Source organism: Medicago truncatula, chromosome 2, assembly GCF_003473485.1.
Source record: "Medicago truncatula cultivar Jemalong A17 chromosome 2, MtrunA17r5.0-ANR, whole genome shotgun sequence".
Classification (NCBI taxonomy): Eukaryota; Viridiplantae; Streptophyta; class Magnoliopsida; order Fabales; family Fabaceae; genus Medicago; species Medicago truncatula.
This window is the reverse complement of record NC_053043.1, coordinates 23,889,794-23,961,882: the sequence shown is the minus strand read 5'-3', so window position 1 is coordinate 23,961,882 and position 72,089 is coordinate 23,889,794. Positions and strand designations below refer to the sequence as shown.

At 35.9% G+C, this 72,089-nt stretch overlaps 3 protein-coding genes and 1 pseudogene across 6 annotated transcripts in view; all 4 read left to right on the top strand.

Moving 5' to 3' along the window:
• The first annotated feature begins 14,367 nt into the window (after positions 1 to 14,367).
• Positions 14,368 to 20,326, top strand: LOC25481672 (probable flavin-containing monooxygenase 1). Of its 2 annotated transcripts, none has more exons than XM_039830133.1 (5): positions 14,368 to 14,917; positions 15,864 to 16,101; positions 16,475 to 16,650; positions 17,662 to 18,020; positions 19,703 to 19,895. In XM_039830133.1, the coding sequence occupies exons 1-5, from the start codon at positions 14,480 to 14,482 to the stop codon at positions 19,761 to 19,763; spliced, it is 1,272 nt and encodes a 423-aa protein (XP_039686067.1). In that variant the 5' UTR covers positions 14,368 to 14,479; the 3' UTR covers positions 19,764 to 19,895. The 2 variants fall into 2 exon arrangements, with proteins under 2 accessions (XP_039686067.1, XP_039686066.1); XM_039830132.1 differs by having other exon boundaries at positions 14,369 to 14,917; positions 19,726 to 20,326.
• Positions 20,327 to 32,949: 12,623 nt separating this feature from the next.
• LOC112416832 (uncharacterized) lies at positions 32,950 to 33,031 on the top strand (annotated as a pseudogene).
• Positions 33,032 to 48,404: 15,373 nt separating this feature from the next.
• Positions 48,405 to 54,311, top strand: LOC120578057 (probable flavin-containing monooxygenase 1). 2 transcript variants are annotated; one of them, XM_039830131.1, is made up of 5 exons: positions 48,405 to 48,954; positions 49,901 to 50,138; positions 50,512 to 50,687; positions 51,690 to 52,048; positions 53,702 to 53,894. In XM_039830131.1, exons 1-5 carry the CDS (start codon positions 48,517 to 48,519, stop codon positions 53,760 to 53,762), a joined length of 1,272 nt encoding a protein of 423 aa, XP_039686065.1. In that variant the 5' UTR covers positions 48,405 to 48,516; the 3' UTR covers positions 53,763 to 53,894. The 2 variants fall into 2 exon arrangements, with proteins under 2 accessions (XP_039686065.1, XP_039686064.1); XM_039830130.1 differs by having other exon boundaries at positions 48,406 to 48,954; positions 53,725 to 54,311.
• Positions 54,312 to 71,095: 16,784 nt separating this feature from the next.
• Positions 71,096 to 72,089, top strand: part of LOC25488378 (tRNA (carboxymethyluridine(34)-5-O)-methyltransferase) — a 2,908-nt gene continuing 1,914 nt past the window's right edge. The window contains exons 1-2 of one of the 2 annotated variants that reach the window (XM_024776618.2): positions 71,112 to 71,372; positions 71,828 to 72,089. The exon at positions 71,828 to 72,089 is cut by the window's right edge and continues 860 nt beyond it. In XM_024776618.2, coding sequence (XP_024632386.1) covers positions 72,033 to 72,089 — 57 coding nt within the window. In that variant the 5' untranslated portion in view covers positions 71,112 to 71,372; positions 71,828 to 72,032. The other variant, XR_003009443.2, reaches the window with a different exon arrangement.

The following is a 72,089-nucleotide window of genomic DNA, read 5'->3' as shown; positions in this document are numbered from 1 at the left end:
AGAGCTGACAAGATCCTCAACACTTAAAGTGTTTAAATCTTTAGCTTAATCAATAGCAGTCACCTTTGGTCTCCATCTAGCAGGTAAGCTTCTAAGTATCTTGCTCACATGATCAGAAGCTACATAGCTATTCTTCAGTATTTGATGTCCAGAAACTAGAGTCTGAAATCTTGAGTACATTTGCTCAATACTTTCATCATCTTTCATTTTGAACAGCTGATCATACTGATGAACAAGCATAAGAGCCTTTGCTTCTCTGACTTTCTTACTTCTTTGATAGTTAGCACAGAGAGAAGCAAACATTGATCTAGTAGTAGATTTGTCACTCATCTTCATATACTCTGCTTTAGGTATAGCTTTGACAAGTGCTCCTCTGATTATGTGATGCTTCTTGTAGAGTTTCTTCTGATCAGGAGTATGCTTTCTCCTATCAATGGAAGCTCCTTCTTCATCAACGACCAAGTCACCAATACCATCTTCTAGTATGTCCCATAGCTCTTCATCTAAACCCATGACATAACCGTAGAAGTTGGTTTTCCACCAGGAAAATTCATCAGGATCTCCATTGAACTTTGGAACTTTTCCATAGTCAGATTTCTTGTTGCTACCATAGTCATATGGAATAGCACTACTTCTCATACTGGATTCAGGTTCTGCACTAGCACCAGACATGTTTTTCTCAGATCTTTCTCTGTTACACTGTTAAGTGTTTGATAACAGACCAAGACTCTGATACCAATTGAAGGTGAGAAAAACACAAGAGGGGGGGTTGAATTGTGTTGGCTTTTTAAACTTCTTCTCCTAACTGAAAATGCAGATCATAAGCAAAAAGAGTTCTACTTCTGAAGAGATTTTCAGACTAAATGTGTAACGCCCACTTTCGTTTAATCGTTTATTTAATCGAGTTTCGGTGATTATATTAAAATTATATAATATATGCATGATTTTGATATGTTTTGATGATTTATGATGATTTGATCGATGACGTGATGAGTTATGAGTTTTGGAAGATTTGATAAGGATATGAGAATTATTTTATTGTTAAATAAAATAAAGATTTGAAAAATAATATAAAATATTTAGTTGAGGGCTGTTTTGATATTTTAGATAGTTTTAGGGGAGAAAGTGAGATAAGTTAAGTAAATAAGAAAAGGTATAAATAGGGAAGACCTAATTTTTAGAAAAACTAATTGTACGTGAAAACTTTTGGAAAAAGGAAGAAAAAGCTTAGAGAGGAGCAAGAGACCAAAAGGGCTGCGATTTTCTGCAAACTTAAGGTAAGGGTGAGACTAATAACTCAGTAATATTGGTTGTTGTAATTCTGATGATTAATTAGCAAGAATTAGGATTAATTGGAGAAAACGAAAACTAGGTCAAAACCTTAGAATTGATGATCAAACGGTGAGAATTGGTTTAATTGATGTAGAAAGTGTTCCTAGACCTTAGATAATGTTTAGGACGAACTTTGGAATCAAAAACAAGCTTAGAACCATGTTGATCGACGAATTTTTGTGATTTTAGGAAACCTGGCCGTCGCGACATTCATCGCTCGCCACGGCGAGCTATGAATCTCGCCTCGCAAGTGATGAACTTCATCGCTCGCCTCGCGAGCGTTTCTGGCATCGCTCGCCACGGTGAACAACCCTTCCTCGCCTCGCGAGCTTAGGCAGAGAGCATGTCATATTTCGTGTTTCGACCTTTTTAGTTGGACCTTGGATGCCTTAGAGTGCCTGAACATACCTAGTATTGATTAGGAATGAATGTAGGATGAGATTGAACCCAGAACAACACTAGTTTGGGAGATGAGTGGTACTCACCATGGCGAGTAAGAACTCTCGCCTCGCGAGCACAACCAGAATTTAGATGCTTGAGTGTTTGTGCGATCTGTGTCGCACGTGTTGATCAAGAGTGAACCCCTATTTGGTAATGAAACCTAATGATGACGTTTAATGCAATTTGTAAAGCCTTTAAGACATGTTGTCGTTAATTAAGCATGATTAATGTATTGTAAAATCATGTAAGATATGAAAGTTAATTATGATGCAAATGATTTGTTGTTGATACAATGATATCATCTTGTTATGTGACTTGTTTATGCTGCTTCCGTTATTTGACTAAGTGCATATGGTATATGATGAAGTTTAGCTCCAAATTATTGGATGCATGTTGATATGTTGATTACGGTGTTTTGTTGTTAAGAGTCCATGCATAGCATATCATTGAGCTTAGTCCTCACCACGTTTATTAGGAGCTTTGTCCTCCGCACGTTTTATAGGAGCTTTGTCCTCCGCACGATTAAAGTATATTAATACTTATGATGACGATTGGTACCACATGCATATAAGGAGTCTAAGAGCATTGTCACATTGTCATGATTAAGATGCCTTGTTGATAATGATTGAATATGTGATTACGTGATAAGTGTTTATCAATTATGTTATGTTGTTCATGATAATTGGATATATGATTACGCGATAACTGTTTAGCAATTATGCAATGTTGTTAAAGAAATGATTATGATGTTAATTTATGATTCGCAATTACATTGATTAATGTTATTTTGTTATGAAATCTCACCCCTTCTGCTTGAAAATGTTGCCCTTCGTATGGGTAACTTGCAGATGATCGTGTTTAGTGTGCAGTTGCCGTCGTGAGTGGCCTTGCCTTCTCTGTGTCGTCTAGGTCGCTCTGATACGTAACGGGATGGGGTTATATGCTATAACACGCTTCATTCTTTTACGTGAACTGCTATGATAATTTCTGTTTTGATTAACTCTTTTGAGATACTTTGTTGGGGCCTGCGTGCCAAACTGATTTATGATTTCTGAACTAATATTCCGCCGCTATGTTAAGATATTATGTGAAAGTTAAATTATTATTTAACTGTTTTTGGATTACGTTTCTACGTGATATCCCGTTTATGGTTTTTACTCTGATAAATGTTTAAGAAATTTGTATATTGGGAAAACGGGGTGTTACAATTGGTATCAGAGCAGGTCGGTCCGTCCGGTCAATTAGAGAGTCGTGTCGAGTCTTAGTAATATTTATATTACTATCTTATGTTGTTGTTGCTACTTTTGTAGAATATCAGGAATGGCTGGAAGAAACGATGTTGCGTTAGCTGCTGCTCTACAAGCTGTTGCCCAAGTTGTGGGACAACAACCTAACGCAAATGCTGGTGCGAATGCTGAAGCTAGGATGTTGGAGACTTTCATGAAGAAGAACCCTCCAACTTTCAAAGGACGTTATGACCCTGATGGAGCCTAGACGTGGCTTAAGGAGATTGAGAGGATTTTCCGGGTTATGTAGTGCACTGAGGATCAGAAAGTGCGGTTTGGTACTCATCAGCTAACTGAGGAAGCTGATGACTGGTGGGTTGCTCTTCTGCCTACCCTTGGGCAGGAGGGAGCTGTTGTGACTTGGGCTGTTTTCAGGAGGGAGTTCCTGAGAAGATATTTTTCGGAAGATGTTCGCAGGAAGAAGGAGATCGAGTTCCTTGAGTTGAAGCAAGGAAACATGTCTGTGACAGATTATGCTGCCAAGTTCGTGGAGCTGTCAAAGTTCTACCCGCACTATACTGCTGAGAATGCTGAGTTCTCGAGATGCATCAAGTTCGAGAACGGTTTGAGGCCCGACATCAAGAGGGCGATTGGGTACCAACAGCTGAGAGTTTTTTCGGATTTGGTTAATAGATGCAGGATCTATGAAGAGGATACGAAGGCTCACTACAAGGTAGTGAATGAGAGGAAGGGCAAGGATCAGCAGAGTCGTCCTAAGCCGTACAGTGCCCCCGCTGATAAAGGGAAACAAAGGATCGTCGATGATAGGCGGCCTAAGAAGAAGGATTCTACAGAGATTGTGTGTTTCAATTGTGGTGGGAAAGGCCACAAAAGCAATGTCTGCCCTGAAGAAATCAAGAAGTGTGTTCGGTGTGGCAAGAAAGGTCATATTATAGCTGAATGCAAGCGTACGGACATTGTGTGTTTTAACTGCAATGGAGAGGGTCACATTAGTTCACAGTGTACTCAGCCTAAGAGGGCGCCGACTACTGGTAGAGTCTTTGCTTTGACTGGTACTCAGACAGAGAACGAGGATCGTTTGATCAGAGGTACTTGCTATATTAATAATACTCCTTTAGTTGCTATTATTGATACTGGTGCTACGCATTGTTTTATTGCTTTCGATTGTGTTTCTGCTTTAGGTCTTGATTTGTCTGATATGAATGGAGAGATGGTTGTCGAAACTCCATCTAAGGGTTCGGTGACTACTTCTCTCGTATGTTTGAAATGTCCTTTGTCTATGTTTGGTCGTGATTTCGAAATGGATTTAGTTTGTCTACCTTTGAGCGGTATGAATGTGATTCTGGGTATGAACTGGTTAGAGTACAACCACGTTCTTATTAATTGTTTTAGCAAGTAAGTGCATTTCTCTTCCGTCGAAGAAGAAAGTGGTGCAGAGTTTTTATCTACTAAGCAGCTGAAGCAACTGGGACGCGACGGTATCTTGATGTTTTCGTTAATGGCTACCTTATCTATTGAGAATCAAGCAGTGATTGATAGGTTACCGGTGGTGTGTGAATTTCCTGAAGTTTTTCCAGATGAGATTCCTGATGTGCCTCCAGAGAGAGAAGTTGAGTTTTCTATTGATCTTGTTCCTGGAACGAAGCCGGTCTCGATGGCACCTTATCGTATGTCTGCTTCCGAGTTATCTGAGTTGAAGAAACAGTTGGAGGACTTGCTTGAGAAGAAGTTTGTTAGACCAAGTGTTTCACCTTGGGGAGCGCCGGTTTTGTTAGTAAAGAAGAAAGATGGTAGTATGCGGTTATGTATTGATTATCGGCAGTTGAACAAGGTAACTATCAAGAATAGGTATCCACTTCCGAGAATTGATGATTTGATGGATCAGTTAGTGGGTGCACGTGTTTTTAGCAAGATTGATTTGAGGTCAGGTTATCACCAGATTAAAGTAAAGGGTGAAGATATGCAGAAGACAGCTTTCAGAACGCGTTATGGTCACTATGAATATAAAGTTATGCCTTTTGTTGTTACCAATGCACCTGGAGTGTTTATGGAGTATATGAATCGCATCTTCCATGCATTTTTGGATCGGTTTGTGGTTGTGTTTATTAACGATATTTTGATTTACTCCAAGACTGAAGAAGAACATGCTGAGCATCTGAAGATTGTTTTGCAAGTGTTGAAAGAGAAGAAACTTTATGCTAAATTGTCGAAGTGTGAATTCTGGTTGAAAGAAGTGAGTTTTCTAGGCCATGTTATTTCTGGTGATGGTATTGCAGTGGATCCGTCTAAAGTTGAAGCGATATCACAGTGGGAGACTCCTAAGTCAGTTACTGAGATTAGAAGTTTCTTGGGTTTAGCTGGTTACTATAGAAGGTTTATTGAAGGGTTTTCTAAGTTAGCTCTTCCGCTAACGCAGTTGACTTGTAAAGGTAAAACTTTTGTGTGGGACGTCCATTGTGAGAACAGTTTTAGTGAATTGAATAAGCGTTTGACGACTGCTCCAGTGTTAATTTTGCCGAAGTCAGATGAACCTTTTGTGGTATATTGTGATGCGTCCAAACTGGGTTTAGGAGGTGTGCTTATGCAAGAAGGTAAAGTGGTAGCTTATGCTTCAAGACAGTTGAGAGTTCATGAGAAGAATTATCCTACGCATGATCTCGAGTTAGCGGTCGTAGTCTTTGTATTGAAGATATGGAGACATTACTTGTATGGTTCGAGATTTGAGGTGTTTAGTGATCACAAGAGTTTGAAGTATTTGTTCGATCAGAAGGAATTGAATATGAGACAGCGAAGATGGCTTAAATTGTTGAAAGATTATAACTTTGGTTTGAATTATCATCCAGGTAAAGCTAATGTTGTTGCAGATGCCTTGAGTAGGAAGACATTGCATATGTCCGCTATGATGGTCAAAGAGTTCGAATTGCTTGAACAGTTTAGAGATATGAGTTTGGTTTGCGAATGGTCACCTCAGAGTGTGAAATTGGGTATGCTGAAGATTGATAGTGAATTTCTGAAAAGTATCAAGGAAGCGCAGAAAGTTGATGTCAAGTTTGTAGACTTGTTGGTTGCTAGAGATCAGACTGAAGACAGTGATTTTAAAATCGATGATCAAGGTGTGTTGAGATTCCGAGGAAGAATTTGTATCCCAGACAATGAAGAGATTAAGAAGATGATTCTTGAAGAGAGTCATAGAAGTAGCTTGAGTATTCACCCGGGAGCTACGAAGATGTATCATGATTTAAAGAAGATTTTCTGGTGGTCTGGTTTGAAACGAGATGTGGCACAGTTTGTGTATTCCTGTTTAGTTTGTCAGAAGTCGAAAGTTGAGCATCAGAAACCTGCTGGAATGATGGTACCTTTGGATGTGCCAGAATGGAAATGGGATAGTATATTCATGGATTTTGTGACGAGTTTGCCAAATACTCCTAGAAGGAACGACGCAATTTGGGTTATTGTTGATAGATTGACGAAGTCGGCTCATTTCCTACCGATTAATATTAGTTTCCCTGTTGCCCAGTTGGCGGAGATTTATATCAAGGAGATTGTGAAGTTGCATGGTGTTCCTTCGAGCATTGTGTTAGATAGAGATCCAAGATTTACTTCTAGATTTTGGAAAAGTTTGCAAGAGGCTTTGGGTTCGAAGTTGAGGTTGAGTTCGGCGTATCATCCGCAGACAGATGGTCAGTCGGAGAGGATAATTCAGTCGCTAGAGGATTTGTTGAGAATTTGTGTTCTCGAGCAAGGAGGAACTTGGGATAGTCATCTTCCGTTGATCGAGTTCACATACAATAATAGTTATCATTCAAGTATTGGAATGGCACCTTTCGAGGCTTTATATGGTCGGAGATGCAGAACCCCGTTGTGCTGGTTTGAGTCAGGTGAAAGAGTGGTCTTAGGACCAGAGATTGTTCAGCAGACTACTGAGAAAGTTCGGATGATCCAAGAGAAAATGAAGGCGTCGCAGAATCGACAAAAGAGTTATCATGATAAGCGTAGGAAAGATCTTGAGTTTCAAGAAGGAGACCACGTGTTTTTGAGAGTCACTCCTATGACTGGTGTAGGACGTGCTTTGAAGTCAAAGAAGTTGACCCCGAAGTTCATTGGTCCATATCAGATATTGGAAAGAGTTGGAACGGTGGCTTACCGAGTGGGTTTACCGCCGCATCTTTCGAATTTGCACAACGTTTTCCATGTGTCGCAACTTCGAAAGTATGTTCCGGATCCATCTCATGTAATCCAAAGTGACGATGTGCAAGTTAGAGACAACCTTACGGTAGAGACTTTACCGGTGAGGATTGATGATCGTAAAGTGAAGACGTTGAGAGGCAAGGAGATACCTCTCGTGAGAGTCGTTTGGACGTGAGCGACTGGTGAAAGCTTGACGTGGGAGCTTGAGAGTAAGATGCTGGAGTCTTATCCAGAGTTGTTTACTTGAGGTAAATTTTCGAGGACGAAAATCTTTTAAGTGGGGGAGAGTTGTAATGCCCACTTTCGTTTAATCGTTTATTTAATCGAGTTTAGGTGATTATATTATAATTATATAATATATGCATGATTTTGATATGTTTTGATGATTTATGATGATTTGATCGATGACGTGATGAATTATGAGTTTTGGAAGATTTGATAAGGATATGAGAATTATTTTATTGTTAAATAAAATAAAGATTTGAAAAATAATATAAAATATTTAGTTGAGGGCTGTTTTGATATTTTAGATAGTTTTAGGGGAGAAAGTGAGATAAGTTAAGTAAATAAGAAAAGGTATAAATAGGGAAGACCTAATTTTTAGAATCCCCATCAGGTGATTCTTCTTCAAATTCCACAACCTTTAAAGCTTTTAATGACTTTCCTCTTGATGGTAGAGCAATGGATTTGCTTTTCTTGGAAGATTCATGTTCATTAAGACTTATCTCATGAACTTTGAGAGAGCTGACAAGATCCTCAACACTTAAAGTGTTTAAATCTTTAGCTTAATCAATAGCAGTCACCTTTGGTCTCCATCTAGCAGGTAAGCTTCTAAGTATCTTGCTCACATGATCAGAAGCTACATAGCTATTCTTAAGTATTTGATGTCCAGAAACTAGAGTCTGAAATCTTGAGTACATTTGCTCAATACTTTCATCATCTTTCATTTTGAACAGCTGATCATACTGATGAACAAGCATAAGAGCCTTTGCTTCTCTGACTTTCTTACTTCTTTGATAGTTAGCACAGAGAGAAGCAAACATTGATCTAGTAGTAGATTTGTCACTCATCTTCATATACTCTGCTTTAGGTATAGCTTTGACAAGTGCTCCTCTGATTATGTGATGCTTCTTGTAGAGTTTCTTCTGATCAGGAGTATGCTTTCTCCTATCAATGGAAGCTCCTTCTTCATCAACGACCAAGTCACCAATACCATCTTCTAGTATGTCCCATAGCTCTTCATCTAAACCCATGACATAACCGTAGAAGTTGGTTTTCCACCAGGAAAATTCATCAGGATCTCCATTGAACTTTGGAACTTTTCCATAGTCAGATTTCTTGTTGCTACCATAGTCATATGGAATAGCACTACTTCTCATACTGGATTCAGGTACTGCACTAGCACCAGACATGTTTTTCTCAGATCTTTCTCTGTTACACTGTTAAGTGTTTGATAACAGACCAAGACTCTGATACCAATTGAAGGTGAGAAAAACACAAGAGGGGGGGTTGAATTGTGTTGGCTTTTTAAACTTCTTCTCCTAACTGAAAATGCAGATCATAAGCAAAAAGAGTTCTACTTCTGAAGAGATTTTCAGACTAAATGTGTAACGCCCACTTTCGTTTAATCGTTTATTTAATCGAGTTTCGGTGATTATATTAAAATTATATAATATATGCATGATTTTGATATGTTTTGATGATTTATGATGATTTGATCGATGACGTGATGAGTTATGAGTTTTGGAAGATTTGATAAGGATATGAGAATTATTTTATTGTTAAATAAAATAAAGATTTGAAAAATAATATAAAATATTTAGTTGAGGGCTGTTTTGATATTTTAGATAGTTTTAGGGGAGAAAGTGAGATAAGTTAAGTAAATAAGAAAAGGTATAAATAGGGAAGACCTAATTTTTAGAAAAACTAATTGTACGTGAAAACTTTTGGAAAAAGGAAGAAAAAGCTTAGAGAGGAGCAAGAGACCAAAAGGGCTGCGATTTTCTGCAAACTTAAGGTAAGGGTGAGACTAATAACTCAGTAATATTGGTTGTTGTAATTCTGATGATTAATTAGCAAGAATTAGGATTAATTGGAGAAAACGAAAACTAGGTCAAAACCTTAGAATTGATGATCAAACGGTGAGAATTGGTTTAATTGATGTAGAAAGTGTTCCTAGACCTTAGATAATGTTTAGGACGAACTTTGGAATCAAAAACAAGCTTAGAACCATGTTGATCGACGAATTTTTGTGATTTTAGGAAACCTGGCCGTCGCGACATTCATCGCTCGCCACGGCGAGCTATGAATCTCGCCTCGCAAGTGATGAACTTCATCGCTCGCCTCGCGAGCGTTTCTGGCATCGCTCGCCACGGTGAACAACCCTTCCTCGCCTCGCGAGCTTAGGCAGAGAGCATGTCATATTTCGTGTTTCGACCTTTTTAGTTGGACCTTGGATGCCTTAGAGTGCCTGAACATACCTAGTATTGATTAGGAATGAATGTAGGATCAGATTGAACCCAGAACAACACTAGTTTGGGAGATGAGTGGTACTCGCCATGGTGAGAAAGAACTCTCGCCTCGCGAGCACAACCAGAATTTAGATGCTTGAGTGTTTGTGCGATCTGTGTCGCACGTGTTGATCAAGAGTGAACCCCTAATTGGTAATGAAACCTAATGATGACGTTTAATGCAATCTGTAAAGCCTTTAAGACATGTTGTCGTTAATTAAGCATGATTAATGTATTGTACAATCATGTATGATATGAAAGTTAATTATGATGCAAATGATTTGTTGTTGATACAATGATATCATCTTGTTATGTGACTTGTTTATGCTGCTTCCGTTATTTAACTAAGTGCATATGGTATATGATGAAGTTTAGCTCCAAATTATTGGATGCATGTTGATATGTTGATTACGGTGTTTTGTTGTTAAGAGTCCATGCATAGCATATCATTGAGCTTAGTCCTCACCACGTTTATTAGGAGCTTTGTCCTCCGCATGTTTTATAGGAGCTTTGTCCTCCGCACGATTAAAGTATATTAATACTTATGATGACGATTGGTACCACATGCATATAAGGAGTCTAAGAGCATTGTCACATTGTCATGATTAAGATGCCTTGTTGATAATGATTGAATATGTGATTACGTGATAAGTGTTTATCAATTATGTTATGTTGTTCATGACAATTGGATATATGATTACGCGATAACTGTTTAGCAATTATGCAATGTTGTTAAAGAAATGATTATGATGTTAATTTATGATTCGCAATTACATTGATTAATGTTATTTTGTTATGAAATCTCACCCCTTCTGCTTGAAAATGTTGCCCTTCGTATGGGTAACTTGCAGGTGATCGTGTTTAGTGTGCAGTTGCCGTCGTGAGTGGCCTTGCCTTCTCTGTGTCGTCTAGGTCGCTCTGATACGTAACGGGATGGGGTTATATACTATAACACGCTTCATTCTTTTACGTGAACTGCTATGATAATTTCTGTTTTGATTAACTCTTTTGAGATACTTTGTTGGGGCCTGCGTGCCAAACTGATTTATGATTTCTGAACTAATATTCCGCTGCTATGTTAAGATATTATGTGAAAGTTAAATTATTATTTAACTGTTTTTGGATTACGTTTCTACGTGATATCCCGTTTATGGTTTTTACTCTGATAAATGTTTAAGAAATTTGTATATTGGGAAAACGGGGTGTTACAAAATGCAGCGGATAAAACAGAGAGAGAGAGAGAGAGAGAGAGAGAGAGAGAGAGAGAGAGAGAGAGAGAGAGAGAGAGAGAGAGAGAGAGAGAGAGAGAGAGAGAAGAAACACACAAGCAATTTATATAGGTTCCTTCCACAAATCGGAAGTCAGTCTTGTCCCCCTTGCACTTCCAAGAAAAGTTCACTATGTAATATCTGATTACAATTGCTCACTACTAAACTTAGTAAGAGACTTCAAATGCTCAAGCACAACTGCAAGAGACTTCCTATGCTCCTGAACACAATCAAGAGACTTCTATTGCTCAAGCACAACTGCAAGAGACTTCTATTGCTCAAGCACAACTGCAAGAGACTTCTTAATTCAAACAGAATCACAAGAAAAATGTTTGAGGTTGAACACTTGATATACAATCAGTGGTGTTCACAATACAAATAAGATACAGACTCTAAAGACTCTAGAATTCCTAAGATATGAGCTTTGATAAGAAATTCTAAGTGAACTTTGAGTGCAGAACAATTTCAACAGAGTTTTGGCTTAGTTAATTTTTGGTATTGTTCTTGTGAAACTCTGAGTCTTGACTCCTTTATATAGAGGTGTGAAAAAAAATGTTGAATTGCCAACACATTCAAAATAGAGTCGTTTGAAGCTTTTGATCAATCACGAATGATTCTTTGCCTGATATGGTTATTGTCCTACGAAGGATCAATTTCAAATGTATACCCATTGAGAAGAAACAATGTTGCAGGCAGAGCTGTTTTTCTTGTCTTGTAGCAGAGACAAAAAACAAAGTAGTGGAGATAGTGGTTGTACACTTCGTACAGACGTACTATGTCAACGCTCTTTGAAGAATAAGCATCCAATGCTTTCCAATCCTTCCAAAATAGTCGTTGCTATACTTTTCCAGTCTTCTGCAATCTTCAGACGAGTTTGATGACCTTGCTTCTGATGACGTCATCACTTCAGGAGCACTTTGTCTTCAGGAGCACTTTTAACTTCAGGAGCAGTTTTCTTCAGACGCTTTTAAGCTTCCCTTTTTGTTGATGTATTTGCTCTTTATTTGTTCTTCCAAGATCTTTTTAAGATGTCAAATTTTTGTCTATAGTCCTGTACACTTGAACAAATATTAGCATATCCAATTGACAATTTTTAATACTTTGTTATCATCAAAACTCTTAAGGGTTATTATTGCTAAACACATTTTGTTCCAACATATAGAACTACTCCCCACTCTACCACTGGCGAATCACCTTTTCGACTCACGTATTGGACAAAAGTGGTCATTCCCATTGAGTTAACTGAACTCACTTGGCGAACTAACGCCGACACTGACTTCCCACGCAACGCGGCTAACTTACGTGAAGAGCTCGAATTCGTTGACAAAGTCAGGAACGAAGCTGCTTTGCGAGAAATAACACTAAAACAAAAAATAGCCGCTCGCCTTAGCAAAAAGGTCATAAAACGAGAATTCGAAGTTGGCGACCTCGTCCTCCGACGGAATCAGAAGGACTTTGAAGAATTAAAGCTCGCCGCGAACTGGGAGGGACCCTACAAAGTTCGAATGAAAACCGGGACAGGAGCCTACAGACTCGAAGACCTCAACAAAGGCACAATTCCAAGAACTTGGAATGCCGAAAAAGTCAAAAGGTATTACACTTAGATGACAAAACACAACCAAAAAACTCTAGTGTATATACTTAGTTCAATACATTATACAACGAACTTCATGCTCTCCAAATAACGAGCAACTACAACGAAGGAGGAAAGTCGTGCCACTCCAAATCCAAAAACATAAAGAGCATTTAAATCAAAATACGTGATGTAATTGACATTTAAATCAAAATGATCATTAAATTCAAAAGTCAATGTTAATCCAAAATATGAAATACCAATTTTAAATGATCTAGGTTTTTGAATTTCAAAGCTGGCAATCAAAAGGCTAAATCTAAAACTCTTTCAAACAAAAAAAACTAAATCAATTTAAAAAAATAAAATAAATACATAAAATAAACACATTTGTCAAAAAATAAAATAAAATAAACACAAAATTCTAAAACTTTTTTTTTTGGTGGCCGATGTTCGAAACCCGGACCTTCCATATTTTATATATTATCCATACCAACTGAGAGAACAAAATTCTTAGACTTTAATCATACATCTCAAAATTATTGAAATAAAATAATTATTTATTACAAAATAAACTATTACTATTATTATTAAATAATTTAAAAATATGAACTCTTTAAAATAAAAATACGGATCATTATCAATTGATACGTAAGGTAATTGTCATTTAATTTAAAACGATTATTAATTTCAAAAGTCAATTTTAATCCAAATATGCAAAGCCAAATTTTACACGACTTACATACCACTTAGCATACTAAGAAAGATTTTGTTCTGATCTTTTCACTAAAAATTGAATTTATCTAATAGTCCGTTTAAATTGACTTATTTTAGAGCTTATGCAAAACAACTTATGCAAATGAATAAGGATTAATATATTATTTATAAGTTTGTTAAGGTAGTTTATGAAAAAACAAGTTATAAATATACAATTTTCGTTAGTAAGATCATCTTAATTTTTTGTATAAGTTCTTTTTCTTAAACTCAAAATAAGCTCAATCCAAACAGGCCATCAAATCAAATAAAAGATCTTTATACCAAGGTTTTGTTTAGGAGTTTAGAGAGGCGAAGAGAAGTTTTGAGGGTAAAATATATAGGAATTTTTTTTAAAATCTTTCATAATTTTTTAGAGAATGATAAATTGATTTTTGTAATTAATATATTTTTAATTTTAAAAATGGCTTAACATTGTTCATTCTCAATTGAGAAGCTCTTTCTTTGTTGAAAATTTTCATAAATGGATTTACACAAATTTGGTTCTTAAATCAGACAATAACTTTGATATTCCTCGGAATGTTCTTTGGACAACAACTTGCCATTGGTTGTGGAAGTAGAGAAATAATGAGATTAATTTGGATGATTTTAATCGGTCGAATGTCAATTTAGGTAAACTAATATACCTTCTTCAAAAAAAAAGTTTGGTGTAGTTTTCTTTTCCGGCTTATACCCTCTTTGTATCCAAAAAAAAATTAGAATTTGTAGAAAGAGACACATGAAATTCGGCCGTGAGGTAAGGATAACTAACATGGCCATAAATTATTCCATCCTAAATAGAACTTGGATTCTTTTAAGGTTTAATAGCAGTTTTGACCCCCTAACTATCAAGAAGTTGCAATTTTAGCCCTCTAACAAAACTACAAAAGGACAGTACTTAAGGGGCTGAATTGTATTTTATTTTGTTAGGGGGCCAAAATCGCAACTTTCTAATGCTTAGAGGACAAAACTGCTATTAAACATTCTTTTAAACAATTTCTTTTTTGTTGGAGTTCATCAACCAAACTTAAATTCTTTTGCCAACAATCTATATATTTCTCATCTCAACACTCCAAGAGACCATAAGTACATCCGAGACAATAAATTGCAAAATATTTAAACCATAAGAGGAAATTAAGCGTTACCAATAATTAGTTTCATATGTAAGAAATGGAAAAAAATGTTGCAATTGTTGGGGCAGGAATAAGTGGCCTACTTGCCTGCAAATATGTTCTACAGATTGGTTTTCATCCAATTGTCTACGAAGCTGATGATGACATTGGTGGAATATGGAGACATACTATTCAGTCTACCAAACTCCAAACCAAAAAACAAGATTTCCAGTTTACAGATTTTCCATGGGATTCTTCTGTAAAAGAAGATTTTCCAAGTAATCAACAAGTGCAAGATTATCTTAACTCCTATGCTCAACATTTTTCCATCATTCCATACATCAGATTCAATTCAAAAGTCATTGATATTGATTATGTTGGGGAGTCTCATGAAGAAATGAAGACATGGGAATTGTGGAGTGGTAATGGAAGTCCATTTGGTTCTAAGGGAACTTGGCATCTAACCGTAGAAGATACTAAGAATTTCACCACCGAGGTATGTATATATGAATTGTAATTTTGTGCAACTGTTTTTCTTTCTTATTTCATATTTTCTTATGCTTGGGCAACATCTTTAAGCTAACATTTTTTTTTTGTCAAGTAGCCTAGTGGCTAGAGCTCACACAATTTAATTGTTGAAAAGTGGAGTGTCCGGGGTTCGAACCTCGGCCCCTGCATATAATATGCAATATCCCTACCAACTGAGCTAAGCGTCCGTCAATTGTGTATTTGTAGCACATTTGGTTCTATTTTCACTGTTTCAATAAAAAAGAAAAGTCTATCATATTGTAATGGCGGTTACAACTATTCAAACCCAGAGTGTCGGTCCAATATGTTTTGAGGTCTAAGACAAATTTTATAATAAAGCCGTTTAAAGTAAATTAAAAAAATCAATGTATATGAAGCCTTCTTTCTAACCAACTAAGTTATTGAAACCAATATGTTTTGCAACTTTCATTTATTCAAAATTTGAAGGTCTAAAACCCTAGCTTGGGTTGCTTGGCCCCAACGACCCACAACACGTCAACACGGCATCCCTTTGATGTTTATTTGTGTATTTATTTTACACCATGCTACCTTATCAAACACCATACTATACACGCGAATAAATTTTGAAGTTTGAAAATGATTTGAAAAAGGAGAATGTTAACCGGTGCCCCCTTACTTTTGGAAATATAAAGTGACAGTTTATATTTCCAAGACAGAAGTAAGTTTTTATTAAAAAGAAATGTAATTATTACTTGATAAAAAGTTGATAAAAAGTGACAGTTTATATTTCCAAGACAGAAATTCTATTTATAGATTCCTTAACCCGTGCCCCGGGGCACCGGTTAACAAGACCCTTTGAAAAATTAATTAGCATAAGGAAAAAGTTCTCATAAAAAAAAATAAAAATGAAAAGCAACAATACATTAAACTAGTTTGAATATTTGTAAATTCAGGTTCACAAGGCTGAGTTTATCATTCTTTGCATTGGAAAGTATAGCGGCTTTCCAAATATTCCTAAGTTCCCCCTTGGAAAAGGCCCAGAAGTGTTTAAAGGTAAAGTTATGCATTCTTTGGATTACTCTGCCTTAGACAACAAGGCTGCGGCTGAAATGATAAAAAACAAGAGAGTTACAATAATAGGCTCAGGGAAATCTGCTCTTGATATTGCTGCTGAATGTGCAAATGCAAATGGTAAGAATATATTTGTCCATAATTATTGTGTACAGAGAATTCGGATCCTGATTCACTGCAATTGGAGGAATCACACAGTCACGCATTCAACTCACTCTCAACCACTTGATGCATTCATTGGTCCAAATTACTCTTTTCTTTTTTTTCCTAATTTCACACAATCTTCTCCCATTCACTACTAATAAAACAAAGAAAAACGGAACTTGAACCATTGGATGCATCAAGTGGTTGAGAGTGAGTTGAATGCGTGACTCCGTGATTCCTCCAACTGCAGTGAATCACGGTCCAGAGACTTCGTTATTTATAGTTTTCAATTTTAAATAACTACTTCAATTTACTTTTTTTTTTTTTATTCAATTTATCACCTCTATAGGAGTCACTTATCCTTGCACAATTATCCAAAGAACTACACACTGGTATCTTCCAGATTTTAACGTTGCGGGCATTAATCTTGGATACTTATATTTCAACCGTTTTGCGGAGCTTTTAGTTCACAAGCCTGGAGAATCATTCTTACTTAGCCTTGTGGCCACTTTACTTTCACCATTGGTAAGATCTATTCCTACATTCTTACAATATTGCTACAATGCTCAATATCAATTTACTCATACATATTTTTGAAATTTGATCGTTGGATAGCAAACTTAGATCTTATAGATGTTATATATAAATTTTTATGTAAATCTATAATCATTAATATGTTTGTGAGACTCACCAATCAAGGGTTTATGCGTTTTTTTTAAGGGTCGTGCTAACTTATGCCCTTAGGGTACATGTTAAGGAATCCAAAAATAGAAATATTTCATCAAATTTTGTGCTTTCTATTTAATACAAATTCAAAAATTAAATTCAATGCACACATTTCAACAAAAAATTATTATATTTGATTCTTTTTTTTTTTTGGTCTTATTATATTTGATTCTTTAATTTGTGTCTTAAGGACACAAGTTAGCTTTTTCATTTTTTTAATATCGTTAATCTTGGTGGATCTCAAAAATATATCATATTCCCTAAAAAAAAAAATATATCATATTCCTTTTCAATATACGTTAAAGTTTACATGATATAAATATATATAATCTAATAATCAAATTTAAAAAATATGTATCGAGTAAAACAATATTGAGTGATGTAACATTACATCGCTTTGTTGGTTTATTGGATATTTGCCTAGTCACTCAATCTTGTTTTATTTTTATCTTTTAGTAAATTTTTATGTATCTTGGAGTTGGATTGATTAAAATACTTTTAGACAAAATTAATTAAAATTTTAATTTATTTTGAAATCAAATAATATAAAAATGTGACATGTCATTTGAATGATTAGATTATGATTATTCGATTACATATCTATTATTATTACAATTAGAGTGCATAACCTTTTCATTTTATTAATATATATTTTACGTTTACCCACTGTGGTTGTTATATGGGATCTCAACCTAGTTGGTTGCTCCTTCCTCTATTCTATTGCTTCAGCATGCATGTCTTTATAGCTTATCTATAAAAACTTAAAATTTAATTTTAAATGTGCTCATAATTTCACCATTAATTCTTTAGAGAACGGGAATTTCAAAACTTGTTGAAACATATTTAAAATGGAAGCTGCCACTGAAGAAGTATGGGCTGGTACCCGATTACAGTTTTCTTCAAGATACCTCTACATGTCGAGCAGGGGTGCTTCCTGATCATTTTTTTGACAAAATAATAAAAGGATCCATTAATATAAAGAAATCACAAAGCTTTAGCTTCTGCAAAGAAGGTTTAACAATTAATGGAGAAGATAAGCCCCAAGAAGCAGACCTAGTTATTCTTGCCACGGGATATAAAGGTGACCAAAAACTTAGGAGCATATTCAGATCTACTATATTTCAAAATTATATCAACGAGTCAGCAGACTCAATGGTTCCCATCTACAGGTTTGTATATATGGTCCATTACTCTTATTATTTGACTTTCTTATAGGAAATGTACTCTTTATAATTTGATGTTCAGCTGAAAGATAAGTAAAGTTTGATCAAGAATTATTAGTCAAACTATGGTTTTTTTGAACGATTCGTCTGTTGGTGAAACTCATTAACTACTTGAGTTCAATCATTTGATTAATTAAATATGGGTTTAGTCATATAAATATAACATTTTTCGATTTTAATCCCGCATTTTTTGTTTGGGATCCGAAATGGTTTTAAAATGACTCATTTTTTATTTATTGAGAGAATTCATTCAGGTATAGGAAGAGTTTGAGTCTATAAGGTGGATCTTGCAAGAAAATTGTTTTGCTAATAAGCAAGACCTCCCCTTACACAAAAATGATTTTTTATGTTTTGTACTCCATTTGATTCAAAATGAATGTCCCATTAAAATAAAAATCCAAACCGTTATATCTACTTGACATTTATAATAATATAAAGGGTTAATAGTGCTTTATCCCCCTGTAATATAGGTCATTTCCGGTTTTCGTCCCTGTAAAATATATTTTTTTTGAATTTCATCCTTGAAATTTGAACATTTTTTGGTTTTGGACCTTTATGGAAAATTGCACCCCCTGTAATTTGAGCAAATATAGGTTTACCCCCCTTATAATTTGGGAAAAGTTCGGTTTACCCTCCTGTTAATTTGAGCAAATTTCGGTTTACCCCCTGCCATATCTTCGATTATGTACTGTCAAAATTCATGAAGGTCCAAAACCAAAAATCTTCAAATTACAAGGATGAAATCCAAAAAAAATATTTTACAGGGGATAAAACCGAAAATAATCTGTATTACAGGGGGATAAAACACTATTAACCCTAATATAAAAGATATCAATAACTAATAAAAATAATTTAGAAAAATAGTTATTTTATTTTTTCCAATCATTGCATTTTGAAACGAGAGAATATCGTTTTTCTTGTCCTATTTTCAGATGGTAATACTCCTTGTACTTGTCCCCGTGAGCTTAGCTCGGTTGGTAGTGATATTGCATATATAATTTATGCAGGGACCGAGGTTCGAACCCTGGACACCCCACTTCTCCACAATTAATTGTGTGAGCTCCAACCACTAGACTGCTAGAAGAAAAAAAAAATACTCCTTGTACTCTTGTATCATCTCTCTCTGCCATTAAAAAAATAAAAGGACAAGGAGTTCATTACACAAAAGCTATCGACAATGATTAAAAAAGATAATTTTGAAAATGTTAGGCATCAACAAGCAAACTAATTATTTATAAAAATTTAAATAAAATTGAAACTCATTATTAGATGCACCCACTATTTATATCATATTTATACCACATTGTATTTTATGATGTGTTAAGTTCTTGGTCAATATCTCTTCAAAAAAAAAAAGTTCTTGGTCAATATTTCATGTCAATTATAAATAGGGTTAATGGTGCTTTACCCCCTGTAATATATGTCATTTTTGGTTTTCCCCCTGTAAAATATTTTTTTTGGAATACCCCCTAATAGGTCATAAAAAAACGAATTTTTTTTTTTACAGAGGGGTAAATCAAAAAAAATATTTTATAGGGGGAAAACAAAAGATGACCTATATTACACAGGGGTAAAGCACCATTAACCCTTATAAATATTACAAAAATTAATATCTATTCTCTTAAAAGAAAATCAATTGTACTGTATCCAGGCAAACAATTCACCCTCGAATTCCACAATTGGCAATAATAGGATACGATGAGAGCTTATCAAATATTTTTTCTAATGAAATGAGATGTCAATGGCTAGCACATCTTTTGGATGAAAACATTGAACTTCCTAGCATAACAGAGATGGAAAATGATGTGAAAATGTGGGAAGAGAACAGAAAGCAACATACAAATAATTTGAATTCAAGATCATGCATTGTTACGTGTGGGATATGGTATAACGATCAGTTGTGCAAAGACATGAAATGTAACCCGAGAAGAAAGAAGAGTTTTTTTGCTGAACTATTTGAACCATATGGCCCCATTGATTACAATGGTCTTGTCCGTAAGTGAATGAATACTAATGTAAAATGATGTATATGTTGGTTAGATGGGCTCATGCTTATAAGTTACATCTTCTGTGATTGTAATGTACAAAATAAGTGGGGTGGGGAATTATCCATCAATATTACTGCAATAACATTCATAATTTGTAACAATATATATAATCCAAAACTGTAATAGAATATGTTATATTATGTCCTCGTGAGCTTAGCTCAGTTGATAGGGACAATACATAATATATGCAACCACCACCGAAAAAGAGACTATGTTATATTATATGTTATTATAAAATATATTCTATATGAAATATGGAGTTTAACTCTTTTTCTCTCCTCTTTCAGAAGATTTTCTATTTTACGAGATCACTTTGTTTCATTAATTACCTAATCTCACGTACGCGATACTTTGTGTCACTCACGAATTTTGCAAATTATTGAGAATATTTGACAATTGCAGTTTTCTGTAGAATAGTCGTATATGAGTGATATTGAGGGTTTTAATAAAGTAATTGTGTAGTAATATTTTATGAATGGTAGAAAGTTACTAAGTTCATTAGTGAGTGTGACTAAGCCCAAGAGTATATAAGAGAATAATCTTTGTCAAAAAATTAGGGTTAAAAGCTCGATTTCTGCTTTTCTCCCAGCAAGTTTCACTCTCACCAAATCAAACTGACCAAAATACCCTTGCGTTAGTTAACTAACGCATGTTGTCTTTCTCTTCTCTCTATCTCTTTACTTTATCCGCTGCATAAGACTCTGAACTCTATCAAGCTCTGAACACTGAACTTAGTTTTAAAAAAAAGAAAAAGCAAACACAATTCAACCCCCTTCTTGTGTTTTTCTCACCTTTAGTTGGTATCAGGAGCCCTGGTTTCAAGACGAGGGCGAGCGAGATCAGCCAACAAATCTCAAGACCATTTGTGTTTGATTGTTCAACTTCGTTTGGTGACTATTCTAGCGAACTATGAATATAACCGTCGAAATCCAGAAACAGGGTGAGACCCGTCGAGATTATCTTCAATGGATCAATGCAAAGGATTTAAAGGATTTAAAGGATAAAGGAAAAAGAAAAAAGAGTCTAGACTAAAGATTTAAACTAGAAATTGCATTAGAGTAAATGAATGTAAAAAAAGAGTTGGTACACAGATTCATACGCTATGGCTTGTTTACTCATTTCTTCTTTGTGTGTGTGCGGATAGTTTAAGCATGTAAGCTTTCGGTATGTTTGAATTGTGACCCGTTTTCCATAGAGGAAAATGCTACTTATACTAAGTAACTGCCTACGGACACGTTTAGGATGTAACCGCTAATAACTGCTACGGGCGTATTTGAATTCCAAATAACGCCTCTTCGACGAGAAACCGCCATTTAGCTCCTCTCTTCAATGCCAACCGTTCTTCGACGTCCTCTTCGCTTCGTCCAACCATCCTTTCGATCAGCAAATCTTCTGGTCTTCACTTCGATTGTCGAACTTGAGACTTGAGCTTGCTTCGTCCTCTTCGAAATATGGGTCAAACTTTATTGACCGCATTTATTATAGCTTGTTGAAAATATAGGCTAACAAATTGCCCCCTAAAAAATGTCTTTTTCGTTGACGTCTTCAGATAGAAAAAGAAAGAGTACATTTTTTGAACTTCATTGAGCATATTTCTCTGGTCAAAACTGACCAAACTATCAATAAGAATTTTAAAGGTGGTTGAAACCGACCTTTTAATGACGTCATCACTCCCCACTTAGTGGACCACATCCCATATTTTGGAACTGCAATCTCCCTTCATTTTAATAACTGTTCTTTATTATTCCACTTTTATTCGCAATTTGGGCTTTTTCTCCTTTATCGTGAAAAAGAACTTTGCATCTCAAACCCAAATTACTTACCAAAACCTCTTATCAAACCTCATCATGATGAACGACACTAAAGATTCGTCGCCTCGAGCAACGTCAAAACGAGGATTGCTTAATTTTTAGGTGCCAGTGTAACGCCCTAATTGTTATTTTATTATTTTTAGTCTTTTATATGATTTTAAATAACTTATGTTGATTTTGTGGTGTGGTGTATTTTATTAAACGACTATTTTTATTATTTAATAGAATAAGTGAGAATTAGGATTTAATTGGAGTTTTGGGGTTAAATGAGAATTAAGTGAATTAGGTGGGAGTTAATTAAATATTGGGAAGTTATATTTATTGAGAAAATTAGAAAATAGAAGTCAGAAGCAGTTTTCACGTACAACAGAGTTTTGGGAGAAAAACCAAGAGGAGAGCCAAGAGGGGAGAATCTGATTTTCGTAGAGCTTGTTCATCAATTCAAGGTAAGGGTGAGGCTAACTCTCAATAGTTATAGTCTATATAATTCTGATTCTGTTTTAGCAAAGGTTCTGATTAATTTTAGAATTTGGGATTAGGGTTAAAAGTTGTAGATTGATGATTAATTAACGAAAACATGTGGAATTGGTGCAAAAACTGTGTACAGACCTTCGAAGATTCATAGGTTGATGTTTAGAATCAGTTTTAAGGTTAGAACAATGGGATTGGGTGAATTTTTGAGAAAAACTGCAATCTGCCCGTACATACATTCATCGCTCGCCTCCGCGAGTAGCTTGTCTCACCTCGCGAGGGAGCCATATTCATCGCTCGCCTCGCGAGCAAGATCGCTCGCCATGACGAGTACCAGAGAAAGAAACTTTGATTTTTAAAATGTTGTTTTAGGTAGTATGGTGGATAGTTTTGAGTGCCTGGATGTTTATGGAGAGGACTGATCAAGTTTTTAGATCAAAAAGAGGATTAGGGAGCTTAAAAATGAAGATTTAGTGAGAAAAATGTCAAAACTCCCGAGAGCACCATTTTCCTGCTCGCCACGGTGAACAACTTACTCGCCATAGCGAGTAGCCTATTTTCTTGAGTTCGCCTAGCGAGCAAATGCACTTTTGGTTTTCACGCATTTTTGGTTTTCGTCTCTGTAAGATTTTTTTTTTCTAAAACAGACCTTGTATCTTCATAACATTTTGAAAAAGGTCCTTACCGTCAGCTTCTGTTAACAAAAACGCCATTGTGGCTAACGGAGGACAGGTGGCAGGCAATGAGTTGGCATATTTTGATGATCTGGCATTCGAGATGATTAGTTTGGTAAATACAGGGACTAAAATCAAAAACGAAAATTACCACAGGGATGAAATTAAAAAACGAAAACATCAAAATTTGAAATTAAAACCTAACTTTCATTCTTCTTCTTCCTCTCAAGTACCAATCTTCTTCTTCCTATCTACCACTCTCATACCTTGCGCCCTAGAACCAAAAACTTTCTCTTTCAACAATGTCTTCTAATTCCATAACTCAACCATCATCAAATGGGTTACCTATATGTGGTTGCAAAATAAGTAGAACATAGCAGCCATCTAATGTGCAGGTCTTGCTTCATCTCCCTTCTTGAACTTGTCAACATTGTCTTGATGGTTGAGTTATGGAATTAGAAGACATTGTTGAAAGAGAAAGTTTTTGGTTCTAGGGCACAAGGTATGAGAGTGATAGAGAGGAAGAAGAAGATTGGTATTTGAGAGGAAGAAGAAGAATGAAAGTTAGGTTTTAATTTCAAATTTTGATTTTTCGTTTTTTAATTTCATCCCTGTGGTAATTTTCGTTTTTGATTTTAGTCCCTGTATTTACCAAACTAATCATCTCGCATGCCAGATCATCAAAATATGCCAATTCATTGCCTGCCACCTGTCCTCCGTTAGCCACAATGGCGTTTTTGTTAACAGAAGCTGACGGCAAGGACCTTTTTCAAAATGTTATGAAGATACAAGGTTTGTTTTAGAAAAAAAAATCTTACAGGGACGAAAACCAAAAATGTGCGAACTTACAGGGACCTTTTACATATTTAAGCCAAAAACAAAATAAAAGCAATTAAACCCGTGGGTTGCCTCCCACGAAGCGCTCGTTTAAAGTCATTAGCTTGACAATCAAGAGGTTTCTCTACCCTATACCCAAGGATAACAAGCAAAAGGATAGGTATAAAAATCTCATCTCTAAACCTTTACATCCTTGCAGGTACCCTGATAATTATGACTTGGTTACATTAGGCCTTAGTGACAATGTGTTTAAATTTCTAAGACGATTAGGGTGGGTTGCTATGTTAAGACCTATGCGGGGTTATGAAAATTTCACCTATGGGTTGCTTCGCTAACGCGGGGTTCATCCACGACTCTTGGGATCAAAGTCTTAAGCCGGTTGACTATCAACCCGCCACCTTTTGGGAACATATCACCGACCTTAGGCAATTTAACACACGTTCAAACAAAGCTAGCCATATTCACAACCCGGTGCTTAGGTACCTTCAAAGGGTAATGACTTGCACTATTTGGGGTAGGACCGAATTGGGGAACACTAGGACGGATGAACTCTTCATGTCGTGGGCCATGCTTAACAACCACCTCGTTAACACATGCTTTTACTTGCTTGATTACCTTTCCCATGACGGTAATAGGTATGATAGTAGGGGAGAGATAGTTGTGGGTGGTATCATCACATACAGAGCTAGGCAATTGGGAGTGGGTGAGGACCAAGGGATTACCAAAATTGAGGGAAACAATAGGCTTAACATAGAGACCCTTATCTTTATGAACTTCATTAAGCCCCATCCACCCATGTCCTACGCACTCAAACTCAATGTGCCTATTTTGATTATACTTTCTAACCCATCTCGGACTAACACCGAGGTGGAAGAAAATTTGTTGTATGTTGTTGATAATCCCTAGGTACATGAAGAACACGATAATGAAGGCGAGGAAGATGCACATTTGCACCAAGAAGAGGAAGGTGCACAATTGTACCATGACGATGAGCACCATGACCATGATGCCGGATAAACAAATGAAAATGCAAGATGGGCATGGATGCATACCGAGGCCGAGAGGATAAGCACCAAGCAACTAAGGCAAGGTGTTGAATTGTCGGGACTAAGGAATTATGTCCTAAGGGGCAACCGCATATCCGAAGAAAATAACCAAATGCTTCGGAACATGATGCACCATTTTCACCTCTAAGGTCCTCCCTATAGAACTCAATGAAAAATGTGAGCTTTCCTCTTCCTCTCTTCTCTCACTACTCCTTCTCCTCCTCCTCCTCCTTCTTCTTCTTCTTCTTCTTCTTCTTCTTCTTCTTCTTCTTCTTCTTCTTCTTCTTCCTCCTCCTCTTCTTCTTCTTCTTCTTCTTCTTCTTTATTTCTCTTATTTTGAATCATTGAGGACAATGCTTCTCCTAAGTGTGGGGGGAGCCTAATAAAGTGTCTTTAGTCGTAGTGTTTCCAAACTCCCTTGAACTTTATTCTTTTGTTCTGTTTTATTGTGAAAGGCATGGTTAAGTAGCTTGTTTTTATTGAAAAATATCATGACACAAAAATTTTCATTGTCTCCTCTTATTTGATTGATTCTTGTACATAAAAGCAAACTCTTGTGTTTTAAGTCTTCTTGATATACCCACATCTTGTTTTAAAGTGAATAAAATTCTCCAATGAGAAAAACACAAAGTTGCTTCCCTTGAGTAAATGTATGAATATGTATTTTAAGGAAACACGTTTTAATCTTAGTGGTGCATTAACCTTTAAAGATTCTCAAAGTGCCAGTAGTATAAGTTAGTATAAGGGAGTTCATAAAAAGCCAAAAAGCCAAATAAATTCCAAGATCTCATCATTGAATCTAGATTGGGGAAGGAGGTAGGCCCTCCGACTTCCTACGTGAAGATGATTGTTATCTTAAGGAAAAACTTTAAAAAGCATCATTGAATCTAGATTGGGGAAGGGGGTAGGCCCTCCGACTTCCTACGTGAAGATGATGTTTTAAGGGATACCATTGAATCTAGATTGGGGAAGGGGGTAGGCCCTCCGACCTCCTACGTGAAGATGTTGTTCCTTAAATAAAGAACTTAAATGTGCAAATGGCAAAGAACAAAGATTCTCAAATACTCCCATCTCTCTTATATGAATTATAGAAGGAATCTTTCTTGGTTGGTTTAGTGCTAGGATTAGACCATGTTTCCTCATAATGTCTATCTTATACAGGAACAAGAAAAGGGTTGGACTTCACACACACACTCACTTGAAACTTGATCGTTGGGTTGAATAAAAATTACAAGAAATGCTTGAGTTTGTGATTAGTGTACATTTGGGATTTAAGCCCTTGAGGAGACATGTGCTTTAATTGAATTGTCATTTGATATAACTGTTTGTGCTACTATGTTTATGCCTTTTGCTTGAGGACAAGCAAAGATTCAAGTGTGGGGGAGTTTGATGAGTCATTTATAGACTATTTTAATATGCTTTTTAGTTTAGTTTTATTTAGATTTTATATGATTTTATATTAGTATTATTTCCTTTTTAGGATAGTTTACTTTAAATTGCATTTTATTATATTTCAGGAAAGAATATTGGATGGATTGAGTCTTGGAGCAAAAGAAAGGGACTTGGAGCCGATTGGACGCAAAAATATGAAGATTGAGAGACAAAATATGTCTCCCACAAGTCAGAAGCTTGGCACGGCCCGTGCTAGCCTTGGCACGGCCGTGCCACCCTCCAGAGTGCCTTTTGCTGCTTTTGCTTAGATTTTAAGCTACTCTATTTTTAGCCCAAATGTAATAGCTTAGATTTTAAGTCGATCAAATGCTATAAATAGAGTAGCCATCCATCACAAATATTCATCTTTTCTTGGAATACAATATGTGACAATTGTCTTTCTAATAAAAGTTCATTTTACTTTCTTTGTTATTTACTTTTATGTTTTCTCTCTTCTTCTCCTTGTCTACAATGAACGTCAGTGAGTAGACTTCTCTTGTCTTGGGATTGTTGGATAAGTCTAATGACATAATCCTAATCAAACCAAGCTTTAAACCTTAATCTTATGTAACCCTAATTCCTTATCTAAATTCACCGCTTTAACATGGATCAACCATTATCAAACTGTGGAAACGAAAGTGGAGGGTTTGATAATTGTTTATCCATTATTCCAAATATCAATTCATAAAACGAAAGTGGAGCTTTGATATTCTAACAAGTGAATTTAGACAAGGATTGTAAAGTCAGCGAAATAGGCTTTGCAATCTTTGAGACATATAGTTTCGATCTTCAAGGGAACTAATAACAATCAAGTCAGCGAAATAGGCTTGGTTGTTAGAGGAACCAAAATCTAATAGTAATCAAGTCAGCAAAATAGGCTTGGTTGCTAGAGGAACATAAGAGAAATTGTCTTGAGAAATTAGGTTTAACATAACATTATAAGCTTATAATTTTGGTTTGAGAAGGACTTGTTATTTAGATGAAACCAACGATCCCAAGGCTTTTATCTTTTCTTTTATTATTTACTTTCAATTAAAAAAAACCCAAACTTTTCTATCTTATAAACCTTTAGTCTAATCATTATCTAAAGTTGATTGAATTCATAACTCCCTGTCGGAACGATACTCTTTTATACTACTTCGATAAGACCGTGCACTTGCGGTTTTATCTCATCAAGTTTTTAGCGCCGCTGCCGGGGAGATAAAACCGCAAGTGCATGATGGGATAAAACCGCAAGTGCACGGTCCTATCGAAGTAGTAAAATAAGAGTATCGTTCCGACAGGGAGTTATGAATTCAATTATCTTTTAACAATGATTAGAATTAAAGTAGAAAGTTGTATTTTTATATATTTAAAGGAAAATAATAATAAAAGATAAAAGCCTTGGGATTATTGGTTCATCCTAACGACAAGTCCTTCTCAAACCAAACTATTAAACTTATAACTTTATGTTAGACCTAATTTCTCAAGACAGTTTCTCTTTTGTTCCTCTAGCAACCAAGCCTATTTCGCTGACTTGATTACTATTAGATTTTGGTTCCTCTAACAACCAAGCCTATTTCGCTGACTTGATCATTATTAGTTCCCTTGAAGATCGAAACTATATGTCTCAAAGATTGTAAAGACTATTTCGCTGCCTTTACAATCTTTGTCTAAATTCACTTGTTCGAATATCAAAGCTCCACTTTCGTTTTATGAATTGATATTTGAGATGATGGATAAACAATTATCAAACCCTCCACTTTCGTTTCCACAGTTTGATAATGGTTGATCCATGTTAAAGCGGTGAATTTAGATAAGGAATTAGGGTTACATAAGATTAAGGTTAAAGCTTGGTTTGATTAGGATTATGTCATTAGACTTATCCAACAATCCCAAGACAAGAGAAGTCTACTCACTGACGTTCATCGTAGACAAGGAGAAGAAGAGAGAAAGCATAAAAGTAAATAACAATAAAGTAAATGAACTTTTATTAGAAAACAATTGTCACATATTGCATTCCAAGAAAGATGAATATTTGTGATGGCTAGCTACTCTATTTATAGCACACATTCGACTTAAAATCTAAGCAAGTATATTGCAAGAATATTCCTCGAGAGATTGCGCGCCAAAATAGAATAGCTCAGAATCCAAGCAAAAGCAGCAAAAGGTGTTCTGGAGGGTGGCACGGCCATGCCAAGCCTAGCACGGGCCGTGCCAACATTCCGAATCTTCATATTTTTGTACCGAATCAGCTCCAAACCCCTTTCTTTTGCTCCAAGACTCAATCCATCCAATATTCGTTCCTGAAATATAATAAAATGCAATTTGTAGTAAACTGTCCTAAAAAGGAAATAATACTAATATAAAATCATATAAAATCTAAATAAAACTAAACTAAAAAGCATATTAAAATAGTATATAAATGACTCATCAAACTCCCCCACACTTGAATCTTTGCTTGTCCTCAAGCAAAAGGCATAAACATAGTAGCACCAACAGTTATATCAAATGACAATTCAATTAAAACACATGTCTCCTCAAGGGCTTAAATCTCAAATGTACACTAATCACAAACTCAAGCATTTCTTGTAATTTTTATTCAACCCAACGATCAAGTTTCAAGTGAGTGTGTGTGTGAAGTCCAACCCTTTTCTTGCTCCTGTATAAGATAGGCATTATGAGGAAACATGGTCTAATCCTAGCACTAAACCAACCAAGAAAGATTCCTTCTATAATTCATATAAGAGAGATGGGAGTATTTGAGAATCTTTGTTATTTGCCATTTGCACATTTAAGTTCTTTATTTAAGGAACAACATCTTCACGTAGGAGGTCGGAGGGCCTACCCCCTTCCCCAATCTAGATTCAATGGTATCCCTTAAAACATCATCTTCACGTAGGAAGTCGGAGGGCCTACCTCCTTCCCCAATCTAGATTCAATGATGCTTTTTAAAGTTTTTCCTTAAGATAACAATCATCTTCACGTAGGAAGTCGGAGGGCCTACCTCCTTCCCCAATCTAGATTCAATGATGAGATCTTGGAATTTTTTTGGCTTTTTGGCTTTTTATGCACTCCCTTATACTAACTTATACTACTGGCACTTTGAGAATCTTTAAAGGTTAATGCACCACTAAGATTAAAACGTGTTTCCTTAAAATACCTATTCATACATTTACTCAAGGGAAGCAACTTTGTGTTTTTCTCATTGGAGAGTTTTATTCACTTTAAAACAAGATGTGGGTATATCAAGAAGACTTAAAACACAAGAGTTTGCTTTCATGTACAAGAATCAACAAAATAAGAGGAGACAGTGAAAATTTTGTGTCATGATATTTTCAATAAAAATTAGCTACTTAACCATGCCTTTTACAATAAAACAAAACAAAAGAATAAAGTTCAAGGGAGTTTGGAAACACTACGACTAAAGACACTTTATTAGGCTCCCCCCACACTTAGGAGAAGCATTGTCCTCAATGATTCAAGATAAAAGAAAAATAAAAGAGGAGGAGAGGAAGAAGAGTGAGATAGAGATTGAAGAGATAAGGTGAAAAAGAGGAAGAGGAAAGCTCACATTTTTATTGAGGTCCATAGGGAGGGCCTTGGAGGTTGAAGTGTTGCATCATGTTCTGAAGCATTTGGTTATTTTCTTCGGATATGCGGTTGCCCCGTAGGACATTATTTCTTAGCCCGGATAATTCAACACCTTGCCTTTGTTGCTCGGTGCTTATCCTTTGTACCTCCGTTTGCATCCATGCCCATCTTTCATTGTTGTCGTTATGGTCATGGGGCTCCTCTTCATGGTGCATGTGTGCACCTTCTTCGTCACCTTGATTATGCTCTTCATGTACCTGTAATCCATCACCAACATACAACAAATTTTCCTCCACCTCGGGGTTAGTCCGAGATGGGTTAGGAAGTAGAAATAAAAGAGGTATGCGAAGTTGAAGTGCATAAGTCATGGGTGGGTGAATCTTAATGAAGTTCATAGCAACAAGGGTTTCAATATTAAGCCTATTGTTGCCCTCAATTGGATTTATCCCATCTTCCTCACCCACTCCAAACTTCCTAGCGATGAAGGTAATGATACTACCGACTACTATCTCAGCTCTATTATCAGGTCTAGCTCCTATGGAGGAAAGGTAATCAAGTAGGTAGAAACAAGTATTAACGGGATTGTTACTAAGCATTGCCCAAAGCATAAAAAGTTCATCCGTCCTAGTTGTTCCTACCTCTTTTCTACCCCAAATGGTACAAGCCATGACTCTCTGGAGGTATCTAAGTACTGGGTTGTGAATGTTACTAGCCTTATTTTTGCGAGGATTATAATGCCTTAACCCGGTAATGCGTTTCCAAAAGAGAGCGGGGTCATAGTTTTCCGACTTTAAATTTGGATTCCAAGAGTCATGGATGAACCCCGCATTTGCGAAGTCCATCTCTAAACAGAAATTTTCAAGAGACATCTCATAATCCATATTCAAAAGTCGGAAAGAGACTCTATGGTCGGGGTTGTCAAAATTCACTTTATCCTTCATAAATTCGATAGAACTTAAGAATTCATAAGTGAAATTTTTGAAACCTTGCATAGGTCTAAGCATATCAACCCATCCTAAATTTCCTAGTAAGCTAAACACGTTATCCCTTAGTCCTAGCACACTCAAAGTATAAGGATCTGGATATCGACAAGGATGCAAAGGTTTAGAGAGAAGAATTTTATACCTGTCCCTTTGCTTGGTGTCCTTGACGACTATGCCATGATTCCTGGCTTGCGTTTTCTTCTTTGATTGTGGTCCTCCGGAAGAGCTTGCTCCACCTTTCCTAGATGCCATTAATCCTTAACCTTGGTTGACCTTTTGTGTTTTGGTGAAGGTTGGGTTTTGGGAAATGTTTTTGGTGGAAAAGGTTGGTTGGGTGAATTGGTGAAGAATTTGTGGGTTTTTAGGTAGGTGAATGGGGGCTACGAATTTGATGATTTTTGGTAGGGATGGAGGAAAGTTGTTTTGGAATGGTGGGTTATGATTGGGATGGTGTTTGTGATTGATGGGGTAAAGAAACGGTGTGAATTGGTGAAGTTAGGAGGGAGATAAGGAGTTTTTGAGGTTTTGTGGTTATGGAGGTTTTAGAAAAATGGAAGGATGAGAGATGTTTGTGGTTGAGAATGGGGGATGAAGAAGATGAAAGGGGAGGTAAAACCAAACCTGGGGTCGGGCACGGCCGTGCCAATCTTAGCACGGGCCGTGCCAACTTCATGGATAATGGAATGGTTTTTGGAGGGGAAGGTCTGGCACGGCCGTGCCAGTGTGAGCACGGGCTGTGCCAAGGTTCTGGATAAATTGACTTCAAAAATTTTCCTTTTTCTCGAATCATACTCGGACAATTTCCTACAAAACAAATAAAAACAAAACAAAACAAAACAAAAGCAGTTAAATGCGTGGGTTGCCTCCCACGAAGCGCTTCTTTATAGTCATTAGCTTGACGTTCAAGAGGTTTCTCTACCCTATACCCAATCTTTCCCAAAGGGATAGCGGCGTTAACCTGGCATTCTCTCCCAAATCACACATGGCTTTCTCAATGCTTTCGGATCCTATGACACAAGGTATGGGAAATTTTTTTGGATTCTTAAGTTTAGATGACAATTTGTTTGGAAGTATTTCAATAAAAATTCTAAATTGGTCATCTAACTTGGATTTGACAAAACCTTGTGTTAATGGATTTTTAGGCTCATGAGGTGGTGAAACAAATGGCTTTTCATTTTCTCCTATAGTTTTCTCACTTTGAGGCTCATCACTTCCTATCTCTCCCTCATTGTTCTTAATTGTCACAACGGGGTCCTCTAATTGGTTACCATCCCTAAGAATAATAGAACTTATATGGCCTTTGGGGTTGGTTTCAGTTTGACCTGGAAAGATCCCGGTGGTTTGAGAGGAAGTAGTCACGTGTTGGGCCACTTGGATGTGATTTTGGCAAGAGAGTCATTCAAAAATCCTGTTTGGTTTTTAAGCTCTTGGAGTTGCTTGGATTGATTTATAACATAATTTTCCATTAAAAGTTCCAAGCTGGATTTTTGAGGGACTCTTTGGTTGTTTGCATAACTGGGTGGTGTTGCTTGTTGTCCAAAAAGATTTTGAGGGGTTTGATAAAAAAAGTGGTTGTTTCCAAACCCTCGATTATATTGAGCATAGTTTACTTGCTCAGGACTTCTAACAACACTACCTAGTTGGCAATCAATGCCAATATGGCCAAATACACCACAAACTTCACAAGGAGGTGATACAGGAGCAGGTGTGACAACACTAGTATTCATTGTATCAAATTTTTGTGTCAGTGTGTCAACCTTAGCAGTTAGATGATCAAGGGAGGAAATTTTGTACATACCTGCCTCTTTTTTAGAGGGTGAAGAAGCAGTGATGACTCTCTCACTTGTCCACTGATAGTGGTTTTGTGCCATGCCCTCGATCAAATCATATGCTGTTGTGTAAGTTTTATTCATCAAAGCTCCACCTGCAGCTGCATCAACATAGATTTTTGTGGTATACGAAAGACCATTATAAAAGGTGTGGATAATAAGCCACTTCTCTAAACCATGATGGGGGCAAAGCCTAAGCATTTCTTTGAAACGCTCCCACGCATCGTAAAGAGATTCACCATCTTTTTGAGTGTATGGTCCTATCGAAGTAGTAAAATAAGAGTATCGTTCCGACAGGGAGTTATGAATTCAATTATCTTTTAACAATGATTAGAATTAAAGTAGAAAGTTGTATTTTTATATATTTAAAGGAAAATAATAATAAAAGATAAAAGCCTTGGGATTATTGGTTCATCCTAACGACAAGTCCTTCTCAAACCAAACTATTAAACTTATAACTTTATGTTAGACCTAATTTCTCAAGACAGTTTCTCTTTTGTTCCTCTAGCAACCAAGCCTATTTCGCCGACTTGATTACTATTAGATTTTGGTTCCTCTAACAACCAAACCTATTTCGCTGACTTGATCATTATTAGTTCCCTTGAAGATCGAAACTATATGTCTCAAAGATTGTAAAGACTATTTCGCTGCCTTTACAATCTTTGTCTAAATTCACTTGTTCGAATATCAAAGCTCCACTTTCGTTTTATGAATTGATATTTGAGATGATGGATAAACAATTATCAAACCCTCCACTTTCGTTTCCACAGTTTGATAATGGTTGATCCATGTTAAAGCGGTGAATTTAGATAAGGAATTAGGGTTACATAAGATTAAGGTTTAAAGCTTGGTTTGATTAGGATTATGTCATTAGACTTATCCAACAATCCCAAGACAAGAGAAGTCTACTCACTGACGTTCATCGTAGACAAGGAGAAGAAGAGAGAAAGCATAAAAGTAAATAACAATAAAGTAAATGAACTTTTATTAGAAAACAATTGTCACATATTGCATTCCAAGAAAAGATGAATATTTGTGATGGCTAGCTACTCTATTTATAGCACACATTCGACTTAAAATCTAAGCAAGTATAATCCAAGAATATTCCTCGAGAGATTGCGCGCCAAAATAGAATAGCTCAGAATCCAAGCAAAAGCAGCAAAAGGTGTTCTTGAGGGTGGCACGGCCGTGCCAAGCCTAGCACGGGCCGTGCCAACATTCTGACTTGAGGGAGACATATTTTTGTCTCCGAATCTTCATATTTTTGTACCGAATCAGCTCCAAACCCCTTTCTTTTGCTCCAAGACTCAATCCATCCAATATTCGTTCCTGAAATATAATAAAATGCAATTTGTAGTAAACTGTCCTAAAAAGGAAATAATACTAATATAAAATCATATAAAATCTAAATAAAACTAAACTAAAAAGCATATTAAAATAGTATATAAATGACTCATCAGTGCACGGTCTTATCGAAGTAGTAAAATAAGAGTATCGTTCCGACAGGGAGTTATGAATTCAATTAACTTTTAATGATGATTAGATGAAAGAATTTTAGATAAAAGTTTGGATTTTTAATTACAAAAAAATAAAAGAAAAGATAAAATCCTTGAGATTATTGGTTCATCTAATTGACAAGTTCTTCACAAACCAAACTATTAAACTTATAACTTTATGTTAGACCTAACTTCTAAAGACAGTTTCTCTTTTGTTCCTTTAGCAACCAAGCCTATTTCGCTGACTTGATTACTATTAGATTTTGGTCCTAAGTTGCAACCAAGCCTATTTCGCTGACTTGATCATAATTTAGAATCCTTGAAGTTCGAAACTATATGTCTCAAAGATTGTAAAGACTATTTCGCTGCCTTTACAATCTTTGTCTAAATTCACTTGTTCGAATATCAAAACTCCACTTTCGTTTTATGAATTGATATTTGAGATGATGGACGAACAATTATCAAACCCTCCACTTTCGTTTCCACAGTTTGATAATGGTTAATCCATGTTAAAGCGGTGAATTTAGATTAGAGATTAGGGTTACATAAGATTAAGGTTTAAAGCTTGGTTTGATTAGGATTATGTCATTAGACTTATCCAACAATCCCAAGACAAGAGAAGTCTACTCACTAATGTTCATCGTAGACAAGGAGAAGAAGAGAGAAAGCATAAAAGTAAATAACAAGAAAGTAAATGAACTTTTATTAGAAATACAATTGTCACATATTGTATTCCAAGAAAAGATGAATATTTGTGATGGATGGCTACTCTATTTATAGCATACATTTGACTTAAAATCTAAGCAATTACATTCGGGCTAAAAATAGAGTAGCTTAAAATCTAAGCAAAAGCAGCAAAAGACACTCTGGAGGGTGGCACGACCGTGCCAATGCTAGCACGGGCCGTGCCAATGCTAGCACGGGCCGTGCCAAGCTTCTGACTTTAGGGGAGACATATTTTGTCTTCCAATCTTTGTATTTTCGCACCGAATCAGCTCCAAGTCCCTTTCTTTTGCTCCAAGACTCAATCCATCCAATATTCATTCCTGAAATATAATAAAATGCAATTTGTAGTAAACTATCTTAAAAAGGAAATAATATTAATATAAAATAAACTAAAATCTAATTAAAACTAAACTAAATAATATCTAGAAATAGGTAATAAATGACTCATCAACTGATTATAATGTTAGTTATGATTTTTGAATTATAATGATTGATGTTATTGTATTATGAAATCTCACCCCTTCTGCTTGAAAATGTTGCTCTTCGTATGAGTAACTTGCAGGTGATCGTGCTTAGTGTGCAGTTGCTGTTTGTGAGTGGCCTTGGCTCACTGTGTCGTCTAGGTCGCTCTGATACGTAACGGGATGAGGTGTTTGATATGCATGCTTCATTCTCTTACGTGAACATTTATGACAATTATGTTATTTTTGATGATTGATTAACTGTTGAAACATTTTAATGGGGCCTACGTGCCAAAAACGATTTATGGTTTATGAAAGAATTTTCCGCTGCAACGTTTAAGTTATTTGGTTAAATTGTTATTTAACTATTATTGGATTATGTTAAATGTGATATCTTGTTTGTTTATGTTGTTTACTCTGATAAATGTTTAAGAAATTTTCATATTGGGAAAACAGGGTGTTACACAAAGGTTGTTGTGTCACAAATTGACAATGTTGAGGTGTGAGTCATGAATAGATATGCACTGTTGTGTAGTAGGAGTTGTTGTCCATGTTGTCGTTGTTGTAGGAGAGTTGCATGTTGATATACACAAAGGAGAGTTGCTGTCCTGGGATGCCTTGTCATCCAACTGTTGAGGGCTCATGCCCTGGAATGCTTAGTCATTCAACACGTTGAAAGTTGCACCTTATGCATACTGTAGTTGTTGGTTTGAATCTTGTTGTTGTAGGTGTTATTGAGTAAGATGTTGTAGATGTTGTTGAGTGGGTTGTTGTTGAGTGAGTTGCTTTTGAGCGAGTTGCCGTTGAGTGAGTTGTTGTCGAATGAGTTGCTGTAGTTGTTGTTGAGTAAGATGTTGTAGTTGTCGTTGAGTGAGTTGTTGTTGAGTGAGTTGTCGTAGTTGTTGTTGAATATCGTTGTGTCGTTGTTGCTGATTGGATTAGTAAGTGTTATTAAAATTGAAGAAGTATGAGCATCATTATTGGATATATGTTGCTAATTATGTTATTGAATTAAGTTGTTAAATATAGTTGATTTATATATATCTATTATTATTGTTTGTGAATCTCACCCCTTTTGCTTGGAAATGTTGCCCTTCCTATGGGTAACTTGCAGGTGATCCGGAATAGTAGCTGATAGTTGCTGTTATTTGCTGTTGTGAGTGGATTTACCTCACATGTGTCTTAGGAGCTCTGATACGTAACGGGATGAGGATAATTTGTCGTCATATTCATCATTCCTTATGTATCATTATGAACATGTTGGTGTTTGATTAAATCCTTAAAGATATTTTATGTTTAGGCCATGTGCCAGAATTTATTGGAAGTTGTTTTAATGTTGAAAATATTCCGCTGCGATGAATTATTATGTTTTACCGAGGACTATTAATTAATAAATAGTATTTTATTCTATTTATGGATTTTTGAAAAGCAGTGTAACATTCCGTTTGTTGATTACTCTGATTATTTAAAAGAAATTTTTATGTTGGGAAAACGGGGTGTTACAGCGAGCGCAATCTGGAAATGTACTGTTTTCAAAAGAACCAATTTTGACTAAAGAAAACATTCAAATATGGAAATCCCAGGTATTGATACCTCACCCTGATTCAAAGCACGCCTACCTAGGCCCAATTGAAAAGACCGAGAGTGAGGAGGTTCAACCAATCTTCCCCTGCTATAAGAAACATTCCCCTTTGATCATCACTCAAAACCCTGACATTCCTTATGACCTCAAGTTCTTAGGTACTAAGGTTTTCCAGGCGGCTCCCAGATTCGAGATCAATGAGCCTTATCTCATCTGGCTTAACAAGTTTGAGAAAAATAATGAGAGTTTCTGGAAAGAACTTGGAATTTTCAATCTTATCCAGCTGTCAAGACAGGGTCCAAAGTGCTACCCAGATACATTGTTAGCTGCTCTACACTTTTGGGACATCTCGACCAATAGTCTCTGCTTAAAATGTGGGATGTTTACTCCTACATTATTAGATGTGGCAGCTATAGCTGGTCTTAAGCCAACCGGTGATATCATCGATCCAGATATTTGCGAGTCAAACATAACTTTCGACTTCAAAAGGTCTTCCTTTGACAACTATATCACAAAACATCATAACACTAAAATCGAGGATGTTTCTGATGAAGAACATATAGCCTTTTTAACTTTATGGTTGTCCATGTATGTCTTCTGCACAAGATCTATTCAAGTGGTGAAACATTATAGAACTTTAGCTTATCAACTGCACGAGGGAAAGCAAATCTGCCTAAGCAAGCTTCTCCTAGGCTGTTTGTATGAAAGTCTCACCCAAGGGGTAACCGATATGCGGGAGCAAGTCGATAGACTGATGATCCCTGGTCCGGTTTGGATATTTCAAATGTGGTTTTTTGCCACTTTTGGACATGAATGAGGCGCCTTCCTTCCAAAAGATTCTGATGAGGCATGTGAAGATGGACCTTTCAAAGGAGCGGGCTTGCTATGCTCCAATACAAAAAGGATAGACCTTGCCAAGATTTGTTTTCTGAGGCCTTCAATTTTTTTCTAGATTGCAATGTTTTTATGCCTTCTTTTGCTCCTTTTACGACAAGAACAGATGGGCCATCTTTGTAACACCCCGTTTTCCCAACATAAAAATTTCATAACAATTATCAGAGTGTTCAACACATAAACGGAATGCTACCCTTCTTAAAAATCATAAATGGAATAAATAACAATTTATCCTTCATAATTCAGTCAACATAAATATTCAAACTTCGCAGCGGATTTAATTCAACAACATAATTAGTCTTGGCACGAAGGCCTCATCAAACATCTCATAAAAATTCCAAACTAAATCATAGTCATGTAAAATCATAAGCAATACGTAAGGAATAGAAAATAGCCACAAAAGTTCCCATCCTGTTACGTATTAGAGCACCTAAAGACACAGTGAGAGATAGCCACTCACGACAGCAATCAACAGCTACTTATTCTCGATCACCTGCAAGTTACTCATACGAAGAGCAACATTTCCAAGCAGAAGGGGTGAGATTTCACAAAACAATAATATTAAGCATATAATTCAACAATTATATTTAACAACATAACAACGTCATAATTTCATCATAGTAATAATATAATCATATAACACTTCATTAACAGCTCATGTATAAAACACAACTTAATTAACTTGACAACTTAACAACTTGACTCGACAATGCGACTTCAACTTGACTATGCAACTTAGACCTCTTAATCATGCATGTGGTAGCAATCCAGGGCATCAAGCCCTCAACGTATTAAGTATTAATATACTTCCAGGGCATCAAGCCCTCAACTTAATTGAGCTAAAGCTCCAGGGCATCAAGCCCCCAACGTGTTGAGCAAAGGCTCCAGGGCATCAAGCCCCCAACAATGAATGAGTATGCATGGACTCAACAATTTAACATCTCAGAAACATCGACCTCTTATATAAATCCAATAATTTGGAACGACCTCTTTCATCTTAGACCGACTCATGTAGCTTAGTTAATAAACAAACAACAACATAGGCAGTACATAAAACAGTTCATGATATAACAATATCAAAGCAAAATCAACAATATCTCAAACATCATATATAATTCATGTAATGCATATACATTTATATCATATTATTAACAACATCAAATCATATAATTCAGGCTTACTGAAACAACAACAGTAAGATAAGCAACTTAGTTTCTTAACCCCATGATCAACTTACATCAACTCGTGCGACAAAGGTCACATTTAACCTAACAAGGTGTTTTGTCTCACAAGGGCTCGCGAGGCGAGAGCCTCTACTCGCTATGGCGAGTTCAGGAAATTGGCATTCGCCTTGGCGAACAAGAAACTGGGTACTCTCGGGAATTTGACATTTTTCACCCAAAAATCCATTTTTAAACTTTCGCAGGTTGAATCTCAATCTAAAAACTTGCCTAATCATTATTATACATGTTCAGCCACTCAGAAATCATCTAAAGTTCGACTTAAGGAGTTAAATCACAAAGTTATGTTTCCTCACTGGCCAAACTCGCTATGGCGAGTGATCTGCTCGCTATGGCGAGCTGCAAGGTGCAACTCGCGAGGCGAATGGGACTTGCTCGCGAGGCGAGCGATGAAGATCATCACTCGCGAGGGCGAGGATCATCACTCGGGAGGCGAGCGATGAATGTTGGCTCGGGCAGAATTGCAGTTTTCACGAAAATTGACCTAATCACATGGTTTAAACCTTAAAACTGATTCCTGTAATCATCCTATGGATTATCTAAGGTCTGTACACAATTTCTACATCAATCTAACAACTTTTCATCAATTAATCATCAATTTCTCACTTTAACCTAATTCTCCAATTCTCTAAAACTAATTCTACACTTGTTAAATTTAATCATCAGAATTACAGACTTAATAGAATTGAATGCTGGTCTCACCCTTACCTTAGAAAATCGAAATCGCAGCCTCTTGTTGGTTCTTCTCTCTTCTCTTGACTTTTCTCCCTTTTCTCCAAAATTGATCGTATGTTAAAACTTTTCTAAACCTAGGTCTCACCTATTTATATCTCTTCCCATCTATTTTATCTTATTCCTCTTTTTCCCACAAAACTCTCTAAAATCTCAAAACAACCCCTCAACTCAATATTTATTTTATTTTCAAATCTTATTTTATTAAACAATAAAATAAGTCATAACACCTCATTAAATCACATAATTCACATCAATCATACAAATCATCTAAATCATCTTAATAGACTCTAATTTCAACAAAATAATTAAATAAATCAAAGTGGGCGTTACAATCTTGGTACGTCAGAGAATTCCCTGCGAAAGATGTCAGATTCGAAGACGAGGCAAACGCCATCTGGAAAGCTTACTTGACTCCGAAGTTGCTTTCTAGCAGGACTACTCCCAGTGCTTCGACCAATTCCTTCGGGGTTTATGGTTATCAGCCTAATCTTGTAGCTATGAAATTCGGTTTGGTTCAGGTTTGTCCTTGTGCATTCTCTCATTCTGAACAAGATATGAGGAAATCGAGAACTGAAGCTCAATGGCGAACCATCTTGTCAAAGTTCAACTAAGATTTCCCGAACTTAGTACCTTTCCACTTTGAAATTTTGTACGAATGTACTCAGTCATTTTTTGTGTGGTGACAAAAATATTTTTTTGATGAGAGCGAAAGAGCGAATCTAGATAACCTGCTCTCTGAATTGGTTTCTGATTTTACTTCCTTGCAAGAAAAATGTCGGAAAAACAAAGGTGTGTTGTTCCTCCTTCGAATTTTCAATATGAACTTTGTTTTTCTTCATACATGTCTTTTCTAACTTTCTTTATTTCGAAGGACGAAAAACAAAGCTGAGGAGTCGTCAAGAACTAGGTCTTCTACCAGGATCAGAGAGGACCGCAAAAAGAAAGATGTTGCCAATTTAGAACTCTTTTTTAAGAAAACAAAGCAAACTTCTGACCATGTAAGATTGCACTATCTTCGCATACATTGGTTTTCTTTTTGCCTTCGAATGGAAAAAATGATTAGCCCGAATCCTTTGCTTTCTTTCACAATCTGGGACCCAACTTGAATCAACCGAAGCTACTGAGACTACAACTGATATTAGAGTGCAGATCGAAAGGAAAAGGAAAGAAAATCATGCTTGCGAGAAGGTTTCAATTGAAAGTGAGCAACAATCTCCTGGTCATTCTCAGGAAAATCCGCATAATGACCATGATCAAAACCGCAAGAACACCAAATCTCTTAGTGCTCATTCTCATGTTGGAGATTCCGTATCAAAGGTATTTATTTTGACTTTAAATTGTTTCCCAGTATTTTCATACTAACTTCGCCCATTATGTTTCAGGATATCGAAACTAACAAAACTTAAAGAAACAATCAATCAACACCTTGTTCCACTTTCAAACGATCTATCCAGTCTATTTCTGAAAATCGAACAACAACCAAGCCTACTCTCCCATAAAATAATGATGATCCGGAGAAAACACAATCAGAAGAAGTTCTTTAAGAGACTCAATTAATTCTTCTTTGGGAAATTTAGAATATACCTCATTTTCATCTTCAGAATCTGAATTAGTATCTGCTTCTAAAGTCACTGTAGCCACTAACCCAACTGCTACTTTAGCATCTTCTTCAGAATCCTCCTTTTCAGAGTCTGATTCACTATCTACATCCTCCCATGTTGGCATTAAGCTTTTTTTAATCTGCTTCCTGGATTTTCTTGTATTTAAGCTAGATTTCTTTGGCTTGTCCTTGGATTTTTCCTTCTGAAGATCAGGGCAATCCGCAATAAAGTGTCCAGGCTTCTTGCAGTTGAAGCATCCCTTCTGATCTTCCTTCTTGAAGTTCTTGTAGCCATTTTTCTTCATCAGAAACTTCCTATTCTTCTTCGCTAGATACTCCAGCTTGCTTGAGAGCATAGCCATCTTCTCAGTAGGATCTTCATCAGAATCCCCATCAGGTGATTCTTCTTCAAATTCCACAACCTTTAAAGCTTTTAATGACTTTCCTCTTGATGGTAGAGCAATGGATTTGCTTTTCTTGGAAGATTCATGTTCATTAAGACTTATCTCATGAACTTTGAGAGAGCTGACAAGATCCTCAACACTTAAAGTGTTTAAATCTTTAGCTTAATCAATAGCAGTCACCTTTGGTCTCCATCTAGCAGGTAAGCTTCTAAGTATCTTGCTCACATGATCAGAAGCTACATAGCTATTCTTCAGTATTTGATGTCCAGAAACTAGAGTCTGAAATCTTGAGTACATTTGCTCAATACTTTCATCATCTTTCATTTTGAACAGCTGATCATACTGATGAACAAGCATAAGAGCCTTTGCTTCTCTGACTTTCTTACTTCTTTGATAGTTAGCACAGAGAGAAGCAAACATTGATCTAGTAGTAGATTTGTCACTCATCTTCATATACTCTGCTTTAGGTATAGCTTTGACAAGTGCTCCTCTAATTATGTGATGCTTCTTGTAGAGTTTCTTCTGATCAGGAGTATGCTTTCTCCTATCAATGGAAGCTCCTTCTTCATCAACGACCAAGTCACCAATACCATCTTCTAGTATGTCCCATAGCTCTTCATCTAAACCCATGACATAACCGTAGAAGTTGGTTTTCCACCAGGAAAATTCATCAGGATCTCCATTGAACTTTGGAACTTTTCCATAGTCAGATTTCTTGTTGCTACCATAGTCATATGGAATAGCACTACTTCTCATACTGGATTCAGGTTCTACACTAGCACCAGACATGTTTTTCTCAGATCTTTCTCTGTTACACTGTTAAGTGTTTGATAACAGACCAAGACTCTGATACCAATTGAAGGTGAGAAAAACACAAGAGGGGGGGTTGAATTGTGTTGGCTTTTTAAACTTCTTCTCCTAACTGAAAATGCAGATCATAAGCAAAAAGAGTTCTACTTCTGAAGAGATTTTCAGACTAAATGTGTAACGCCCACTTTCGTTTAATCGTTTATTTAATCGAGTTTAGGTGATTATATTAAAATTATATAATATATGCATGATTTTGATATGTTTTGATGATTTATGATGATTTGATCGATGACGTGATGAGTTATGAGTTTTGGAAGATTTGATAAGGATATGAGAATTATTTTATTGTTAAATAAAATAAAGATTTGAAAAATAATATAAAATATTTAGTTGAGGGCTGTTTTGATATTTTAGATAGTTTTAGGGGAGAAAGTGAGATAAGTTAAGTAAATAAGAAAAGGTATAAATAGGGAAGACCTAATTTTTAGAAAAACTAATTATACGTGAAAACTTTTGGAAAAAGGGAGAAAAAGCTTAGAGAGGAGCAAGAGACCAAGAGGGCTGCGATTTTCTGCAAACTTAAGGTAAGGGTGAGACTAATAACTCAGTAATATTGGTTGTTGTAATTCTGATGATTAATTAGCAAGAATTAGGATTAATTGGAGAAAACGAAAACTAGGTCAAAACCTTAGAATTGATGATCAAACGGTGAGAACTGGTTTAATTGATGTAGAAAGTGTTCTTAGACCTTAGATAATGTTTAGGACGAACTTTGGAATCAAAAACAAGCTTAGAACCATGTTGATCGACGAATTTTTGTGATTTTAGGAAACCTGGCCGTAGCGACATTCATCGCTCGCCACGACGAGCCATGAATCTCGCCTCGCAAGTGATGAACTTCATCGCTCGCCTCGCGAGCCCTTTCCTTTCGCCTCGCGAGCATTTCTGGCATCGCTCGCCACGGCGAACAACCCTTCCTCGCCTCGCGTGCTTAGGCAGAGAGCATGTCATATTTCGTGTTTCGACCTTTTTAGTTGGACCTTGGATGCCTTAGAGTGCCTGAACATACCTAGTATTGATTAGGAATGAATGTAGGATCAGATTGAACCCAGAACAACACTAGTTTGGGAGATGAGTGGTACTCACCATGGTGAGAAAGAACTCTCGCCTCGCGAGCACAACCAGAATTTAGATGCTTGAGTGTTTGTGCGATCTGTGTCGCACGTGTTGATCAAGAGTAAACCCCTATTTGGTAATGAAACCTAATGATGACGTTTAATGCAATTTGTAAAGCCTTTAAGACATGTTGTCGTTAATTAAGCATGATTAATGTATTGTACAATCATGTAAGATATGAAAGTTAATTATGATGCAAATGATTTGTTGTTGATACAATGATATCATCTTGTTATGTGACTTGTTTATGCTGCTTCCGTTATTTGACTAAGTGCATATGGTATATGATGAAGTTTAGCTCCAAATTATTGGATGCATGTTGATATGTTGATTACGGTGTTTTGTTGTTAAGAGTCCATGCATAGCATATCATTGAGCTTAGTCCTCACCACGTTTATTAGGAGCTTTGTCCTCCGCATGTTTTATAGGAGCTTTGTCCTCCGCACGATTAAAGTATATTAATACTTATGATGACGATTAGTACCACATGCATATAAGGAGTCTAAGAGCATTGTCACATTGTCATGATTAAGATGCCTTGTTGATAATGATTGAATATGTGATTACGTGATAAGTGTTTATCAATTATGTTATGTTGTTCATGACAATTGGATATATGATTACGCGATAACTGTTTAGCAATTATGCAATGTTGTTAAAGAAATGATTATGATGTTAATTTATGATTCGCAATTACATTGATTAATGTTATTTTGTTATGAAATCTCACCCCTTCTGCTTGAAAATGTTGCCCTTCGTATGGGTAACTTGCAGGTGATCGTGTTTAGTGTGCAGTTGCCGTCGTGAGTGGCCTTGCCTTCTCTGTGTCGTCTAGGTCGCTCTGATACGTAACGGGATGGGGTTATATGCTATAACACGCTTCATTCTTTTACATGAACTGCTATGATAATTTCTGTTTTGATTAACTCTTTTGAGATACTTTGTTGGGGCCTGCGTGCCAAACTGATTTATGATTTCTGAACTAATATTCCGCTGCTATGTTAAGATATTATGTGAAAGTTAAATTATTATTTAACTGTTTTTGGATTACGTTTCTACGTGATATCCCGTTTATGGTTTTTACTCTGATAAATGTTTAAGAAATTTGTATATTGGGAAAACGGGGTGTTACAAAATGCAGCGGATAAAACAGAGAGAGAGAGAGAGAGAGAGAGAGAGAGAGAGAGAGAGAAGAGAGAGGAAACACACAAGCATTTTATATAGGTTCCTTCCACAAATCGGAAGTCAGTCTTGTCCCCCTTGCACTTCCAAGAAAAGTTCACTATGTAATATCTGATTACAATTGCTCACTACTAAACTTAGTAAGAGACTTCAAATGCTCAAGCACAACTGCAAGAGACTTCCTATGCTCCTGAACACAATCAAGAGACTTCTATTGCTCAAGCACAACTGCAAGAGACTTCTTAATTCAAACAGAATCACAAGAAAAATGTTTGAGGTTGAACACTTGATATACAATCAGTGGTGTTCACAATACAAATAAGATACAGACTCTAAAGACTCTAGAATTCCTAAGATATGAGCTTTGATAAGAAATTCTAAGTGAACTTTGAGTGCAGAACAATTTCAACAGAGTTTTGGCTTAGTTAATTTTTGGTATTGTTCTTGTGAAACTCTGAGTCTTCACTCCTTTATATAGAGGTGTGAAAAAAAATGTTGAATTGCCAACACATTCAAAATAGAGTCGTTTGAAGCTTTTGATCAATCACGAATGATTCTTTGCCTGATATGGTTATTGTCCTACGAAGGATCAATTTCAAATGTATACCCATTGAGAAGAAACAATGTTGCAGGCAGAGCTGTTTTTCTTGTCTTGTAGTAGAGACAAAAAACAAAGTAGTGGAGATAGTGGTTGTACACTTCGTACAGACGTACTATGTCAACGCTCTTTGAAGAATAAGCATCCAATGCTTTCCAATCCTTCCAAAATAGTCGTTGCTATACTTTTCCAGTCTTCTGCAATCTTCAGACGAGTTTGATGACCTTGCTTCTGATGACGTCATCACTTCAGGAGCACTTTGTCTTCAGGAGCACTTTTAACTTCAGGAGCAGTTTTCTTCAGACGCTTTTAAGCATCCCTTTTTGTTGATGTATTTGCTCTTTATTTGTTCTTCCAAGATCTTTTTAAGATGTCAAATTTTTGTCTATAGTCCTGTACACTTGAACAAATATTAGCATATCCAATTGACAATTTTTAATACTTTGTTATCATCAAAACTCTTAAGGGTTATTATTGCTAAACACATTTTGTTCCAACATATAGAACTACTCCCCACTCTACCACTGGCGAATCACCTTTTCGACTCACGTATTGGACAAAAGTGGTCATTCCCATTGAGTTAACTGAACTCACTTGGCGAACTAACGCCGACACTGACTTCCCACGCAACGCGGCTAACTTACGTGAAGAGCTCGAATTCGTTGACAAAGTCAGGAACGAAGCTGCTTTGCGAGAAATAACACTAAAACAAAAAATAGCCGCTCGCCTTAGCAAAAAGGTCATAAAACGAGAATTCGAAGTTGGCGACCTCGTCCTCCGACGGAATCAGAAGGACTTTGAAGAATTAAAGCTCGCCGCGAACTGGGAGGGACCCTACAAAGTTCGAATGAAAACCGGGACAGGAGCCTACAGACTCGAAGACCTCAACAAAGGCACAATTCCAAGAACTTGGAATGCCGAAAAAGTCAAAAGGTATTACACTTAGATGACAAAACACAACCAAAAAACTCTAGTGTATATACTTAGTTCAATACATTATACAACGAACTTCATGCTCTCCAAATAACGAGCAACTACAACGAAGGAGGAAAGTCGTGCCACTCCAAATCCAAAAACATAAAGAGCATTTAAATCAAAATACGTGATGTAATTGACATTTAAATCAAAATGATCATTAAATTCAAAAGTCAATGTTAATCCAAAATATGAAATACCAATTTTAAATGATCTAGGTTTTTGAATTTCAAAGCTGGCAATCAAAAGGCTAAATCTAAAACTCTTTCAAACAAAAAAAACTAAATCAATTTAAAAAAATAAAATAAATACATAAAATAAACACATTTGTCAAAAAATAAAATAAAATAAACACAAAATTCTAAAACTTTTTTTTTTGGTGGCCGATGTTCGAAACCCGGACCTTCCATATTTTATATATTATCCATACCAACTGAGAGAACAAAATTCTTAGACTTTAATCATACATCTCAAAATTATTGAAATAAAATAATTATTTATTACAAAATAAACTATTACTATTATTATTAAATAATTTAAAAATATGAACTCTTTAAAATAAAAATACGGATCATTATCAATTGATACGTAAGGTAATTGTCATTTAATTTAAAACGATTATTAATTTCAAAAGTCAATTTTAATCCAAATATGCAAAGCCAAATTTTACACGACTTACATACCACTTAGCATACTAAGAAAGATTTTGTTCTGATCTTTTCACTAAAAATTGAATTTATCTAATAGTCCGTTTAAATTGACTTATTTTAGAGCTTATGCAAAACAACTTATGCAAATGAATAAGGATTAATATATTATTTATAAGTTTGTTAAGGTAGTTTATGAAAAAACAAGTTATAAATATACAATTTTCGTTAGTAAGATCATCTTAATTTTTTGTATAAGTTCTTTTTCTTAAACTCAAAATAAGCTCAATCCAAACAGGCCATCAAATCAAATAAAAGATCTTTATACCAAGGTTTTGTTTAGGAGTTTAGAGAGGCGAAGAGAAGTTTTGAGGGTAAAATATATAGGAATTTTTTTTAAAATCTTTCATAATTTTTTAGAGAATGATAAATTGATTTTTGTAATTAATATATTTTTAATTTTAAAAATGGCTTAACATTGTTCATTCTCAATTGAGAAGCTCTTTCTTTGTTGAAAATTTTCATAAATGGATTTACACAAATTTGGTTCTTAAATCAGACAATAACTTTGATATTCCTCGGAATGTTCTTTGGACAACAACTTGTCATTGGTTGTGGAAGTAGAGAAATAATGAGATTAATTTGGATGATTTTAATCGGTCGAATGTCAATTTAGGTAAACTAATATACCTTCTTAAAAAAAAAGTTTGGTGTAGTTTTCTTTTCCGGCTTATACCCTCTTTGTATCCAAAAAAAAATTAGAATTTGTAGAAAGAGACACATGAAATTCGGCCGTGAGGTAAGGATAACTAACATGGCCATAAATTATTCCATCCTAAATAGAACTTGGATTCTTTTAAGGTTTAATAGCAGTTTTGACCCCCTAACTATCAAGAAGTTGCAATTTTAGCCCTCTAACAAAACTACAAAAGGACAGTACTTAAGGGGCTGAATTGTATTTTATTTTGTTAGGGGGCCAAAATCGCAACTTTCTAATGCTTAGAGGACAAAACTGCTATTAAACATTCTTTTAAACAATTTCTTTTTTGTTGGAGTTCATCAACCAAACTTAAATTCTTTTGCCAACAATCTATATATTTCTCATCTCAACACTCCAAGAGACCATAAGTACATCCGAGACAATAAATTGCAAAATATTTAAACCATAAGAGGAAATTAAGCGTTACCAATAATTAGTTTCATATGTAAGAAATGGAAAAAAATGTTGCAATTGTTGGGGCAGGAATAAGTGGCCTACTTGCCTGCAAATATGTTCTACAGATTGGTTTTCATCCAATTGTCTACGAAGCTGATGATGACATTGGTGGAATATGGAGACATACTATTCAGTCTACCAAACTCCAAACCAAAAAACAAGATTTCCAGTTTACAGATTTTCCATGGGATTCTTCTGTAAAAGAAGATTTTCCAAGTAATCAACAAGTGCAAGATTATCTTAACTCCTATGCTCAACATTTTTCCATCATTCCATACATCAGATTCAATTCAAAAGTCATTGATATTGATTATGTTGGGGAGTCTCATGAAGAAATGAAGACATGGGAATTGTGGAGTGGTAATGGAAGTCCATTTGGTTCTAAGGGAACTTGGCATCTAACCGTAGAAGATACTAAGAATTTCACCACCGAGGTATGTATATATGAATTGTAATTTTGTGCAACTGTTTTTCTTTCTTATTTCATATTTTCTTATGCTTGGGCAACATCTTTAAGCTAACATTTTTTTTTTGTCAAGTAGCCTAGTGGCTAGAGCTCACACAATTTAATTGTTGAAAAGTGGAGTGTCCGGGGTTCGAACCTCGGCCCCTGCATATAATATGCAATATCCCTACCAACTGAGCTAAGCGTCCGTCAATTGTGTATTTGTAGCACATTTGGTTCTATTTTCACTGTTTCAATAAAAAAGAAAAGTCTATCATATTGTAATGGCGGTTACAACTATTCAAACCCAGAGTGTCGGTCCAATATGTTTTGAGGTCTAAGACAAATTTTATAATAAAGCCGTTTAAAGTAAATTAAAAAAATCAATGTATATGAAGCCTTCTTTCTAACCAACTAAGTTATTGAAACCAATATGTTTTGCAACTTTCATTTATTCAAAATTTGAAGGTCTAAAACCCTAGCTTGGGTTGCTTGGCCCCAACGACCCACAACACGTCAACACGGCATCCCTTTGATGTTTATTTGTGTATTTATTTTACACCATGCTACCTTATCAAACACCATACTATACACGCGAATAAATTTTGAAGTTTGAAAATGATTTGAAAAAGGAGAATGTTAACCGGTGCCCCCTTACTTTTGGAAATATAAAGTGACAGTTTATATTTCCAAGACAGAAGTAAGTTTTTATTAAAAAGAAATGTAATTATTACTTGATAAAAAGTTGATAAAAAGTGACAGTTTATATTTCCAAGACAGAAATTCTATTTATAGATTCCTTAACCCGTGCCCCGGGGCACCGGTTAACAAGACCCTTTGAAAAATTAATTAGCATAAGGAAAAAGTTCTCATAAAAAAAAATAAAAATGAAAAGCAACAATACATTAAACTAGTTTGAATATTTGTAAATTCAGGTTCACAAGGCTGAGTTTATCATTCTTTGCATTGGAAAGTATAGCGGCTTTCCAAATATTCCTAAGTTCCCCCTTGGAAAAGGCCCAGAAGTGTTTAAAGGTAAAGTTATGCATTCTTTGGATTACTCTGCCTTAGACAACAAGGCTGCGGCTGAAATGATAAAAAACAAGAGAGTTACAATAATAGGCTCAGGGAAATCTGCTCTTGATATTGCTGCTGAATGTGCAAATGCAAATGGTAAGAATATATTTGTCCATAATTATTGTGTACAGAGAATTCGGATCCTGATTCACTGCAATTGGAGGAATCACACAGTCACGCATTCAACTCACTCTCAACCACTTGATGCATTCATTGGTCCAAATTACTCTTTTCTTTTTTTTCCTAATTTCACACAATCTTCTCCCATTCACTACTAATAAAACAAAGAAAAACGGAACTTGAACCATTGGATGCATCAAGTGGTTGAGAGTGAGTTGAATGCGTGACTCCGTGATTCCTCCAACTGCAGTGAATCACGGTCCAGAGACTTCGTTATTTATAGTTTTCAATTTTAAATAACTACTTCAATTTACTTTTTTTTTTTTTATTCAATTTATCACCTCTATAGGAGTCACTTATCCTTGCACAATTATCCAAAGAACTACACACTGGTATCTTCCAGATTTTAACGTTGCGGGCATTAATCTTGGATACTTATATTTCAACCGTTTTGCGGAGCTTTTAGTTCACAAGCCTGGAGAATCATTCTTACTTAGCCTTGTGGCCACTTTACTTTCACCATTGGTAAGATCTATTCCTACATTCTTACAATATTGCTACAATGCTCAATATCAATTTACTCATACATATTTTTGAAATTTGATCGTTGGATAGCAAACTTAGATCTTATAGATGTTATATATAAATTTTTATGTAAATCTATAATCATTAATATGTTTGTGAGACTCACCAATCAAGGGTTTATGCGTTTTTTTTAAGGGTCGTGCTAACTTATGCCCTTAGGGTACATGTTAAGGAATCCAAAAATAGAAATATTTCATCAAATTTTGTGCTTTCTATTTAATACAAATTCAAAAATTAAATTCAATGCACACATTTCAACAAAAAATTATTATATTTGATTCTTTTTTTTTTTTGGTCTTATTATATTTGATTCTTTAATTTGTGTCTTAAGGGCACAAGTTAGCTTTTTCATTTTTTTAATATCGTTAATCTTGGTGGATCTCAAAAATATATCATATTCCCTAAAAAAAAAATATATCATATTCCTTTTCAATATACGTTAAAGTTTACATGATATAAATATATATAATCTAATAATCAAATTTAAAAAATATGTATCGAGTAAAACAATATTGAGTGATGTAACATTACATCGCTTTGTTGGTTTATTGGATATTTGCCTAGTCACTCAATCTTGTTTTATTTTTATCTTTTAGTAAATTTTTATGTATCTTGGAGTTGGATTGATTAAAATACTTTTAGACAAAATTAATTAAAATTTTAATTTATTTTGAAATCAAATAATATAAAAATGTGACATGTCATTTGAATGATTAGATTATGATTACATATCTATTATTATTACAATTAGAGTGCATAACCTTTTCATTTTATTAATATATATTTTACATTTACCCACTGTGGTTGTTATATGGGATCTCAACCTAGTTGGTTGCTCCTTCCTCTATTCTATTGCTTCAGCATGCATGTCTTTATAGCTTATCTATAAAAACTTAAAATTTAATTTTAAATGTGCTCATAATTTCACCATTAATTCTTTAGAGAACGGGAATTTCAAAACTTGTTGAAACATATTTAAAATGGAAGCTGCCACTGAAGAAGTATGGGCTGGTACCCGATTACAGTTTTCTTCAAGATACCTCTACATGTCGAGCAGGGGTGCTTCCTGATCATTTTTTTGACAAAATAATAAAAGGATCCATTAATATAAAGAAATCACAAAGCTTTAGCTTCTGCAAAGAAGGTTTAACAATTAATGGAGAAGATAAGCCCCAAGAAGCAGACCTAGTTATTCTTGCCACGGGATATAAAGGTGACCAAAAACTTAGGAGCATATTCAGATCTACTATATTTCAAAATTATATCAACGAGTCAGCAGACTCAATGGTTCCCATCTACAGGTTTGTATATATGGTCCATTACTCTTATTATTTGACTTTCTTATAGGAAATGTACCCTTTATAATTTGATGTTCAGCTGAAAGATAAGTAAAGTTTGATCAAGAATTATTAGTCAAACTATGGTTTTTTTGAACGATTCGTCTGTTGGTGAAACTCATTAACTACTTGAGTTCAATCATTTGATTAATTAAATATGGGTTTAGTCATATAAATATAACATTTTTCGATTTTAATCCCGCATTTTTTGTTTGGGATCCGAAATGGTTTTAAAATGACTCATTTTTTATTTATTGAGAGAATTCATTCAGGTATAGGAAGAGTTTGAGTCTATAAGGTGGATCTTGCAAGAAAATTGTTTTGCTAATAAGCAAGACCTCCCCTTACACAAAAATGATTTTTTATGTTTTGTACTCCATTTGCTTCAAAATGAATGTCCCATTAAAATAAAAATCCAAACCGTTATATCTACTTGACATTTATAATAATATAAAGGGTTAATAGTGCTTTATCCCCCCTGTAATATAGGTCATTTCCGGTTTTCGTCCCTGTAAAATATATTTTTTTTGAATTTCATCCTTGAAATTTGAACATTTTTTGGTTTTGGACCTTTATGGAAAATTGCACCCCCTGTAATTTGAGCAAATATAGGTTTACCCCCCTTATAATTTGGGAAAAGTTCGGGTTACCCTCCTGTTAATTTGAGCAAATTTCGGTTTACCCCCCTGCCATATCTTTGATTTTGTACTGTCAAAATTCATGAAGGTCCAAAACCAAAAATCTTCAAATTACAAGGATGAAATCCAAAAAAAATATTTTACAGGGGATAAAACCGAAAATGATCTGTATTACAGGGGGATAAAACACTATTAACCCTAATATAAAAGATATCAATAACTAATAAAAATAATTTAGAAAAATAGTTATTTTATTTTTTCCAATCATTGCATTTTGAAACGAGAGAATATCGTTTTTCTTGTCCTATTTTCAGATGGTAATACTCCTTGTACTTGTCCCCGTGAGCTTAGTTCGGTTGGTAGTGATATTGCATATATAATTTATGCAGGGACTGAGGTTCGAACCCTGGACACCCCACTTCTCCACAATTAATTGTGTGAGCTCCAACCACTAGACTGCTAGAAGAAAAAAAAAATACTCCTTGTACTCTTGTATCATCTCTCTCTGCCATTAAAAAAATAAAAGGACAAGGAGTTCATTACACAAAAGCTATCGACAATGATTAAAAAAGATAATTTTGAAAATGTTAGGCATCAACAAGCAAACTAATTATTTATAAAAATTTAAATAAAATTGAAACTCATTATTAGATGCACCCACTATTTATATCATATTTATACCACATTGTATTTTATGATGTGTTAAGTTCTTGGTCAATATTTCATGTCAATTATAAATAGGGTTAATGGTGCTTTACCCCCTGTAATATATGTCATTTTTGGTTTTCCCCCTGTAAAATATTTTTTTTGGAATACCCCCTAATAGGTCATAAAAAAATGAATTTTTTTTTTTTACAGAGGGGTAAATCAAAAAAAATATTTTATAGGGGGAAAACAAAAGATGACCTATATTACACAGGGGTAAAGCACCATTAACCCTTATAAATATTACAAAAATTAATATCTATTCTCTTAAAAGAAAATCAATTGTACTGTATCCAGGCAAACAATTCACCCTCGAATTCCACAATTGGCAATAATAGGATACGATGAGAGCTTATCAAATATTTTTTCTAATGAAATGAGATGTCAATGGCTAGCACATCTTTTGGATGAAAACATTGAACTTCCTAGCATAACAGAGATGGAAAATGATGTGAAAATGTGGGAAGAGAACAGAAAGCAACATACAAATAATTTGAATTCAAGATCATGCATTGTTACGTGTGGGATATGGTATAACGATCAGTTGTGCAAAGACATGAAATGTAACCCGAGAAGAAAGAAGAGTTTTTTTGCTGAACTATTTGAACCATATGGCCCCATTGATTACAATGGTCTTGTCCGTAAGTGAATGAATACTAATGTAAAATGATGTATATGTTGGTTAGATGGGCTCATGCTTATAAGTTACATCTTCTGTGATTGTAATGTACAAAATAAGTGGGGTGGGGAATTATCCATCAATATTACTGCAATGACATTCATAATTTGTAACAATATATATAATCCAAAACTGTAATAGAATATGTTATAATATGTCCTCGTAAGCTTAGCTCAGTTGGTAGGGACAATGCATAATATATGCAACCACCACCGAAAAAGAGACTGTTATATTATATGTTATTATAAAATATATTCTATATGAAATATGGAGTTTAACTCTTTTTCTCTCCTCTTTAAGAAGATTTTCTATTTTACGAGATCACTTTGTTTCATTAATTACCTAATCTCACGTACGTGATACTTTGTGTCACTCACGAATTTTGCAAATTATTGAGAATATTTGACAATTGCAGTTTTGTGTAGAATAGTTGTATATGAGTGATATTGAGGGTTTCTCGCCTTTAGTTGCTATCAGGAGCCCTGGTTTCAAGACGAGGGCGAGCGAGATCAGCCTGCAAATCTCAAGACCGTTTGTGTTTGATTGTTCAACTTCGTTTGGTGACTATTCTAGCGAACTATGAATATAACCGTCGAAATCCAGAAACAGGGTGAGACCCGTCGAGATTATCTTCAATGGATCGATGCAAAGGATTTAAAGGATAAAGGAAAAAGAAAAAAGAGTCTAGACTAAAGATTTAAACTAGAAATTGCATTAGAGTAAATGAATGTAAAAAAAGAGTTGGTACACAGATTCATACGCTATGGCTTGTTTACTCATTTCTCCTTTGTGTGTGTGCGGATAGTTTATGCGTGTAAGCTTTCGATATGTTTGAATTGTGACCCATTTTCCATAGAGGAAAATGCTACTTATACTAAGTAACTGCCTACGGACACGTTTAGGACGTAACCGCTAATAACTGCTACGGGCGTATTTGAATTCCAAATAACGCCTCTTCGACGAGAAACCGCCATTTAGCTCCTCTCTTCAATGCCAACCGTTCTTCGACGTCCTCTTCGCTCCGTCCAACCATCCTTTCGATCAACAAATCTTCTGGTCTTCACTTCGATTGTCGAACTTGAGACTTGAGCTTGCTTCGTCCTCTTCGAAATATGGGTCAAACTTCATTGACCGCATTTATTATAGCTTGTTGAAAATATAGGCTAACAAATTGCCCCCTAAAAAATGTGTTTTTCGTTGATATCTTCAGATAGAAAAAGAAAGAGTACATTTTTTGAACTTCATTGAGCATATTTCTCTGGTCGAAACTGACCAAACTATCAGTAAGAATTTTAAAGGTGGTTGAAACCGACCTTTTAATGACGTCATCACTCCCCACTTAGTGGACCACATCCCATATTTTGGAACTGCAATCTCCCTTCATTTTAATAATTGTTCTTCATTATTCCACTTTTATTCGCAATTTGGGCTTTTTCTCATTTATCGTGAAAAAGAACTTTGCATCTCAAACCCAAATTACTTACCAAAACCTCTTATCAAACCTCATCATGATGAACGACACTAAAGATTCGTCTCCTCGAGCAACGTCAAAACGAGGATTGCTTAATTTTTAGGTGCCAACGCAATATGGAAATGTACTGTTTTCAAAAGAACCAATTTTGACTGAAGAAAACATTCAAATATGGTAATCCCAGGTATTGATACCTCACCCTGATTCAAAGCACGCCTACCTAGGCCCAATTGAAAAGACCGAGAGTGAGAAGGTTCAACCGATCTTCCCCTGCTATAAGAAACATTCCCCTTTGATCATCACTCAAAACCCTGACATTCCTTATGACCTCAAGTTCTTAGGTACTAAGGTTTTCCAGGCGGCTCCCAGATTCGAGATCAATGAGCCTTATCTCATCTGGCTTAACAAGTTTGAGAAAAATAAAGAGAGTTTCTGGAAAGAACTTGGAATTTTCAATCTTATCCAGCTGTCAAGACAGGGTCCTAAGTGCTACCCAGATACATTGTTAGCTACTCTACACTTTTGGGACATCTCGACCAATAGTCTCTGCTTAAAATGTGGGATGTTTACTCCTACATTATTAGATGTGGCAGCTATAGCTGGTCTTAAGCCAACCGGTGATATCTTCGATCCAGATATTTGTGAGTCAAACATAACTTTCGACTTCAAAAGATCTGCCTTTGACAACTATATCACAAAACATCATAACACTAAAATCGAGGATGTTTCTGATGAAGAACATATAGGCTTTTTTAACTTTATGGTTGTCCATGTATGTCTTCTGCACAAGATCTATTCAAGTGGAGAAACATTATAGAACTTTAGCTTATCAACTGCACGAGGGAAAGCAAATCTGCCTAAGCAAGCTTCTCCTAGGCTGTTTGTATGAAAGTCTCACCCAAGGGGTAGCCGATATGCGGGAGCAAGTCGATAGACTGATGATCCCTGGTCCGGTTTGGATATTTCAAATGTGGTTTTTTGCCACTTTTGGACATGAATGAGGCGCCTTCCTTCCAAAAGATTCTGAAGAGGCATGTGAAGATGGACCTTTCAAAGGAGCCGGGCTTGCTATGCTCCGATACAAAAAGGATAGACCTTGCCAAGATTTGTTTTCTGAGGCCTTCAATTTTTTTCTAGACTGCAATGTTTTTATGCCTTCTTTTGCTCCTTTTACGACAAGAACAGATGGGTCATCTTTGTAACACCCCGTTTTCCCAACATAAAAATTTCATAACAATTATCAGAGTGTTCAACACATTAACGGAATGCTACACTTCTTAAAAATCATAAATGGAATAAATAACAATTTATCCTTCATGATCCAGTCAACATAAATATTCAAACTTCGCAGCGGATTTAATTCAACAACATAATTAGTCTTGGAACGAAGGCCTTGTAACGCCCTAGTCGTTATTTTATTTATTTTGAATTATTTAGAGTCTTTGATATGTGGTGTGTTATATTTTATTATATAGTTTATTTTTAATAATAATTAGAATAAGTGGGAAATTAATATTATTTTGGAGGTTGGGGAGTTAATTAGGAATTAATAGAATTAAGGGGAGTTTAATAAAATAAAGGGGAGTATATTATTTTGGGAGTTAGGAAAGAAAAGGGTCAGAAACGTTTTTACGTACAACAGTCAGTTTTGGGAGAAAAACCAAGAGCAAGGGAGAAGAGCCAAAAGAATCCGATCATTGTGCAATTGTCTTTCTGAATTAAGGTAAGGGTGAGGTTTACTTCAGTAGTGTAGATGCTTAATTCTGATTTTTGATTTTAACAGGTTTATAATAAAATTGGGAATTTTGGGGTTTATGTTGAATTCTAGGTTTTTGGGTGATTTGAGTGTAGAGATTGCTGTTTTGATGTCAGAAATAGGTTCTGAGTGCATACAATATTTCATTTCACATCTGTAAACTGATTTGGGGAGTGAAATTGAGAAAATTGGGATTTTGGGTAAAAACCTGCATTTTGGTCGTGCTGACATTCATCGCTCGCCTAGGCGAGTGGACTTTCCCGCCTCACGAGTGAGCAATGTTCATAGCTCGCCCCGCGAGCAAGCCAACTCGCCATGGCGAGTACCCGTGAGAAAAACATGATTTTTGCATTGTTGTTATAAGCCGTAATATGGATAATTTTAAGTGCCTAGATGATTTTAGAGAGGTCTGGGACAATTTTCATATTAAAAAGATGAATAGGGAACTTAAAAATGAAGATTTAGTGAGAAAAATATCAAAACTCCCGAGAGCACCTGTTTTTCGTTCGCCTTGAGTTCGCCACGGCGAGCAACCCGTTTTCTTGTGCACGCCATAGCGAGTAGATGTAGTCGCGAGGCGAGTTGCCTAGTTCTGAAGCTGTTTGTTATTTAATTGAATAGAAATGGGAGAACTTGAATGTATGAGCATAGTTATGATTAACTGTGTATTTTTCTAGACTGTTGGATTGATTATGATGATCTGTTGTTGACTGTGATGTATGCTTTATTTAATTAAATCATACATGTTGTTGAATTGTGGGTTGTGAGTCATATATACATATATGCATTTGTTGAAGTTGTATGTAGATATACACAAGTGGAGTCAGTTGCATAAGCATATAAAGCGGGAGGGCTCTTGCCCTAGAACACCTTGTCGTTCAAAGCGGGAGGACTCATGTCCTGGAACACCTTGTTGTTCAAAGCGGTGAGGGCTTAGGCCCTGTGAATGCTTTAACCATTTAATATCCGGTGAGGGCTACTGCCCTGTAAATTGGTACCACATGCATGTGCATTGTAGAGTAGTCTTAGTGGAGTTGTTGAGTGTTGCATGAGTCGTTGTCTTGGTTGTAAATACCATTGTTAATGATGTGTTGATTATGAAATATACATTTATATTTGAATTATTATTATTATGTTAGGGTGTTAGATTCAATTGATGAATTTTGTATCTATATTTATTGTTGTGAATCTCACCCCTTCTGCTTGAAAATGTTGCCCTTCCTATGGGTAACTTGCAGGTGATCCTAAGTAGTAGGTGGTGGCTCAATGTCTAGGGCTCTGATACGTACGGGATGAGATTTCTTATTGTTTTTCATTCCTTATGTATCAATTTTTGGAACTTGCTGATGTAGCCCTTGTATTTGATTATGAATTAATTTTGATAAGGCTTTTATGCCAAGATGATTTTATGGAGAATTAAACATGTTGTTGTTGTTGCTTTTGATGCAAATATTCCGCTGCAAATTAATGATGTTTTTGAAGGATGTTTATTAAATAGTTTTTATATTCAATTTAAGAAATTTTGAAAATGTAGTGTGACATGCCCGTGTGGGATATACTCTAATGATTATTTAATATTTAATTGTTTTTGGGTTACGGGGTGTTACAGGCCTCATCAAACATCTCATAAAAATTCCAAACTAAATCATAGTCACGTAAAATCATAAGCAATACGTAAGGAATAGAAAATAGCCACAAAAGTTCCCATCTCGTTACGTATCAGAGCACCTAAAGACACGGTGAGAGATAGCCACTCATGACAGCAATCAACAGCTACTTATTCTCGATCACCTGCAAGTTACTCATACGAAGAGCAACATTTCCAAGCAGAAGGGGTGAGATTTTACAAAACAATAATATTAAGCATATAATTCAACAATTATATTTAACAACATAACAACGTCATAATTTCATCATAGTAATAATATAATCATATAACACTTCATTAACAGCTCATGTATAAAACAAAACTTAATCAACTTGACAACTTAACAACTTGACTCGACAATGCGACTTCAACTTGACTATGCAACTTAGACCTCTTAATCATGCATGTGGTAGCAATCCAGGGCATCAAGCCCTCAACGTATTAAGTATTAATATACTTCCAGGGCATCAAGCCCTCAACTTAATTGAGCTAAAGCTCAAGGGCATCAAGCCCCCAACGTGTTGAGCAAAGGCACCAGGGCGTCAAGCCCCCAACAATGAATGAGTATGCATGGACCTCTTATATAAATCCAATAATTTGGAGGGACCTCTTTCATCTTAGACCGACTCATGTAGCTTAGTTAATAAACAAACAACAACATAGGCAGTACATAAAATAGTTCATGATATAACAATATCAAAGCAAAATCAACAATATCTCAAACATCATATATAATTCATGTAATGCATATACATTTATATCATATTATTAACAACATCAAATCATATAATTCAGGCTTACTGAAACAACAACAGTAAGATAAGCAACTTAGTTTCTTACCCCCATGATCAACTTACATCAACTCGTGCGACAAAGGTCACATTTAACCTAACAAGGTGTTTTGTCTCACAAGGGCTCACGAGGCAAGAGCCTCTACTCGCTATGGCGAGTTTAGGAAATTGGCATTCGCCTTGGCGAGTAAGCTACTCGCCTTGGCGAACAAGAAACTGGGTACTCTCGGGAATTTGACATTTTTCACACAAAAATCCATTTTTAAACTTTCCCAGGTTCAATCTCAATCTAAAAACTTGCCTAATCATTATTATACATGTTCAGGCACTCAGAAATCATCTAAAGTTCGACTTAAGGAGTTAAATCACAAAATCATGTTTCCTCACTAGCCAAACTCGCTATGGCGAGCTGCAAGGTGCAACTCGCGAGGCGAGCGATGAAGATCATCCCTCGCGAGGGCGAGGATCATCCCTCGGGAGGCGAGCGATGAATGTTGGCTCGGGCAGAATTGCAGTTTTCACGAAAATTCACCTAATCACATGGTTTAAACCTTAAAACTGATTCCTGTAATCATCCTATGGATTATCTAAGGTCTGTACACAGTTTCTACATCAATCTAACAACTTTTCATCAATTAATCATCAATTTCTCACTTTCACCTAATTCTCCAATTCTCTAAAACTAATTCTACACTTGTTAAATTTAATCATCAGAATTACAGACTTAATAGAATTGAATGCTAGTCTCACCCTTACCTTAATAATTTGAAATCGCAGCCTCTACTTTGTCCTCTTCTCTTCTCTTGACTTTTCTCCCTTTTCTCCAAAATTGATCGTATGTTAAAACTTTTCTAAACCTAGGTCTCACCTATTTATATCTCTTCCCATCTATTTTATCTTATTCCTCTTTTTCCCACAAAACTCTAAAATCTCAAAACAACCCCTCAACTCAATATTTATTTTATTTTCAAATCTTATTTTATTAAACAATAAAATAAGTCATAACAGCTCATTAAATCACATAATTCACATCAATCATACAAATCATCTAAATCATCTTAATAGACTCTAATTTCAACAAAATAATTAAATAAATCAAAGTGGGCGTTACAATCTTGGTACGTTAGAGAATTCCCTGCGAAAGATGTCAGATTCGAAGATGAGGCAAACGGCATCTGAAAAGCTTACTTGACTCCGAAGTTTCTTTTTAGCAGGACTACTCCCAGTGCTTCGACAAATTCCTTCGGGGTTTATGGTTATCAGCCTAATCTTGTAGCTTTGAAATTCGGTTTGGTTCAGGTTCGTCCTTGTGCATTCTATCATTCTAAACAAGATATGAGGAAATCGAGAACTGAAGCTCAATGGCGAACCATCTTGTCAAAGTTCAACAAAGATTTCCCGAACTTTCTACCTTTCCACTTTGAACTTTCGTACAAATGTACTCAGTCGTTTTTTGTGTGGTGACAAAAATATTATTTTGATGACAGCGAAAGAGCGAATCTAGATAACCTGCTCTCTGATTGGTTTCTGATTTTACTTCCTTGCAAGAAAAATGTCGGAAAAACAAAGGTGTGTTGTTCCTCCTTCGAATTTTCAATATGAACTTTGTTTTTCTTCATACATGTCTTTTCTAACTTTCTTTATTTCGAAGGACGAAAAAACAAAGCTGAGGAGTCGTCAAGAACTAGGTCTTCTACCAGGATCAGAGAGGACCGCAAAAAGAAAGATGTTGCCAATTTAGAACTCTTTTTTAAGAAAACAAAGCAAACTTCTGACCATGTAAGATTGCACTATCTTCGCATACATTGGTTTTCTTTTTGCCTTCGAATGGAAAAAATGATTAGCCCGAATTCTTTGCTTTCTTTCACAATCTGGGACCCAACTTGAATCAACCGAAGCTACTAAGACTACAACTGATATTAGAGTGAAGATCGAAAGGAAAAGGAAAGGAAATCATGCTTGCGAGAAGGTTTCAATTGAAAGTGAGCAACAATCTCCTGGTCATTCTCAGGAAAATCTGCATAATGACCATGATCAAAACCGCAAGAACACCAAATCTCTTAGTGCTCATTCTCATGTTGGAGATTCCGTATCAAAGGTATTTATTTTGACTTTAAATTGTTTCCCAGTATTTTTATACTAACTTCGCCCATTATGTTTTAGGATATCGAAACTAACAAAGCTTAAAGAAACAATGAATCAACACCTTGTTCCACTTTCAAACGATCTATCCAGTCTATTTCTGAAAATCGAACAACAACCAAGCCTACTCTCCCAGAAAATAATGATGATCCGGAGAAAACACATTCAGAACCTTCTAATGATTTCGGGATTCTCAAAGTTTTCGAAACAACTGTGAACGAATCACAACATGATTCTACTGATCTGGAAATTCCCACCCCATTGAAGGTACCGTCAAGCACTGTGGAACTCCTCGAATTGATGGAACAAGATCCATATGGAGCCCTCGAGGTCATTTGGAGCATGGATGTTCTTTTACTAAAAACTGGTGCAAATGCCTTGATTGAGAAGTTCGATCAGTTTTCACAAAATTTTAAAGCAAATTTACTCAATGAACTTCATACTGGGATTTTGGAACCAAACTTGTGTCAAGTGATTGAACAAGATGAGAGTAGAGTTCCTAAAATCAAAGATTTGTTGCACATGCTTACTACTTCTTCTCTCGACCATAAGTTCATCAAATTTGCTGTTGAACTAGAACCTTTTTTCGATCAAGTTGTCGTCAGTGTTCAACGATATAGAGATGACCTAAACACTCTCGCAGACCACGTAAAGCAAAAGGATGACCTTTTAGCTGCGATCTCAGTGATCAAGAAAAAGGTCGATAACTTTAAAAGGAAAACCCCCAATGTTCAAGACAGTATTGGGAAGTATGATCAAGCCGTTGTTGATCATAAGAGAGCCATTCAAGATTTAGAGGTGGAGAAGCAAATGTTGTTGAATTATGATGACGAACTTAGGAAGGAAGCAAACCTTGCCATCGAGAAAGCTGGTGAACTTTATAAAAGGAACGCCGAAATTTCTAGACTGACCATTGAATCCGACTATTTCGGCAGCAAATTTGCTTAACCGAAAGCATATTTCAACATTTTAAAGCATGAATTTGAGATTTAATGCTTCTGTAATTCCCAAGTATTTTTCTTCTGTCCCTTTAGTTTGTAATTTTATTGGATCTTTTAACGGTCTATGCCGTTTGAACTTCTAAATTGTTTATTTTATTCCCTTTCCAATTTAATATGAATCGAAATCCCTGAGAATTTCTTAGGAAAATAAAACGATATTAGTTAGTTCGAATCCACCATAAATACTTCCGGGAAGAATAGCCTTTTTTTCTTTTTCACAATAAAAAGTCTTAAAAACTTTCAACCTTCTCCAAGAAGTTGGATTAAAAAGTAGTGGCCACGTGGCCATCATTGATTTGCACGACTTAAGCGGTTATCTACCACTATCTTCATTTTCCAAGGTTATATAAACCAATTCAATTCCTTCACCAAACCATTTCTGAACTTCTTAAACTTTTTACCTAGAAATCACCTTCTTCTGAAACCCATCTTTCGCATTTCCGAAAACATGGACTTCCTTATTGAAGACATCATCATCCTTATTGCAAAGAAAGTTGCGGAACATGGTATACAACCTCTCTTCAGTTTCATGCGGACCTTAAAAAACCACTTAGGAATTTGTAGGCTCCCCGCTGTTCTTAGGTCTCTGCCTCCAGAACATGCAGATACGATTCATAATGATGAAATACCTACTTCCCAATTCAACTTTCTCTATAGGATGCTTGATATCATGTACGATGTCGAACCTGATGTAGCAGAAGCCAAACGCATTTTGAAGCTTGCGTCTACTTCTGGGTCTAAGGTTGCAGCCTATTTTCTGATGATGTTGGACACTTCTTCTACAGGAGGTGAAGAAATTGAACAAGCGGTCTCCACATTCACTAAATTTTTCAAAGCCCAGATACTCGAAGTACTTCGGGATCACATAATTGGCTGGGGAACCCCATATTAGGCTTCCGCTCGTGCCCGTCGCTACTGGGAAACCTTACCAATGTCTGATGGCTTGGTCGTGTGGTCTCTTTGCCAATCGAAAAACACATGCAAAGGAGACGGGAGAATGCTTGGCTACTATTGGCCTGACCTCGTGAAGGATCGTGAATATTCTCAAACTGAAGTCTGCATTCTATGTCGTTTCGACGTTGAACTCCATTCTTTTTGAAGAATGTTCAACTTCGGGCCAGTCTTTTATGACCATTAGATTAAACTTAGGGCTTATTTTATTTTCCGTAGTAAGCATGTCGAATGAATGTTTGAAGAGTTAGTGCTTGCATTGAGATCATTCGACATATTTGTAAATTGGCCATTAGCTGGCTTCAATTTCTTAATGCCATATTTTGATTCTCTTTTCGAATTGATTCGAAATTGTTCTAGGTTCTTGGGGTAATGGTCTAGATTTATTTGAATATTTCCCATTTAAATTGTCAATGACAAAAAATTTAACAGAATTTTCAAAAATTTCACCATTTGATTCCCTTGGCCCCCCCCCCCCCCCCCCCCCCAAGTTTTGGTGTTGACAATTTGTTTGAATCAAACTCATTTAAGGCAAGTATTAGCTTTAAAAGCATATGCTTGATTATGCCAAAGTAATAAACATAAACATCAATAGGCTTTATATATTGCTTAAGTTTAGACACAATTTTTCACTTTGGATGATATCTTGTTTCAGCATCATTTAAAACCCTACTAAGATAGTAAATGGCTCTTTCTATGCCATTTTCATCTTCTTGTGCTAGTATACTTCCTATGGTATTATTTGAAGCAACTATATACAATTTCATTACTTTATTCCTAAAAGGAGGAACAAAATATGAGGGTTTATCAAATAAGCCTTGATGTCATCGAATTCTTTTTGATGTTCTGGTTCCCATTTGAAAACATCTTATTTCTTCAGTCGCAATAGTGGTGAGAAAACTTCAGTTTTGCCATTTAGATTCGAAATGAATCTTCTGAGAAAGTTGATTTTTCCCAACAAAGATTGAAGCTCTTTTTTTGTCGAAGGCAGTTTTGTCTCCAAAATTGCCTTTGTTTTGTTTTGATTAATTTCAATGTTGTTTTTATGCACAACAAAACCTAAGAAGTCGTCTGCACGCACACCAAAAGCACATTTTACTGGATTCATTTTCAATCCTTATTTTCTCATTCTTTCGAACGATCTTTAAAGGTGATCTAAGTGATCCTTCTCAGCAGATGATTTAACAACAATGTCATCTATGTAAATTTGCATAAATTTCCCTATAAAATCATGAAACATAGAATTCATTGCTCTTTGATAGCAAGCACTAGCATTTTTTAGACCAAAAGGCATAACTATCCATTCATAACAACCCAAAGCCCCTGGATATCTAAAAGCAGTCTTAGAAATGTCTTCTTCAACAATGTATACTTGATTGTACCCAGAATAGCCATCTAACAAGCTTAAATATTCATGGCATGTTGTAGAATCAACAAGCATTTCTGCCACTGGAATAGGGTATTCATCTTTTGGGGTAGCTAAGTTCAAGTCTCTAAAATCTATATAGACTCTAAGAGTCCCATTTTTCTTAACAACAGGAACAATATTATTTAGCCAATCTATAAACCTTGCAGTTCTGATGAAGCCGCATTTCAGCAATCTCTCGATTTCTTCTTTGATCTTCGACTGGATTTGTGGTGCAAACCTTTTTGGAGTCTGTTTCAATGGCTTTTTGTCAGGTCGAATTGGTAACTTAAGTTCTACCACATCTCGACTCAAACCTAGCATTTCATTGTAATCCCAAGCGAAAAAAGTCTTTGTATTTCTTCAACAATTCAACAATTTGAATTTTGAAGTCTCTGTCAATCTTGGTGCTAATATAAGTTGGTCTATTTATTGAACGATCACCTATATCAACTTCTTCTAAAAGGTCCCGAGCCTTCATTTTCTCAGTTGATCCCATTGGATATTTCTTGAAACCTAAAGGTTCATTATCACAGATACAGTCTAATATTTGGCTTTCAATCGAACTGAATCGGAAGTCATCATCAGCATCCTTGATTGATCTTTCTTGTTTGATCTCGGCTTCCAAAGCCGCTTTTTCATTGTTTTCGGCTACATAAGCCGTAGTATTTTCCCAAACATTAGGTTCAGTCGTCATCAACGCTGACATCTTCCCACCTAGATGGTGAGACTCCAATTTCAGGATGCCCCCAGGCTAGGGTTCTTGGATACATATAGGTTCTAGTCCTCATCACATCACCTTCATCACATTCCTTCTTCCAAATGAAACCATCTCTTGGATGCAATTTCATTGACCAAAGGAAATTGTCATGGTTCTCATAACCAATTGCAGAAATAGGACATGGCCCAATTCTTGCTAATTGTTTGTCGAAGGTTTTCTTTGTGATGTTTGCAACCTCAACCACATAGTAACTTTGGTTTGCTACGATGTTTTCCAGCACACCATAGTCCTTCCAAAGTGAGAGTCTTTGGTGCATTGTTGAAGGAACAACTCCAACACTATGTATCCACTCTCTGCCAAGTAGGAAATTGTAGTTACCCTTTGACTCAACTACCAAAAATAAAGTTGGCCTTTTGACAGTTCCTACCACCAGGTCAACTTCAATAGCACCGAGGGAACTTCCAGATTTCCCTTCGTAGTTGCAAAGAACTACATTGTGTGGCTTCAAATCAGTTTCTGACAAGCCAATCTTTTTTAAGAGACAGTGCGGCAATAGATTTACCGTTGCACCTCCATCTACCTGCACCTTGTTTATTCCAACATCATTAATCTTAGCCGAGAAGAACAAATGTTTAAGATGATGTTGCATGTGATGATCAGGTCTTTCGAACATAGCTTGTTGGCCTTCTACACAACCATTATCCATCACGTAATAACAATTTGGCTGGTGAGCCGTCATTTCTTCAATAAAATCCTCTTCATCCTCCATAACCTCTGATATAACGTCATATTCAATCATAAGCATTGATATGACAAGAATTATATTGAGGCTAACTTCGGAATCAGTGAAATTCAAAGTTAGTTCTTTATCTTCGACCGAAAGGCCTTTCTTCACAACTGAAAGTGGAGGAAAGATTTTCTCAGTAGCAGGCTTTCTAAACGCGTCGAAGAAAGCTGGTTCTTGGCTCTTCCCTTTGTCAACATTTTTCTCAATGTTCGGAACGTCCTTGAAGGCATCATTCTTCTTCTAACGCTGAAATCTTGGCCACTGAGTTTTTGTCATAGGATTTCTTCCTTTGTAGTTGACGTTATGGACGAACCTTTTTGAATCAGATGTTTCTTCTTGTTTTTTTATCAAACATCCCATTCTGATTGTTATATCAAGTATTTCTCTTCCCACTAGAAGATACCCACTGCTCAGTTGAAGATTTTCCATTGACTTTCTCGACCCATTTTTTAGGTGGAGACTTATGATTGGGTTTCTTACCTCTAGAAAATATCCATTGATTATTTGGTGATTTGGAGGGAGGGGTGAAGGATTTTACTGGTCCCTTCTTCTGCTTTGCAGTTGGGGACGTGTCTTTGAAAGGAATGTTCGCTTTGTCGAAACTGAACTTAGGTCTTTTGTCAGCCCATTTTCCTTTTCGCTTCGTTTTGGGTCAAAGCCTTCAACATTCTTCTCAAAAACAGCGCTACATCTAGGACACAACATAACCGAAGAACCAGAGATTTTACATCTGTTAAGAAAATCAATGAGATCTTCTTCAGCTTTAGGAAATACCACTTGTATTTTTTCTTTATACTGATCTTCAGTAATTACTGTATGAGCACATCTATGGCCTTCAATAACCATTTCGACATCAACCTTTGGACGATCAGTAGTCGTTATAAGATCGATCTCAGATATTTCCACCATGTTTAAGCCTGCAACTTCCAGGTACATGGAATCTGACCAAAGGATCAATATCAACTTGCATAGGCTGCTTTGGTTTATCTCCAAACTTTAGCCTGCCTTCGTTTAGTACTTTTTTTGCACTGAGTCCCTGAAAACCACGCAACGAGATGTGTCATGACCAAAATTACCATGGAATTTACAATATCATCTTTTTTGTCTTTTCTTAAGAGGAGGTATTTTCAAACCATTAGGCACTATCATTATGCCTTCTTCGACGAGCAGATCAAAAATCTCATCACATTTGGTGACATCGAATGTGTATGTTTTAGACACAAACTTGTCATTTTTTGGTTCCTCAGGATTCTTCTTATTTGAAGGTTTCAACAATTTACATACGAATGGGGTTCCTGGCCGCAGTTCAACGATACTAACTTCGCTTTTCTCAATAGGACTCCAACCAACGTCGAAATCTTGGTCGTTGTCGTTAGTATCGACATAAGCAACTTTCTTTATTTTACCACCATACTTGCTAGCCCTTGCCTTTTCAACTTTAAGTCTTTCGACTTGTCGGACTCTATCTGCTAGTTGTACCATATCTCTTAGATACTGAGTATCTAATTTCTTTCGAATTGAATAGTCTAGACCGCTAGTAGCCATTTTGATTAATTCATGTTCAGGCACTTGCGTAAAACATTTTGAGAAGCCTAAATCTATTCAAGTAATCGTCAATAGATTCTGTCATTTTACGTCGAACACTTGCCAATTCTTTGAGACTAATCTTAGATTGTCCCATGTAGAACTATTCATGGATAGCCTTTTCTAATTGACTCCAAGTAAAGATGGACCCTGGAGGCAACATTGTATACCAAGTAAAGGCATTCTTTGTTAATGAACTTGGGAAGAATTTCATTCTCAAGTTCTCATTGTTTGCTATGTCACTCGTTTCTGTCAAGTAAGGAGCGATATGTTCAACAGTGGATTCGTTAGTTTCTCCACCAAACTTGGTGAATTTAGGGATTTTCCAACCCCTGGGTAATTCCTCCATTGTCACATGCTCAGGTAAAGGTGACACGAAATAAGGTCTATGCAGACCCAAATTGAAACCATTTTGAGTCAAAGGGATTTCGACTACGTTGGCAATATTGTTTTGACCCTCCAAATTAACTTGTTGGGCTTGCCTAACTATTTGATCAGGATCTTGGTTCCTTTGAACCAAAATTGGAACTCTTTCCTGTACCTCTGGCGCTGGTGGTTCGACCATAGGTTGGGGCACCGGATTGATAAGATTTTTAGCATTAGGTCTATTGACAGGCATTTCAACATGCCGATGATTCTAAACTTGAGGTATTTGCACATTTTGCCTTGGAGGAGCGCCAAAGATGAGTGGGAATTGTTGCCCCCACCGTTTCATCAACGTTTGTGCCATGGGATGGCGTTGTATGTGGACTTTGTTGTGGATTTATATTTAATGATGAATTATCCATAGATGCCCTTGTTGGGCTTGATGGGGGATCATTACTGCGAGTAGAACGTACCATTTCTGGAAGTTTCTTTCTACTCCTCAAGAACATACACAACAAAAATCACTGAAGATTGAACACAAGGAACAACTTTAGACAAAAACACAAATCGTCCCACCGGGAGTGCCAATTTGTTTACCCTGGATTTCGGTAAACAAATGAACTGGTTTCAAGACGAGGGCGAGCGAGCGAGATAAACCAGCAAATCTCAATACCGTTTGTGTTTGATTGTTCAACTTCGTTTGGTAACTATTTTAGCGAACTATGAATAAAACCGTCGAAATCCAAAAACAGGGTGAGAACCGTTGAGATTATCTTCAATGGATATATGCAAAGGATTTAAAGGATAAAGGAAAAAGAAAAAAGAGTCTAGACTAAAGAGCTAAACTAGAAATTGCATTAGAGTAAATGAATGTAAAAAAAAGAGTTGGTACAAAGATTCATAAGCTATGGCTTGTTTACTCGTTTCTCCTTTGTGTGTGCGGATAGTTTGAGCGTGTAAGCTTTCGGTATGTTTGAATTGTGACCCATTTTTCATAGAGGAAATTGCTATTTATACTAAGTAACTGCCTACAGACACGTTTAGGATGTATGCGCTAATAACCGCTACGGGCGTATTTGAATTCCAAATAACACCTCTTCGACGAGAATTCGCCATTTAGCTCCTCTTTGCAATGCCAACCGCTCTTTGATGTTTTCTTCGCTCCGTCGAACCATCCTTTCGATCAGCAAATCTTCTGGTCTTCACTTTGACTGTCGAACTTGAGACTTGAGCTTGCTTCGTTCTCTTTGAATTCTGGGTCAAACTTCATTGACCGCATTTACTATAGCCTGTTGAAAATACAGGCTAACAACAATGTAACAAATGTTGTTGGTTCTAGTCACAATGTTGTTGCATATGATTCTGGAACTTCTGATGATAAGTCATCTGAATCCAACAACAAAGCTCCAAGGTTTAATGGAGATCCTGAATACTTCTCTTCGTGGAAAACCAAAATGTATAGTTACATCATGGATTTAGATGAGGAACTCTGGGATGTTCTTCAAGATAGTGTTGGTGACTTGGCCCTTGATGAAGAAGGAACTGCTATTTATTGATAGAAAGAAACATCACAAGATCAGAGGCATTCTTGTTGCTGCTTTGCCTCACATTCAATATCTAAAAATGAGTGATAAATCTACTGCTAAAGCAATGTTTGCTTCCTTGTGTGCAAACTATGAAGGAAACAAGAAAGTCAGAGAAGCTAAAGCTACCATGCTTGTTCATTAGTATGAATTGTTCAGAATGAAAGATGATGAAAGCATTGAGGCTATGTACTCAAGGTTTCAGACTCTAGTCTCTGGACTTCAAATTCTGAAGAAAAGCTATGTAGCTTCTGATCATGTGAGCAAGATCCTAAGAAGCTTACCTGCTAGGTGGAGACCTAAAGTTACTACTATTGAGGAATCTAAAGATTTAAACACTAAGTATTGAAGATCTTATAAGTGACTACTACAAAATTGAGAAAATATAGTGCCCCATAAATAACGCTTTTAACATGAAAGCGCTATAAACCAAAACACGGAGGCTTTAGATAGTGCTTTTCTAAAAAAGAGCTTTCTATGATACTAAATTTATATAGCGTTTTGTAGAAAAAGCGCCAGCATAGATTCAATAAAAATAATACATATTTAAAAAAATCAGTATTAATCGGATTTAGTGCTTTTGATGAAAAACGTTATAAACGAATCAACCTTAAATAGCGCTACAGTATGCTCGAGAAAGATAGCACTTATGATATTCGAAAAACGCTGTTTAATAATTGATTTCAGTCGAGCCAAGTTGTAAAGCAGTTATTGGTAATTCTTCACATCCTGAGTCCTGAGTTCAATCCCCTGCACCTGCACGATATATTTTTCTTAAAAAAATCGTTACGCACTAACAGGTCCCATGTTCGATTCCCAGCTAATATATATTTGTATTTTTTTCAATTTTTTTTTAAGGAAAACCGCTGTGCAGTAACAACACACGTTTTTTTCAATTCCTTTTTAAGAAGAAACTGCCAGAACATCAAAAGTATAGGTTTCTGTTTCTCTCTCACCCACAAACCCTAAATCACAATCCTCCTCAATCCTCCTTCCATAACCACGTACGGCTCTCTCTTATGTGATTTTTTGTCTCTCACGGCTCTCTCTCTCTTTCACGGTACTCTCCAGGCCTCTCTCTTTCTCTCACAACAATCTCCGTGTATCTCTCTCTTTCATGCCAATCTTTTGTTGATTTTTGTCAATTATTTTTGTCTAAGGTGATTTGAAGTGTATATGGTCTTAGTGTTGTGTTTGAAGTGGAATTTTAGTTTTAATTTTGGTATGAGTTTTTTGCAATTATTGGTTTTCTTGGAAGCTTTGATATATGTGTGTTTGTGTCTGTGATATTTGAGATTGATTGCTAGGAAACAAGAGTAATGGTATCATATTTCTTTGCAAAATTCGTCTATTAGATTAAGGTTTTACCAAATTTTTGCTAGATTTTTGAATATAACCATTGCTGGAAAAATTTCCAGAAGTTCATAGTGTTCATCATTATCTTCATAACTTTGCAGTATTTTGATCCAAAAAATGTGTCATAAAATTTATTTTGTTTTTCACAAAATAAACTAGTTGGAATTTCTCATCACCAACGCAAATAATCGCCACAAACGCCGCCGGAATTTCTCATCACCGACGCAAATAATCGCCACAAACTCATTCAGGTTTTCCCTCTTCTTTCTTATTTCTCAACAACATAGCTTTTATTGCCTTAAAACTGAAACCAACCAGATTCCTCAATTTTCACATTACTATTAGTATTTCACGATTCACTTCAATGAAACAAATCAACACTAAATCTGATGAATCTTACATCACACACAATTCATCATCA

What these genes read in the sequence shown, in the direction of transcription:
- LOC25481672 (XM_039830132.1), top strand. Translation starts at nt 14,480, where the DNA reads ATGGAAAAAAATGTTGCAATTGTTGGGGCAGGAATAAGTGGCCTACTT. An exon ending in CTAAGAATTTCACCACCGAG is followed by an intron (nt 14,918 to 15,863) that starts GTATGTATATAT and finishes TTGTAAATTCAG; the next exon opens with GTTCACAAGGCTGAGTTTAT. An exon ending in TCAATGGTTCCCATCTACAG is followed by an intron (nt 18,021 to 19,725) that starts GTTTGTATATAT and finishes TACTGTATCCAG; the next exon opens with GCAAACAATTCACCCTCGAA.
- LOC120578057 (XM_039830130.1), top strand. Translation starts at nt 48,517, where the DNA reads ATGGAAAAAAATGTTGCAATTGTTGGGGCAGGAATAAGTGGCCTACTT. An exon ending in CCACTTTACTTTCACCATTG is followed by an intron (nt 50,688 to 51,689) that starts GTAAGATCTATT and finishes TTAATTCTTTAG; the next exon opens with AGAACGGGAATTTCAAAACT. An exon ending in TCAATGGTTCCCATCTACAG is followed by an intron (nt 52,049 to 53,724) that starts GTTTGTATATAT and finishes TACTGTATCCAG; the next exon opens with GCAAACAATTCACCCTCGAA.